General features: G+C 30.1%; 4 protein-coding genes, 2 long non-coding RNA genes and 1 pseudogene across 7 annotated transcripts; 2 read left to right on the top strand and 5 right to left on the bottom strand.

Annotated features, from left to right (window-relative positions):
• Positions 1-19,834: 19,834 nt before the first annotated feature.
• On the bottom strand, positions 19,835-20,590 carry LOC126845424 (uncharacterized; annotated as a pseudogene).
• Positions 20,591-33,779: 13,189 nt separating this feature from the next.
• On the bottom strand, positions 33,780-47,447 carry LOC126845368 (deoxyuridine 5'-triphosphate nucleotidohydrolase, mitochondrial-like). Its single transcript, XM_050584028.1, has 4 exons — positions 47,361-47,447; positions 45,946-46,000; positions 34,052-34,271; positions 33,780-33,987 (listed from the first exon to the last, which is right to left on the bottom strand). The coding sequence occupies exons 3-4, from the start codon at positions 34,269-34,271 to the stop codon at positions 33,791-33,793; spliced, it is 417 nt and encodes a 138-aa protein (XP_050439985.1). The 5' UTR covers positions 45,946-46,000; positions 47,361-47,447; the 3' UTR covers positions 33,780-33,790.
• Positions 37,378-38,076, bottom strand: LOC126845423 (uncharacterized). The gene has a single exon (XM_050584079.1). It carries the CDS (start codon positions 38,074-38,076, stop codon positions 37,378-37,380), a length of 699 nt encoding a protein of 232 aa, XP_050440036.1.
• Positions 41,351-44,092, bottom strand: LOC126845367 (uncharacterized). The gene has a single exon (XM_050584027.1). It carries the CDS (start codon positions 44,028-44,030, stop codon positions 42,174-42,176), a length of 1,857 nt encoding a protein of 618 aa, XP_050439984.1. The 5' UTR covers positions 44,031-44,092; the 3' UTR covers positions 41,351-42,173.
• A 374-nt stretch (positions 47,448-47,821) lies between the features above and the next one.
• On the top strand, positions 47,822-48,674 carry LOC126845375 (uncharacterized). Its single transcript, XM_050584033.1, has 4 exons — positions 47,822-48,045; positions 48,100-48,207; positions 48,271-48,461; positions 48,520-48,674. The coding sequence occupies exons 1-4, from the start codon at positions 48,007-48,009 to the stop codon at positions 48,668-48,670; spliced, it is 489 nt and encodes a 162-aa protein (XP_050439990.1). The 5' UTR covers positions 47,822-48,006; the 3' UTR covers positions 48,671-48,674.
• A 359-nt stretch (positions 48,675-49,033) lies between these two features.
• On the top strand, positions 49,034-50,443 carry LOC126845359 (uncharacterized). 2 transcript variants are annotated; one of them, XR_007686765.1, is made up of 6 exons: positions 49,034-49,265; positions 49,323-49,614; positions 49,963-50,037; positions 50,107-50,216; positions 50,279-50,331; positions 50,399-50,443. It is a non-coding gene; the product is annotated as an uncharacterized LOC126845359 (long non-coding RNA). The 2 variants fall into 2 exon arrangements; XR_007686764.1 differs by having other exon boundaries at positions 49,034-49,614.
• Positions 50,444-51,219: 776 nt separating this feature from the next.
• On the bottom strand, positions 51,220-51,904 carry LOC126845360 (uncharacterized). Its single transcript, XR_007686766.1, has 2 exons — positions 51,626-51,904; positions 51,220-51,416 (listed from the first exon to the last, which is right to left on the bottom strand). It is a non-coding gene; the product is annotated as an uncharacterized LOC126845360 (long non-coding RNA).
• Between the last annotated feature and the right edge of the window lie 20,185 nt (positions 51,905-72,089).

Raw genomic sequence — 72,089 nt, 5'->3', positions numbered from 1 at the left:
ACCAGCTCCACTAGGTGGAGGTTTCATTTTACGCATGAATACTGTGCGTAGATTACGCCACTTTTCTTTGCATTCAGCAGCTGAAATCCAACAAAATGAACAATAGTGGCAAATTTTTGTAGAAAAATATGCTATGGTTCAAAAATTCTATTAAGGGGTTTTGGAAAAATTTTCTTTTATTTTATTTGTACTCGTTTGTGCACTTAACTATTTTACTTTTTTAAATTATTTTTTTTTAAGAAAGCCATTTTATTAAGAATAGTTTTTAAAAAATATTTGGTGTTCGTTTAATCATATCAATAACATTACCACTCATAGTGCCCAAAGGGCTACGTAATAATAATATTAAAATCAATAATTGAAAAAGTTGCTAAAAATCGTCTAAAATGATGAAAAAGGCTTAAGATTATTTAGTAGTATTTTAACTATATTTTAAACACTTTTTTACAGGTACTTGGCTACTGGTGGAAAATTTGTGTCACTTTCATTATATTTTGCAAGAGGTGAGAGCACAATCAGAAAAATTATCAGAGAAACTACAGAAGTCATCTGGGATGTACTGAAGGACATTTATATGCCTGTACCTACACAAGATCAATTTAAACATATTGCTGATCGTTTTGAGTTGTTATGAAACCTTCCCAATTGCATTGGACGGGAAACACATCCGAATTGAGAAATTTCCACACACAGGTTCTGAAAACTTCAACTACAAGCACTTCCACTCTACTGTACTTATGGCGTGCTGCGATGCAGATGGCCTTTTCACTATGATTGAACCCGGTTTCGCCGGACGTAACAGTGATGGAGGCATTTTCAAAGCCTGTGCAATAAACTACTGGATGACCCACGGGGGTTTTATCATTCCTACACCGTCCCCATTACGACGTACGTGAAGTTGGCCCCCCCACTTTGTCCGATCAACTCCGGATCTTCGCCAATATTTAGCAACCTATTTGCAACTAATTGCAACCGACTTGAAAAAATTTGCAACTCACTCCTTCATAGCGAAAAACTAAAATCAAATTAGGGGGGCCAACTTCACGCAGCCCCACCACTTCATCCTATCGACTCCGGACCTTCGCCAATATTTAGCAACCTATTTGCAACTAATTGCAACCGACTTGAAAACATTTGCAACCTAGTTCCCAACAAGATATACCGAATTGTAAGAGGGGGGGGCTAGCCCCCCCACTTTGTCCGATTAACTCCGGACCTTCGCCAATATTTAGCAACCTGTTTGCAACTAATTGCAACCGACTTAAGAACATTTGCAACCTAGTTCCACACAAGATACAAGGGGTTCACCGACTTATGCATGTGCTATAATTTCTTTGTATAAGAGACACAGTAGATATAATTATTAATGATATAATTAATATTGTACAAAATGTATAGAACCCATACACTATAAAACAGTTTGTAACATTAAGCCTGATATATTTTGTACTGTGTCATATCGGTACTTTGTGGTACCGGCCAGTCCATCTAGTTTTTTTAAATGTCACGTAAATATCATTAAATGTATACTGAGTCTGACCTAATTGGTAATGTCCATTATATTATCATTTTTCTGATCCCCTCTCAGAGTTTCTGGACGAGTTAAGGGCGTTTATCAATTCATTAGGTTCCATTCTAACATATACTTTAAAGGTATTAAATGCCAGTCTACAAAACCTTAAATCACTCGATTTCTAAGAAGTTTCTTTTTTTTAGCATGGAACATAGTTTAGCCTTGGCCTCCCCAGCCCGAAAACAACATTAAAGTAGCGCAATAACTAAGCAACAAGATTATTGTTTATTTGGCCAGAACATATAATAAAGACTATACTATCATCATAAATCACAAAAAAAATTAAATCAGAAAAAATCACTATTTATGAACAAGCAGGCTAAAGCTTATTCCATGTTTTATACTTTTAGGCTTTTAGTAGACTGTAATTTTTTCTTCGTTCTCATTATATAATATTATACGTATAAATAACTCACTGACCTTAATTATAAAATTCATGAGCTATTCTGTCGTGCATGCTGGTAATTTGGTTCGTGATCTCGGCTTCCATTTATCGAGAACTCGTTTACACGTTGAAGATATTTGCTGTAAAGCGCTTAAACTTCTCGGTTTTATCCAGAGGATTGCACGCGATTTTAAACTATCTGGCTCGCTGAAAGCTCTTTATTATGCTCTCGTCAGACTTATACTTGAATATGGATCTGTTATTTGGGACCCTCACACTACTGTTGAGTCAATGATTGAGCAAATCCAGAGAAAATGTCTGTGGTTTGCCTCCTACGTGTTCAAAGTCCCTTGTCCTCACCACGACTACTCACCTATTATCCATGTGTTAAACCTGCCCAGCCTTGCAGATCGTAGGCATATGCCTAACAAAATATTCTTATCTGGCCTTCTTTCCGGCTTGGTAGACTCTCCCTCATTTTTAGCCAATAATAATTTTAGTGTAGGTACCTGCCCGCCAAACTAGAAATTCTGCCCCTTTTTATATTTCATATTTGTCTTCCAGTTATCTCCAAAACTCTCCCCTTATTCGCCTTATGCGCCACGCCAATGAAAACCTTGAACAATGTTCACCTTTTAAAAACATTGTATTTTTGTTACTATTATTATTTAATATTATTTTTTCTTGCCACTTTATACTGGCTATATTTTTCTCTTCTTCGTCTATTTTTAATTATTGTGTATTATATTTTATTATTATGTATTATGCACTCAAATGTTAATCTGGGCTATGCCCGTAAATTATAATAAATAAATACGTATAAATAATAAACTAGCTTTCTATTATTATTACTTGTTACAACATACAATAAATTGTATGTAAGATAAATATACTATGGATTTTTAATATTTTATAGCTAAACAATTGTTATAATGTTGTAATTATCGAGGTATAATGTTTTATTTAACAAAATCTCAATAAATAAAATATAAAAAACTATTATTATTATCATCACTAATTTTTACTTTTTTCAAATTGAAATTATACAATTTGGTCTTGTATAAGGGCTTTGTACTTGAAAAATAGTATTAAATCCAAAAAAAATAACTTTAACAATGCTGTAAATAAAAATAAAATGTTTCATAGGCAATCTAACTTAACCAAAAAAATAACTAGATATAACAAAAAAAAAATTAAACATGATTTAAATACATAATACATAGTTATGCTGCAAATTAAAAAAAAGTGTATTGTAATAAATGAAACATTAAAATAATACAGTTCTAAATAATTTGATTTTTTATATATGTAATAATATGAGGTTGGATCTTAGTTGAAGTTGCGGTTGTTTTTTTAATTTTTTTTTCCAAGTCGTTATGCATTTCCCATACATTTTTGGACCGTCTAATGTGTGCAACGTAGTGGTCTGAATAGTATGCGACTAAACCATAAAATATGTATCTGTAAATAAATAATTTAAATTTTTTATTTAAAAAAATCACAGTTGTCTTATTAATTTACTGTACTAGTGTTTTTCATTTAATTTATTTTATATTTTTCTTATCTTAGTTAATAGTTATTGTTGTATTATTTCTTATCATATCAATGTATTATCACAAGATAAGGCGCTGTCTTGTTTTTCATTGTTTAGTATAAAAATTATGTCATAACTTGCGTGTAACTTCTTTATTTAAAATACTAAGTTTAAATAATAATAAAGTCGCTTAGACTTAATATATATGTTGTTCGATGTACTAACAATATATTAAAACATGGCGCAGTCGCGAACTAATTAATTTTTACACGATTGAATAAGATAAAAAAAAAAAAGTGCACGTGTGAAATAAAGTGTTAATTATGGAATTTAATAAACCAGAATGTTTGAAATTAACTGGCAATGTGGCTGAAAATTACGAATTATTCAAGGAAGAAGTCCTGGTATTCTTCGAAGCCCCATTGACAACGCAAAAGCCTCAAAAAGTGCAAGTGGCACGCTTGTTGAACTTAATTGGCAGCGAGGGCGTTAAAATATACAGAACATTTAATGTGAGGCCAAAGGATGAAACGGTTGAAATCATTTTCAATAAATTAGAAGAATACTGTACACCAAAACGAAACGAAGTAATGGAGTATTATAAGTTTTTTATGAGAAAACAAGATTCTGTTGAGACATTTGACAAATTGTATGCCGACTTAAGGAATTTAATAAAAAGTTGTTGGTTTGGGAAGACAGAGGACATATTGTTGCGAACGCAAATTGTTCTTGGTATCAATAATAAAGATCTTCAATCAAAATTACTGCGTAAAGACTTAAGTCTTGATAAAGTTGTGTGTCACTGCCAAGCAGCCGAGCAGGCAGAAATTCATAGAAAAATACTGGTGCAAGAAAATGGAATTCAAATTGATTATCTCGAAAAGAAAAAGGAGAACAAAATCAATTCAACAAAATGGTCAATGGGAAAACAGCGGAAAAAAGTGTTTGATCAAGGCTACGGAGAACATCCAAGGAAGACGACGACGAAGGAAAATGGTAATCAACAAAAATACAAATTTAACTGTTATAAATGTGCTAAAGTAGACAGTTTAAATGAGTGTCCAGCATATAATAAGACTTGTAATATATGTGGATTTAAAAATCATTTTGCCTTAATGTGTAAAAATAAAACAAAATATGAGAAGAGTAAAAATAGACAGATAGATACAGTTGAGAAAGAAAATGAAGTGAGTGAATACTTGTGTTTAGATGAAGTTGAAGTAGGTACAATTAATATGTGGACAGATAAGGTGAAAATAAATGGTTTTAATGTGGAAATAAAGTTAGACACAGGCGCTCAGTTGAATGTGATGCCTTTACAAATTTATAAAAAAATTAAATCAATAAAATTAGAAAAAAGTGAGGTAATTATTAAAACATTTGGGGATTTACAATGAGGTCACTAGGTAAAATTAAAGTTGAAATAGAAAATAAGAAATGTAAGGAAAGTATTAATTTTGAAGTTGTTAATTATAAAGGAGCTACAAGTGAAGAGAGACAGTTTAAATTAAACGAGCCCATAATGATACAGGATAAATTTTCAAAACAATGGTCCAAAGCAGTTGTTGTAGGTAAAACTAGTTGGCCCAGATCATACTTGGTGAGAGTTGAAAAAACAAACAAAATACTTAGGAGAAATACTATATTCATGAAAAAATTAAATAAAAATGATAATAATGTACTTGTAACATGATTATTATTAATAATAGTTTAAGTGATTATGTATATTTTGGTACGTTTATGTATTTGTTGTATATTAAGCTCATGTTAAATATTTTGTAAAATTATTTTTTTATCTTTATTTATAAGTCAACGTTGTTTGAATTGTAAGTTGGAAACTTGAAAAGGGAGATGTTGTATTATTTCTTATCATATCAACGTATTATCACAAGATAAGGCGCTGTCTTGTTTTTCATTGTTTAATATAAAAATTATGTCATAACTTGCGTGTAACTTCATTATTTAAAATACTAAGTTTAAATAATAATAAAGTCACTTAGACTTAATATATATATATATTGTTCGATGTACTAACAATATATTAAAACAGTTATAACATTTTCATTATAATACTTACGTGTCATCATTTATTCGTAGTTCCGTGGGGAATTCATTTAATTGAAAATGTCCGTTTTCTTTAAATATGTCCGTTTCAATAAACAGATGAGGCATTAATTTTCTCGATGAACGTATTTCACCCTCACAGATACCGCAGTCATACGTTTTTTCTTTAATATAATCTTCAATAGATTGTTGCAATTCGGTAAATCCTTTCGTTTTTGATCTTATAATTAAAGTAGGACTTTCGACGGTTTTTTATAATTTTTACACATATTATTCGAGCAACGCATTTCTTGTATGGCCGAAGGTGCGCTTTGCAACAATTTTGTTATAACAAATGCAACATTGCAACGGCTATCAATGACATGTGTTTTTGCAATATTATCACTACCTTTAAATATAGGTTTTAATAGCTCTAATCTATCAATATAGGTTGTCTTAGAAGGTCCGTTAAGAGCCAGATTTTTACAAAACTTTAGCATTTGGTTGTTATTGTTATCCATAAACAATTTGCATGATGCTATGTCAGTATAAGCCATTGTGATAATGCATGCAAGTGCATCAAATGGACACGTGTTCATCAATAAAAATATTTTTTTCGCATAACTAACGGGTGTTGCTATATTACCATTAAGGAGAAGAGAATTTAGGTTCAACCTTGTATTTGCCTTTTGCAAATACCGATCGATTTCGGGAGCTGGGTCCATGTAAGTGGTTATACGTTTTTTTTTACCAATTTTGTTTCCAGGGAATGCAGGAATTTCTGGATTACCCAGCCCCCGCCAATTTTCATAGGCATTTAATGAATTAAGTAAAGTAGAACTTTTATCACTGCAAAGAGGTTCTATATCTTCTAATTCGTTAATTTCATTAATGACATTATCTGATTTGTCTTTACAGTCTTCAACGCTTGAACAAGTACCTGGAATTGGTTCTTCATTGTTTTCACAGTCTGTATCAATGACTGAAACGCTAGACGGTAGATGATTATCAAAATCATGTCCAAGTTGTTGACTTCGAAATAGTATGGCATTGCCTTCAATGGATTTTAAATGTTTTGCCACAAACCGATCGGCAGTCATTGGTCTCGTTTCAAAACGCAGAATACGTGTTTTTAAATTACCAAAGTCACTTTCCACAGGAGATGAAGAATCAATTGTGTATGGAGATTGAAATAGTTGAACCATAACTCCAGTCCACATTGGAAAATGGTTGCATAAACGTAAAATAGTTTTACTTAATTCAGGTAAATAATAAGCAGAATCGCGGTCACCTTTAACTTTTGAATTTACGACAGCAATATTTTTAATGTCCTGTAGATACTCTTTTAAATTACTGCAAGTCTCTTCTAATGGATTTTCTTCAAAGTCAAAAACAATGTTTTCTGTTTCGTTATTGGAATCAAACGAGTAGTCTTGGTTGGCGTCAATCCCTTTAATTTTGTTTAATAACAAATTTCTGCTACATTCTGTCGGAGTAGCCATTTTGTTTGACCAACCATCCGTTTCACTTAATGCCACTGTTAATATTGATTTTAAAATTTCTGTGAACTCGTTCAAACTAATTGAAGAAATTAATAGTCGTAGACACCTTACGTAAAATTGCTTCAATTTTTTGTTCTGGATGCCTTTAAACAGTGGTATACGGCAAAATATTTTTATCATGTGTGCAACGTCAATGCGTACAAAAGATTTAGGCAAAGTTTTTTCTTTGCCGGTTAGCACATAAAAAACATTGACCTACATAATTTTCCATGCTGGAATTACAAAGCGATCTAGTAACTGCACTTAACAATGCACTAGAGTAGTCGTAAACCACTTCATGTGGCGTTTTAACAGCCGAACGTAGCCACTGCGTAAGCCATGAACATATTGTTAGAGTGTCTTGTTTTTCGGAAATCATTTGATTTATAGGAATTTGACCGTATGATGTGTTTATGACTGCCTCGTATAAAAATATATGGGCTGAAATTAAGTCCATCGAAGTTCGCTTTAATTTTTTAATGAGGCCGCCTGTAGCATCTATGGATAATTTGGTGTACTTTTTGCATAAATCCTTATAAATTATAATTTGTTGGTTGCTCCAATAGTGAACCAAGAATGGATCGATGCCTATTGTATGAATCGATTCTGCGAATTGAGTATGTTTTAACTCAACTAATGAATATACTGGGTCTCTAATTGTAATACCTAAGCTTTTGTCTTTTTCCTCTTGCTTCGCTTTACGTAACACGCTATGACGATATAAATTTGGAGGGGATAAAGAATCAAATTCCATGTCCTCTGTAGCTTTTTTTTGTCTCCAATTACTGGCTAAGTCTGTTGACAGTTCAGTAGCAACTACTCTGCGCTTATTGCCTTTAAGATGTCTTTTAGTCAAATGATCAGCCTCCATACCTTTTGTGTCTTTGGTTAAAATAATTATCTCTAACGGCTCCCCATTGAGCGGTCTTTTTTCACTCCATCCTTTTAAGCTGTTATTGCAATCTTTGCATGTAGCTTGAAAATCCAAAAAATATCGACTGTGTGAAGTATTTGTTCTCACTTTGCATCTTTTGTACACAAAATTGCAGGGTAGCTCAAATTTTTTTTAAAAATTAATCGTTTATGATGTCAGACCATACATTTTGTTTTTAAACTTGGTAGGTTCTAACTCTATTTTTATTTTTAAATTGTGTGGCCTCTGGTTTCATTTCAATATATCTTGTATAAGGAATATTTAGTCTAAAAGAGGTTTCTATTCCTTTGCTAGAGTCACTTTCATCACTTGTGTTACAGGTAGTAGATGTAAAAGAGTTATCATTTTTCGAAATAAATCCAATTCCCAAACTACTTTTTAATTTTGATTGATATTGATGTCGATCTTGTAAGACCGAGATGTATAATGTTTTTTTTGGAACTCTATAGTTAAGTTCCGAATACAAAGTTTCCCAAATCTCTTGAGATAGTCCTCTTAATTTGCCGTTGTCAAATAATTGATCTTTGTATCGTTCTAGTACAATAAAGACAGATTCTGGTTGAACCAATGCTTTATGTCCAGGTTTAGCCTATAACGAGAAAAAAAATACATAGATATTTTTGTATAAATAATAATAATACATCCAGATTTTTTGTCATAATATTTTGAATATTTAAAAATTATAAGTATCAAAAAAAAGTTTTTCAGCCGAGTCTGCAACCACGAAAGAGCATTTTTATGTCTAGTAAAGGTACCGAATAAATGTAGAGTAGTGGTGGAATTATAGATAATGATATAGTATATTAAGAAGCAGTAACAAACTAGTACTAAGGTTAGCAGCTTAGTATATTAAGTTTCTGGCTAATATTGTAGTGTTTAATATCTTAGAAAGAAGGCTTAAAACAATTCATAGAGAACTCGGGCCCTTAAACTATTTTTATTTTTATCATTTAGTTCTAATTTTAACGTTGAACGTACAACATACCTCTTATCAGAAAACAGTGTAACCCATTCACCCCCCCCCCCCAACCCCATACTATCCCTTACCCCTCATCTCTTACATTTTACTTCTATTTCTTATCTCTTGTCTCTTATATCCTACCCCCATACTCCTACCCTTATCTCCTATCCCCAACCCCTATATCATATCTCTTACCACCAACCCCCAACTCCATTTCAACCCCCAACACCATTTCAACCCCTAACCCCATATTTAATCTCAAATCTATTAACAAATATGCTTCAAAAATCCATTCAATATCCAAAAAAAAATTGGGCGTGACCTTAGCTTGGACGATGCCACACTCAGTTCTCAAAAATCAATTTTTTTAATTTCAAAAATTCTAAAAATAAATTCAAAAATCAATTTTTTTAATTTCAAAAATCAATATTTTGAATTTCAAATATCATGTCATTCAACATCCAAAAAAAAATTGGGCGTGACCTTAGCTTGGACGATGCCACACTCAGTTCTCAAAAATCAATTTTTTTAATTTCAAAAATTCTCTCTTACCACCAACCCCCAACTCCATTTCAACCCCCAACACAATTTCAACCCCTAACCCCATATTTAATCTCAAATCTATTAACAAATATGCTTTTGTAAAAAAAGCTTTTGTAACTAACAATTTGTTCCGTTATGTGCCAGAGCTAAGATTTTAAAATGTCAAAATCAGGCACGACCTTAGACTTTGGCTTGGACGATGCCACATTCAGTTCTCTAAAATTAATATTTTTAATTTGAAAAATTCAAAAATGATTTTAAAAATTCAAAAATCCATTCAAAATCCAAAAAAAGTTGGGCGTGACCTTAGCTTGGACGATGCCACACTCAGTTCTCAAAAATCAATTTTTTTTATTTCAAAAATTCAGTAATAAATTTTAAAGATTCAAAAAAAAATCGGGCGTGACCTTAGCTTGGACGATGCCAAATTCAATTCTCAAAAAGCAATATTAATTTTTGAACAACAACCAAAAAAATTATTGGATGGTTTTGGTTACAGATTACAAGATGGCCGCCAAGTTCACATACGTGTAACGGTCGGCATCACGGTTGGCCAACACAATTGCCGATATTTTAAAATGTGATTTTGTACTTTAAATACAACATAATCGAATGCAACCATATTATGATACCCGAATTTCGTTCTTATCTAGGATCCTGTGACCCACACAGTTAAATTTTTTAATATTAACATCATTGATAATTATTTAATATTTTGTTAATACTATATTTAATGAATGTTTTGGTACAATACTTAATAACTATTAAGTTTATCTTATTAATTCTATATATTTTTCCAAAGGCCTAATTCACGTAGCGAAATTCCCTTTCCTTCCCCCGTTTTAGATGATAAAGCCCAAATATGCATCTATGATGTAGATAAAATATTAATTATATTAATTAATTATAACATAGATAAACAATAAACATCATAATAAATCTATTAATATTAATATATTCCAAAAAACATTGAAATTGTAGATAATTTAATAAAATGCAGTACAAAAACGTTAAGTAACAAAGTATTCAGCTAGTTAAAATATAATCTTTTACGGTATTTTATTGACATGACTCATGTCAATAAAATTACATGACTAACTGACTTTTAAAAAGAAATTATTAAATAATAATTTACCTAATTTTAGATACTATAAAATAACAAAGTATGAGAACCCTAAAGTTCAGAACATACAACCAACTAATAAAAGATCTAAAATTGTAAAAGTTCCTTTTATATGTTTATTTAAATAATGTGCACAACAATTAAACAAAAACTATTGGACTCGATGAGTTCAAATTTCGAAAGTAGAGAGCCAGTAAAATTTACATATATTGTAATAAATATAAAATTACCTATATTCAATGTATTCGTTACGATTTAATTTTAAAACTTGTTTACTTACCGTTTTCGACATGATGATATTTTTCGAAATTTGTAATACGGTGATATGTAATTTTTAAACGCACTATCACGACACACGTCTAGAAAAAGACTATGCATCCGTTGAATTTTCATACTAGTACGAACCCTATTTTTCTTATCGGGTTTTTATAAAAAAAATAACATCCCTATTGTCTAGTACTATTTTATACTATGTATGTATTCAATAAAAAATATTCACGTGTTTCTAAAGTATCATAAAAATACAAAACTGTCACTGACTCGCAACCCCGGTATACAGATCTATTAGTTTATGGCTAATAAACAACCCAATAGTTTTCTTGCTATTTCATAACAATAGAACTCGGAGCGAGTAGTTTGCCACAGCATAGCAGAGTGACCAAATTTCCTGTACCATTCAAAGTGGTTCAAATAAAATAAATCGAATCACTTTTTAATTAGTCCATAATATAAATGCATATTTTATCAGTTTTCTAATAACCAATACCTTGTTCTACAAAACTTTATTTTTATATATAAATATTTAGTTAATTTCTTCAGAAGGTCCCAAGGCAAGGTAAATTTTGAAAACGTTGTAGAGGGGTAAAAAATAAGTTACTAATTTTAAAAACTTGGTTACAATTACTTACAAATTACTTACAATTACCTACAATTGGTTTAATAAACTATGAAAACATATTCACTTCTAATCTTAATAAAAACTCGTGGTATGTTTTTTATTGACTCGCATCTCCCGTATATAGATTATTTAATTTATTGCTAGTAAATAATTCAATACTTTTCTTCCAATTCCACTCACAACTGTAGAAAACACAGCAAACAGAATGACCCGTATCCCCCGTAAAACCAAAAGTAGTTTTAATTAAAAAATAAATAAACGTCTTATGTTTTTATTAGGCGGTAATTAAATTTTTGTACACTTTTCCATTCCTAACAACCAAACTATTAAGTTATCATACTTGTTTATAATATATACTATGTACATAACATTAAAAATACGTACAATAGATGTACGGCACTAAGCGCACAATGTATACGAGAACAATAGTCATTCTCCACTTGTACAGATGTCATAACACTAATTTATTATATTTATAACAAAATGCAGAATGTGAAACATTTGCGATAACACAATTTTGGTCTAGGATAATTAGATAAATTAAAGAGCTAGAGTACATTTTGAAGCTGTAGTTTTTTATAAACACATTGAGTTTATCAAACAAGTCATAAATATTTTTAAAAAATCAATATTTTTTATTTTATATTACATACGGACCTGGGTCCAATTACAATTATACATGCCAATATACAATAGACAAATTTCTTTCGATATAATAAATAACTTCTCTTAACATAACTAATACTAAAAATGTAACTTAAGACTAATTTTAAATTTACATCAACTATATACAAACATATGAAGTAATCTGTATCAACTAGTACATATATAAATTTTAAACGTTGAAATTCGAATAGTGTAAGCAAAATTATGTATTATTAACCATACAGGGTGTTTTAATAATAATAATTATATCTATTGTGTCTCTTATACAAAGAAATTATAGCACATGCATAAGTCGGTGAACCCCTTGTATCTTGTGTGGAACTAGGTTGCAAATGTTCTTAAGTCGGTTGCAATTAGTTGCAAACAGGTTGCTAAATATTGGCGAAGGTCCGGAGTTAATCGGACAAAGTGGGGGGGCTAGCCCCCCCTCTTGTAATTCGGTATATCTTGTTGGGAACTAGGTTGCAAATGTTTTCAAGTCGGTTGCAATTAGTTGCAAATAGGTTGCTAAATATTGGCGAAGGTCCGGAGTCGATAGGATGAAGTGGTGGGGCTGCGTGAAGTTGGCCCCCCTAATTTGATTTTAGTTTTTCGCTATGAAGGAGTGAGTTGCAAATTTTTTCAAGTCGGTTGCAATTAGTTGCAAATAGGTTGCTAAATATTGGCGAAGATCCGGAGTTGATCGGACAAAGTGAGGGGGCCAACTTCACGTACGTCCCATTACGATATGATGAAAATACCACTCCGTTTCCCTACTACTTCGTCGGAGATGAAGCGTTTCCATTGTCTCGCAACTTATTGAGGCCCTATTCAGGCAGGACCCTAGACAATGTGAAGAGGATATTCAATTACAGATTGAGCAAAGGAAGAAAATGTATTGAATGTGTGTTTGGAATGGCAGCAGAAAAGTGTGCGGTGTTAAATGGGCCCATACGATGCTGTAATCCAACAACAGTAAACAGTATAATAAAATCTGCTTGTATCCTTTCACAACTTTGTAAGAAAACGAGAGGGAAATGAGTACAAGCCCCAAGACGGTGCAGAATTGAACGAGACAGTGAACGTACCGACCAACATAGAAATAAGAGAACTGGTGATACACGAAGATTCTTCAGCGATTAATTTGAGGAATTATTTGGCAAACTATTTTCTTTCTCCTCGTGCATGTCTACCCTGGCAATGGAAATTCGCAGTAAACGGGGGGAACACGGAATAACTTTTATAAAATAATATTTATATATTTTTTGATTAATACAAATGTTGTGAGAATTCTCTACAAAGTAAGTGTATTTTTATTATGCAAAATTTTCCGTTCTAGCGCTATACGGTTTGTAATGTTAACCATTCAAAATTAGGTGTAAATAAATAATACGGTTACATTAGTTTTATGCGTGGTTAGGTGAATATTTTGTTATTATATTTCTTGGTGGCCGTAGGGATCGTACAGCGCACAGCGTATTTTCTTGTGACAATCCCTATTGAGAGGGTAGGGAGAGGAGTGTCATCGTTATTAAATTTATCGCACAGTAGTCTATACATTACTATTTTAAACATAAAAATAAATTTATTTTTATAAAGGAAAAAATGAACGATTTCTGTAGTCTGTCTATATATCAATTACACAGCGGACTATAAAAACATGGATAATATGTATATATATTATCCATGTATAAAAATATTTTAAAAAAGAGAAGAACGAAATGTTTTATTTTTTTTTTCATCATGTTAAGATTTGGGGGCATTGACTTTCGAAGCCAGGTTAAACAACTTAAAATTATAGCACTCTACATTTTTTTTAGCAATATTCGAGTTACTTTCAAATTTTTAGTACAGTGAAATACACAAATTAATAAATCATAAAAAAATAATTAATTACTTAACTTATTACTTTTTCATACCTGTCATATTTAATTCGGCGGCAATCTCTTGCCATGCCTTCTCAGTGTCATCTTTTCTAGAGTAGTCAGGAAGTTTATAATTATAAACTTCCTGGTGCTTCTCCACCTCTTTAACAAATTTTATATTTAACTCTTGGTCATTCATATTAAAAATTTTTTTAAAAAATGACCAAAAACAACAAAAAACCAAAAAAAAAAACCTACTAAGTTCACTGCAACTGTGCCGCAACGCAACTGCGACCGCGGAAAACGGTCGCATTGAAACCGATTTGAAACCGATTGCAAACTACTCCCTTTCCAATCGCCTCGTGTGCGGATCCCTACAGCTTTTCGCTGCCAAGGTCACAAAACCGTTGCGCGCTCAACTCATTTGCAACCTTAGTCGCAAAACAGTCGCGCCGTGTGCGCTGGGCCTAAACCAATTCCATCAATACATTGTCGAATGTTGTGGTATTCAATTTGCAGTAAATTTTTTTTTTTTAATATTTAAGAGGCTTCAACATCTGAGGTTATTAGCCATTGTGTACATGTTTTGTGTAAGTTACATTAATAATTAAATATCAAAGGTTACAATATTTTTTAAATAAGAATAATGAAATACAAAAGTGTTGATTAGATATTGTTTACAATGTTAATTTTTGTAAGGAAATTTAAAATTTTTATGGTGTTGTCTTCATGGAGAGCTTCTTCTAAGTTGTTGGGTATTGATAAAGTACTTTGGATGTTTTGTAGGTCTGGGCAGTCTAGGATGATGTGTTGGATGGTTAGGTCTTCTTGGCATTTATTACATATGGGTGGTGGATCTTTGCTGATTAAGAAAGTATGTGTCAAAGAGGAATGTCCGATTCTCACTCAGGTTAGAGTGACTTCTTGTCGTCTGTTTAAATTGTGAAGATAATGCCACTTTTTAGTGCATCTTTTGATTTTTTTAATTTGTTGGAAGGCGGAACGGAATCCCAGTAACTTGGCCATGTCATATTTATTTTATTCCTAATAGATTTATTTATGTCTTTAGCAAGTATGTCAGTGATTGTTGGATGCAGTATGGTTTTAGTCGCTATGTCTGCTGACTTATCGGCCATCTCGTTGCCGGAAATTCCAATATGAGATGGTACCCACATAAATTCAATTTTTTTTTTTGTAGAATATAGTTCTGTTTGTATATTCTGGGTTATTTCGTTTGTCGAGAAGGGGTTTTGGAGTGCTTGGAGAGCGCTAAATGAGTCGCTTACTATTAAAATATTATTATTTGAACTGGTCAGATTAGTAGATCTGATTGCTTCTAATATGGCGTAGTTTTCTGCAGTGAAAATACTGCTCTCCGGAGGAAGTTTGTGAAGGATTTTAGTTTCGTCTCTAATGATCGCAAAGCCAATTCCATATTGAGATTTAGATGCGTCGGTATAAATTTGTAAAAAAATTGAGTATTTATTTTGGATGATTTCTTTGAAGTGGCAAATGATAATTGTGGGATCCACAAAGCTCTTATCCTGTCCAAATTAGATTATAGATCACCCTTATTCTCTTCAGCAACCAAATGTCACCTAATAAAGCTCGAAACTATCCACAACTCAGGGATGCGTCTGGCAATAGGAGCATTTCGATCCAGCCCCATCGACAGCATATCCAATATAGCAGGAATACCCTCTCTAGCACTGAGATGGGCAGAGCAGAATCTCATACTAGCAGCCAGAATCTATAGATCTCCACAAGGAATCTCCTCATCTCCAAAAAGTTTATTTAATAATGTTCAAGATAAATTAGACCTAGACCAGATCATACCATCAACTATCAGTCTTCAGCCACCTTGGTCAATCTCTACAGACATCACCTCGAACTCCATCAACTCCCTAAAAAAGATACAAATCCTATAATATATAAAAACTACTTCAATGAAATCATAGCCAAAGAGGAACCACACACATAGATATACACTGACGCATCTATAACAGATCAAAGAGTTGGAGCTGCAATAATATGTGGAGCCACCGAAATTCAACTCAAACTATCAGATAAATGTTCAATCTACACAGCCGAAGCCTTAGCCATACTAGAAGCAATCAAATATTTCACATAATCTGTCGATGACAAACGCTGTATTATACTAAGCGACTCACTCAGTGCAATAACAAGTCTTAAAAATACAACCAACCCTACCGATATAGCAAGAAATATCCAAAACTCCTGTCAAATTGCAAATCCCGGACATTGCAATATAGCAGGTAATGAAAAAGTCGACGAGGTTGCCAAACTTTCACACATGTCACATAAAGCTATCACCATATCAGGATTTTCCTACAGCGACGCAAAAAAGCATATAAAAAATCTCATTACAGAAAGGTGGCAACAATATTGGTCTAATCAAACAAACAAACTCGATGAAATAAAAAAATCAATACTCCCTTGGCCCCCTCCTCCCGACATCTCCAGAAGACAAGAAACAACTATAAACCGGCTAAGAATCGGCCATACCTCACTCACTCACCGACACCTAATGACAAGGGAGGATCCCCCCATTTGCACTACCTGCGGTGTACAACTTACAATCAAGCACATCTTCACAGCGTGCAGAAGTAACCAGCAAGATCGTATGGAAATCCTCGGTATCACCCACCTATATGAAATCTTAAGTCCGGAACCAACCGCAATCCAAAAACTATTTATCTTCCTAAAAAAATCTACTTTGTATAAAGAAATATAACTTGTATACTATATATAATTTTAAGTCTATATGTAACTGTGTAATAAGAATAATTTAAGTCACTGTTCGACCAATGGCCAGAGCTGCCGCGGTTTTTTTGTTAAATAAAAAAATAGATTTGCAGAAGGGTATTTCAGAGTTATTAAGGAATAATTTGAGGTTCTCTGTCGTGTGAACATGGAAACAAATACATTGACTTTTCCCTGGGGAAAATTTGAAACCAGTCTTGTTTGACCAATTTTGGAAAATATTGAGTGCTTGTTGTAGTATTTCAATCGTGGTTTTAATATTTTGTCCACTACAATAAATGTGGCAGTCGTCGGCAAAAAGTAGGTGTTTTGTAGGTTTTGGTATTTCTTTAAATATATTATTAATAGCTAGTAAAAACATTGTTACGCTGATCACTAAACCTTGGGGGAGGCCATTTTCGGTTAGGTAGGTGTTTGATAATTCATTGTGAGCTTTAACTTGTATTGTACGGTTTTTTAAAAAGTTATGGAGGAATATAAATATTTTACCATTTATGCCACATTCTTGAATGATTTTAAGGGCTCTGTTTCGCCATACCATATCGTATGCTTTTTCTAGGTCTAAGGCTATTAATATTAAATGTTGTTTCTGATTTTTTGCGTTACAAATTTCATTTTGTAAGGAAGAGAGTTGAATTATTTCTTCGAAATCCACATTGTTCATTTGTTAGTATATTTGATGTCTCCAAGTGCCAAACAAGCGCTTGTTTTTCAGTAAATTTATAGGTGTTTTATTTTAAGGTAAAATATATAAAATCATCAGTTTGCAATAATTTAGTTAATTTCTATGAATTCATCACTAACAATTTATTATTATTATTTTTTTTTTTTTAGTTACTGTGGCACACTATTGCAGATAACGGTTTTCCATTAAGTCAGTAAGAAGAATAAGATGGATTCACAAGTTCAAATCAAATAATAGACAACTATATATATTTAGTTATTCAGCTAAAAATGTAATTCAATAAAATAATTTAAAAGTACTTTATCATTTTAAAAGTGACATAAAGTTTTTAAACTCTAAGTATTTAAACACCCATATACTTAATATATCTATCTATAATTATTATACATTATTTATTAATTATTAATGATGAATTCTTTATTTAATATTAATTTAATCTAAAATGCTGCTGAGAATTTTAATATTTCTAAAATATGTTATTGTCTGAATCCAAATCTTGAAATTATTTTCATGATGGCTTAGTTTTGGCATTAGCTATTACAGAATTTATTGACCACTTTCTAGTGGTTTACGATTAAGTTTTTATAAGTAATAAAGTAAATAAAATTATAAAACACAAAATAGAAGAAAAAAATGTTAACTATTGGATAAGTGTAAAAAAGTAAATTGTAAATTGTAAATTATAAAGATGTTGTTTGACATCTAATGTACCTATCATAAACCAGTTCGAACAAATGCTAAAATAGTTTCTGTACATATTAAGTTTAGTTTTTGTTTATTTCTGTATATATTCTATACATATTATCTATTAACTGTATGTAATACAATATTATACTAAAAAAACAAAAAATTGAATGTTATTTATTAAAGTTTTTTTAAAAATATTTTCACTAACAGAATTAATAATTTGACTAGTTAAGACACCAATACAAGTAACACTTATTAATACCAAGACGCTAAATATTTAAAGTAAAAACCAAGACGCTAAATAACCATAATAATTGAAAAATTAGAATAATGAACTTTTTGATTAGTTTTCAAGTAGTCGTATTTTTATAATAATTTGTTCTGTGTTGATATTAATCTACGCTAGTAACGAATCGTTTTGGTAGAACCACGGTATATACTCTATATAAGACCATGATTAGACCACGGTAACCTATGGTTGAAATTTAAAAAAAAAACTATTTACTAGGGCTCATAATATTGTTTGTTCATACATAACAGCAGCTAATGCCTAATATTCAATACGTACAGGTCACCGCACCGCTAGGAAAACTACAGAAAAAACAGATAAGAAGACATTACCCATATAATATTATTATAGATTTATTATTAGTTCGTTTTCATTGTGACCGACGACCGTCAACTATTAACTTTAATCTACAACCGTATCGTTAATCAATCTTATTTTGTGAAACGTGAAATCCGGCGATAAACGGTTTTTTTTCTTTAGTTGTAAAACTTATAAAAGCATCTCATATAAGCTAATATTATAATATTGTATTACTAAGCTATAATTTTAAAAGTACTTGTCTGATTAGCTAGTTTTTACGCCTAAAATTAAATTTTAAAAAAATAAACAGGACCATCAAAAAAAAATTGGGGGTTACCATTTAAAAATCTAAAGTTGATATGGTTTTAACGCATAAGGGATGGTGTTAAAATTTTGAAAAATACATTAAATTTGTCCCTAATATCTATAATAGTACAAAAAAAAATAATTAAAAGAGTCTAATATCTTCTAAGATATTGAGTGGTCCATAATTAACCAATCACCCGGTATTCTTTAAGGATTAACTCACACAATTTTTTTATTTAAATTTTAGCCCAAAGTTTGTTTTAAAGGATACTGGAAATTTGGTACTTCTCCATATTATGATTGTTAGTAGTTTTACAATAATCCGTGAGGTTAGGTTTGTGCTGGATATTCTTGATATAATACCAATATCCACCACATTTTAGAAAACACCCTTGGAAAATACCTAGAAAATAAACAACTTTAATAATAGTGAGGGTGTTGTCAAAAATAACATAAATTGTAAATTTGTACGACTACCTTTAAAAACAGCAAAAGTGTAGAGTATAGTTATCTCAGTGGTCCCCATTTTAACTCAGTATCTACGAGGGCTTGAGAATTTTGAAAAGCGAGCTACAAGTTTAATAAACACGTGTTTGTGTTTTACTCTGGAATTCCAATTACCATCTGTAGTTTAAAAGCTAGGAACTTCGAATTTTCAATATTTATACCGTGAAGAGTCATGCTTAATAAATTCCTATATCTAAGCTTGGCGGATATAGGAAACATTATAGGTAAACATTATATGAGTTTTGGATCTTTTATATCGTTTGTTTGCAGCCTTTTCCCGTATTGTGGATTAATAATTTCTGGGAGTAAACACTCTTTGTAGAACCTTATAATTAATAAATACAAAACTTAGTCATAATTTTATTGTTTATATTTTTTTTTATAACTTACCATTCTAATTGAGTCCTACCCATTCAGCATTTGCTGAAAATGGACATTTCACTTCCACGACATAATCATTTTCTACTAATCTGTCTAAAAATGAAAATTCCAATTAATAAGTACTAACCTGCTATAATGTCCAATTAAAATTAATAAAATATGATATATTGTTACCTGGAGAGGCTGCTAAAAAGGGTAAATGTTCATCAACAAGGAGACCACATGGATTAACAACTAACTTTAATTTTTGTTGTAAAATTAAAATTGCTTTTGTCTCCATTGCGTTGCCGTATTCTGTCGCTGCCGAAGAAAACGTCCGGTAAAGAAGATCATATACTATCGATTTACACGATGTAGTCGATCTTCTTTTGGAAACACGCCCAAAATTGGAAGCTGTCAAACGATTTCGTCTTTTAGTGTGCCAAATTTGTGTATTTGCTTGGTCCCTGGTATTTGTTTCTAAGGATAAGCGTTCGAATTCATTTAACCTAAGAGACTCTATAAAATCCTTTTTTTTTTATCTATTTCATCTAAAGATACGTAATCATCAGGTAACGGTTCCGCCATTCCTTAATGTTCATCTGGACCTTGATGCGATGTCTTCATTCTTTTTTTGTTGGGAAAAAGAAGTGTGATGCTTGGTGATATAATTATCAAAAAGTATCGAGTTGTTCAAGTTGAAACCAATTCAGGAAGATGGATTTGTAAATAATTTAAGACTTTTTAAAATTATAAGTTTAAATTTATTGTACATTAAAATATGAGTAGACAAACTGCTACATAGATGTATTTTGCTTGAGTGTAATAATTCGTCTGGAATAGCCTTAGATCCTACTCCTATTTATATGGTTATGCTAATCTGTGTAATGTGTTGTTGTGTTGACTTGATGGGCGGACGCTACAGCGGACGCACATCGTATGATTATTTTAATTGGTATTATTTTGGCAATATAATATTATAAAATGGCAATAACATGTTTTTCCCAAATAGCTTATCTGAGCGGAACGGACTCTAAGTAGTTTGATATATATATATTTGCAATATAATTTAATCACTACGCCAGATAATCATGCAGGTGCGCTCTGTAATGACCATTAGTCATCTTTCGTAAAAGTATGCCAATGCATGACTCAGAGTGCTATTATAATATGAGTAATATTATGCTTAGTGGAGTTGTGTGTTCCGTGTAAATGGTGTGTAGTGGTTAACTGAAGGTTAGGTTCATAACACCTCCCCCCAAAAAACGATAGTTAGGCTTTCAAAGACTAACTTCGAACTAGACCAGAGAATTTTACAAATATTGCTAAAAATTTGAAAAAATACATGTTAGTTAATCATTACATAGATAGCAAAAATAATTAAAAATTTCATAAATAAACAATGATATGTGAATACAAAGAATGACAAATATGTAACAGTCATCTAATTTTACAATTGTAACAATATATAGTAAATTGAATAATAAAGTTCATTAATATTTTTGTGCAATTATTACATAACGTAATTGTGCTTACAATAAAATATGGTTATTTAGTATAACAAAAGAATACATAACAAATAAAAAACATAGTTATAATATGACAATTTAAAATCATGACATAATTCATATTTTTTTGAAACATTGTAAGACATTTAAATGTACATAATATAATGTTTGTAAGTTACATATTGCAAAAGATAATTAAAGTTATACAAAAAAAAATAATTAATTAATACGTGTTAGTATAAGTGTTGTAAATAAACAATAGGTATATATATTAAAGTTAGTTTGATATAGATATATTGAGTTTGATAACTAATAAGTATTAATATTCATATAAACCGAATACTCTTATAGGGTATTTTGGATAATACAATAAATGGACAGGTATATCTGTATTCATAGCTAATACAACTAAACTCATACATTCATCTTTTGTGTTAATACACCCTGCTAATTGTCGGGTGGCTAACCTCAAGCTTATTTCTATTTCACTTAATTCCTCTGTGCTAAATAGTTCACTACCTGTTTGATGTAACATTTCATTAGCATCTTCTACTTACATTGATAAAGTTTTGTAAGTTTTAGTAATGTTATTTCTTAAGTTATATTTATGAGTAGCAGCTGATATATAGTTATCCTGATGGGTTAACTGTATAAAATTATTAAAATAAATATCATCTCTTTTCGTGACATCAGGTGATGTAGGAAAAGAAGGTCTATTGCAAATTCCTGACATTATGAAATCCTCAACTTTCATTACGAATTCTTCAGTGTAATACATTGATTTGAGTTATCTAAATATTATTGATTAATTAAGAAGTTAGTATAATACAGTTTTTAATAATAAATATGAATTAGTGCGTACATATAGTGCAAAAAATATGATAATTAAAAGTAAAAATTTACCTAATTCTAGTTAATAAAATAAGTTAATCTAGTATGTAAAATAAAAATTTTTTGTTTTTTTATTATATCTTATAATTTTTAGCTTCGATGCAAAGCGAGAATCTGGAATTTTTTACTCTGATGTGTGTTTTTTTTTTATCTGTATACACTGTAACTTTTTTAATACTGGACCAATTCCTTCGAGTAGCAACTCTATAAATCGCAAATTTCATCTAGTTGGTACATTGGGGGGGGGGGGGGTAAAAGTTGAAAAAGTTTAATTCTTCACAGACGAAAGTTGAAAAAACAAAAAAAAAACCGTACGAGTTTTTAAGTTAGAACTTTTACTGGCTATAATTTCGAGAAAAAGAGTCGGATCGAGTTGAAATGTATAAGAAATAATTATTTGGTATGCCCGCACACGTCAGTTGTGTCAAACTTAAACTATACCCATTTCCCACCCCCCTAGGGGGGGTAAATTTTTTTTGGTTTTTCGGGGTTTTTAGCGGTAATTTTGAAACTTTTGGGTTGAAAATTTGCCAGTAGTTGGAACTCATATGTACCCATAACATATTAAACGGGGAAAAAATTCGGCACTACAGTTTTTTTTTAATTGCCGGGAAACTGTGTTTTCGCAGATTTCGTATATTTTAACAAAAACACCTAAAATCTTTAAAAAAAATTGATCAAATCATTAAAACAATTTTATTTATATCTATGCAGAATGATACTATTAGGTTTTGTGCTCAAGTACCACTTTTGACTTAAAGTTTACACAAATTCAATTTTTTTTTTTTAAACTAAAAACCCGGTGTACCAGATGTGAGAAACGAACAGACACTAAAATTTATCAGTTGGTAACGTCTATCCGTGTTAGATTAGTTTAGGACCCAATGATCGGTATCATAATATTGTGTTTATTACATGATATCTCAGGCGACTAAATCGTGTAACTGAATATAGTAGAAACTCGATTTATTGGGAAAAAAACCTATCCGTGTACTTATTAAGACACTTAATGATTCTGATACGACAAAACCACTGTCGTTATCTCGTTATTTTATAGCCTGCGTTATATAACCTTACCGAAGTGTAACTATGAGTATATAATGTCCAACTACCTGCAAATAATGAAGAGGACTGTTGTTTTTTGGATTCAGATTAAGTGTTGGTTTTTATGCAGTATACCGCCTCAAAATGTTTTTTTTATTACACAATTTTTTTAAAGGAAAACTAACGTTTTGTATATTGTTATACTGTTATTCATTTAAAGAGATTCACGCTTAATTGTTTAAATTGTCTAATATTAGATAATCTGCTTCGTGCTAATTTTATTTTTTTAGTTTATCAACTTGTAGCTCTAATTTTGTAATAAATATTTCATTATTTTATTACTATGTACTATTACTATTAAGATAAATTTTAATAATAATTAAGTCATAAATGATAATACTTTATTTTATGACTAGATCAAATCTCGTGAACATTTAACATCATGATACTGCTCCTATGCTATTATTAAAAAAACACAATTTTTAAAATCTCCATAAAAGGTTATTGTTAAATAACAGGCAACAGCCGACTGCTAGTGGCTATACACGTTAGTAATATTTAACTAATAAGTAATAAATGTAGGTAAAATTTATTGTTTTCTCCATCACAGTACCAGTATACGATTTATTTTAATTTAAATGTAAGAAAATCGATTTTACTTTAGAAAATAACAAGAAATTATTATACAGGATGAGGCAGTAAAACGGCGATTTTCTAATGTATTTAAATGGTAAAACCCGTTTCACTATCCCACCCTTTACATTTTAAGGATCTATGAAAAGGTTTTTTTAGTTGCATTTTATTTTGTACATTGTCGATCTAGTAAAATAGAAGTATAATATAGCTTTGAAATAATATAATCTGTGAAGTATAAATAGTTTGTGTGAGATTGCTTTAATGGAAGTATATAATACATAAATATTAATTTTATTGAGAATAAGCGATTATAATTTAAACTATGGAGTACAAACGATTGGAACATGAATCGTCGACCATTCCAACAAAATATAACAAGACATTGTATATGTGTTATTTGGTCCACTAAGTTTTTGCAAAAAAAAAAAAAACCAGTACAGTGGGGTCGGTGCATAGTGGGGACGGAACATAGTTGGGTCGAGGCATATTGGGGACGGGGAGGTCACAGGTTTACAGGAATTATTAAATCTGTAAGTGATAAAATCACTTTCGAAAAAACGCTTCGATGCAAATCGGTAGTTAGTATTTTCAAGCCAGTACAGTCCAAACCAAGCACAGTATAAACCAGCAAAGTTAGAAAGTTTTAAATGAAGGTTCTGTATTTACAAATGAGCATCAAAGCGTTTATTTGAAAGCGATTTTATTCAATTTTATCACTTTTATTTATAATAATTCTTGTAGACCTGTGACCTCTCCGTTTCCTCATTGCTTTGATTACATTATGCCAATACTCTACTGTACTAGTCCTCTCGGTTAAAATCACTTTTAAATAAACGCTTTGATGCTCATTTGTATACAGAACCTTCATTTAAGACTTTCTAACTTTGCTGGTTTATACTGTGCTTGGTTTGGACTGTACTGGCTTGAAAATACTAACTACCGATTTGCATCGAAGCGTTTTTTCGAAAGTGATTTTATCACTTTCAGATTTAAAAATTCCTGTAAACCTGTGCCCTCCCCGTCACCACTATGCCCCGTCCCAACTATGCTCCGTCCCCACTATGCCCCGACCCCACTGTACTGGTTTTTTTTTTTGTTTAGACTAAGTTATCTAAATATTATTATATTCTAGGTATTCTTTTTACTACGCCAATAGGCCTTGATGCTATTATATCTAGTTCTGTTAATATAGAAGGAGATCTTGGTGACACGCCTAGCGGCTGATATTTAATAGGCACCTGAGGGAAAAGCAACAACGCGTGTGGATTGCTTATCCCTGGTGCTAAAGACAATAGTGCTAAGGGTACTTTATTACGATCTTCGCAATTCAATAAAAACTGAGCCGCTGACACTAAATGATTTTCGAATTGTAATAAATCAGTTTTGTTAAACCAAGTGCTACCTATGTCATTTGCCTTACATAGGCACCATATTAAAGATTTATGACCTTCTTTGTTGGTTAATTCTATCACGATAAATCACCTGGCATAGATTGTAGAAAAGGTAACTTAATCTATATTCTGTAGGACTATGGACGATCTTCGCTGCCGAATCGACCTTATGGAATCGTGCAAAGAGTTGATATTCCATGGCGAACTGTTTAAATATTAAATTAAATGAATATTCAAAAAAAAATTATTAATCCCTTACTTTAAAATTTAAATAAATAAAAACTAACCCCAATACCAATATAAAAATTAATTATTATTAGTATTTAATATTAATTATTATTATTAAGCTCATTTAATATATCTCCCAAAAACATGCCCTGTACTATTAAGTTATCAATAGTTCTTGCAAATGCCTTACAAATTCTATTAATATCTCTAGTATCTATTATATCTTGAATAAAATCTAAAATTGGGACAATTGTTCTATTTAGCTCCTAAGATACTCCCCTAAAGTACGGTGCGATCTCTCAAGAGCACCCTGTGTTTGTGGACGGAACGAGCTGGAGTTTATCTTATTAATTTTTAATAATTTGCACATCTCTGTGAATGTTTTACTCATGAAATCCGTACCTTGATCTGTCAAGATGGTATCAGGAATTCCATGAATACAAACCAAATGTACCGTAAAAGCTTCTGCTACTGCCTGAGCTGTGTGATTAGGCAATGGAATTCCCAAAGAAAATTTCGAAAGATCACATTGTAGCGTTAAAACAAAACAATTTCCCGATAAACTTTTAGGTAGTGGTCCCACAATATCTAAAATTACTTTCTCAAATGGGCGTGAACTTGTAGAAGTTACTACCATTGGAGATCGACCGTGTTTATTGGAAATTTTATTCTTTTGACAAAGAGTACAAGTTTTTATAAAATTACGTACGTCTTGTTTTAAACCTATCCAAGAAAACTGTATTTTAAGTCGACGTGTCGTCCTAGAAACACCCTGGTAGCCCCCGATTAAAGAGTCATGAAATTGATTAATTAAAATTAATTTCTCATCATCCGAATATTCTGAGTCAGTACAGATTAATATTTCAATCTTTGTACCGCGAAATATAAATCTAATCATTGACCTTATATGATCCCATTCTAGGTTATCATGTTGACCTAATTTATTCATTACTAGTTTAGTTAAATTATTTTCTTCACAAAATTGTTTTAAATTAGTTAATGCAATATAAATATTCTCGAAAGTTGATAATTGTCTATCTCTGTTTTTTGTAACTATGAACAAAATAAATCTATTATCGAGTTTAAAGTAATTGATATCACCAATAATCTTACTAGGTGGTAATATTTGATTTTGTGCGAATTTTTGCTTTAACTCATAGTTTAAACCAGTTTTAAAATTATATTGTTTTGCAATTTCTGATACCATATGATAATCAATAGGTGAATCTATTAGAGTCCCTACTGTTTCTTTTACATTGTTATTAGTTATTATAACCGTTTTCATTTTTTCAAGAAAAGTATCATAATTTTTTCCCTTACTATTGTATACATTCTGCTTAAAGCATTTACGTTCGAATTTTGGACACCTGGCTTATAACGAATTTCATATGAATATTCTTCAAGTTGTATACGCCAGCGAGCAAGTTTTGATAATGGATTCTTTAGATTAAATAACCAAACAAGCGGGCGATGGTCAGAATAAATAATAAACTTCCTACCGTATAGATAAGGTCTAAATTGTGTTACACCATAAACAATGGCGAGACATTCGAGTTCTGTTGTACTATAATTATTTTCGCTTTGTTTAAAGTTCGACTTGCATAAGCAATTGGTAAGTCTTTTCCTACTTCACCTTGTGAAAGAATAGCTGCTAGAGCTTTCTGCGAAGCATCGCTTGTTAATATGAAAGGTTTAGTGAAATCTAGAAATTGTAGAATCGGTTCTTTACAAAGAATAGATTTTAGCTTATCAAATGAGTTTTGACACTCATCACTCCAATTAAATTTTACATCTTTTTTAACAAATTTGTCAAAGGTTTTGCAATCCCGCTATACCCGTTAATAAATTTTATATAGTACCCCGTTAAGCCTAGATATGACTTAATGTGCTTTACTGTCTTAGGGGTTGGAAAATTTAAGACTGATTGTATTTTATTGTCACACGATCTTATGCCGTCTTTTGATATGACATGACCCAGATAATTACATTCCCTCTTTAAAAATTCACATTTGTCTGGTTGTATTTTAAGATTATTGTCTTGTAACCGTTGAAAAACTTCTATTAACTTATTGTTATGTTGACTTAGAGATTTCGCAAAAATTATTATGTCATCAAGGTATACTAAACACTTTAAACCTATCAAACCACTTAAAACTGTATTCATTAGCCTTTGACATGTAGCAGGGGATGTTTTTAAACCCATAACTAATCGTTTGAAATGCCAATGACCCTGTAAGGTTGAGAATGCCAATGACCCTGTAAGGTTGAGAAAGCTGTAAGCTCCCTAGATGCTTTTGCTAAAATGTATGTATTTGATAAAACTCAGAGGCTAAATCTAAAACAGTGAACAGCTGACATTCTCCTAATTGGTCTAAGATTTCAGTTATATTAGGTAAAGGGTGGAATTCATCCATGGTTGCTTCATTTAATTTACGAAAATCTACTACAATTCTAAACTTAGGTATATTGCTAGTATCTAATTTCTTTTTAACTAAAAGTAACGGTGCGTTCCAAGGTGACTTTGATGGTTCAATTATGTCATCTTGTTCCATTTGTTTAATTTGAGAATCTATTTCAGCTTGTTGAGCTTAAACAAGGCGGTATGGCCTGCAGTAAATCGAATTTTGATTCGGTTTTAAGTTAATTTCGTGTTCTGATGCGTCAGTAAAAGTTAATTTATCTCCTTTTAAATGAAATACTCCCGAAAATTGTTTACAAATGGCTAATATTGATTCTCGTTCCTCATTATTCATATGTTCTGTTCTAATGAGCTGATTAATTTTTTCTAATCTATTATCATTATCGTTTATTACATTTATTTTATGAGTAATAAATTCATTTTCGGTGTTATATAATATTGTGCCAATATCAGAGTTGTTTATCTCCTTTTGACCTCTGATATATTTGACATGCTAACTAAAACCTTACCGTTTCGTACAGTGCCAATTACGTTACCGCAATACACATCTTGTGTGACCTCCTGTTTATTTATAATAATAGTTTTATTTTCTACGTTTGAATCTGCAATCGGTAAACAAATTATTGTTTCCAACCTTGGTTCTAATACAATACATTTATTACCTACAACGCTATTTTCTGGACTAATTATTATTTTGTTGTTAGAGAAATCTATAATCGCTTTATTTTGTAACAAAAATGATTGACCTAATATTCCATCTTGTGGAACAGGAAACTGCTTATCTACTACATGAAAATCAGTATCAATTTTATTATTATTTATCATTATTGGAATATTTATTAGACCACTTGTTTTAGTAACTTGTTCATTAATTCCCTTTAAATTAATTCTAATATTTTCATCTACTAATATTTCACCAGATAAAGAAGTTATTTTTACAATATTAACTTCACTACCTGTGTTAACAAGTAATTCAAAATTATTTGTTTTACTAGCAGACGACGCGCAATTTATGTGGGTTTTATTTATTGCTGATGAGACGACTGTAAAACATCGTCGTTCTCCGCGGAAATTTGGTTTATTGAACGCACCCCGCGAGTCGCGTTCGTTTGCCCGTTTCCCGAAGAATTACCATTAATACGTTGATTATTATTTTGACCATTTCTATTATCTAAATTACGTTTTTTATAACAATCAGAAATAGAATGACCAATTTTATGACAAAAATCGCAGGTTAAGTTACTTGAATTATTTGAGTTTGGTTTAGAAAAATTACTTAGGTTAGGTGGTCTTGAATTTTGATTAAAAGACTGTCTTTTGTTAAAATTATTGCTATTAGAATTATGACTGTTTCTACATTGATTAGCGTAATGATTTCCTTGACAGATATAACAAGTTATTTTTTTACTTTTATTAGCCGAATTAGTATTGTAGCCATAATTATTTTTATTATTATTGTTTCCCGAAAAATTATTATTTCGATAATTACTGTTGAAATTTCTATTTTGACCATTGGTAAAATTTGACCTATTTTTATTAAAATTATTGTTAAACCGTTATTAGAATTGTTATTAGTATGTCTAATATCTTTTTCTGATCTAAAATCGACTTCTTCGTTATGAGCGATTTCTTTAGCTTGTTCGAGATTTTTCGGATTTCTAGCTTTAACTAAATTTCTAATAGGTTTAATTAATCCTTTAATATAAGTATCTAACGTCTGCCTAACTGTGTTTGCTACTACGCCTTTTATTTCTTCTTGTGAACATTCTCGCGTATATATATCTAATAATTTATAATGTAAAGTTTCAACCCGGGCCGTATAAGAGATTACGCTTTCGGTTAAAACCTTGTTGGATCGCGTATAACTCGGTTTGTAACGCTGCCGCGGACTTTTCTGACTGAAAAACTTCGCGCAAATAAGTTTTTATGTCACTCCATTTTACAATTTCCCTAAATTTTATAACTTCTAATGCTTTACCGCTAAGTTTTGTTATAATATATTTAACTAATATAGGTACGCATTTTTTTCTACCGAATAAACTGCTAAGTCACATGCACTTATAAAAGAATAAACGTCATCTGCGTTTGAACATCTAGGTATTAATTTAACTGCTTCATCAAATTTTAAAATTACGCCTGTATTCATATTACTTGTATTATTTAAGTTAATAGCGGCTTCATTGGCTACACTATCGTCATTAAAAGTTGCCATATTAGATAATTTTTTTGTTCTAATTTTTCGTTCAAAATTTAAATCATAAAAGACTACTTCTTTCTTACTCCTAGTACTTCTAGAGGGTATTAATTCCTTTAATATATTTAATTTTTCAAAAGTTTGCACAACTATATCTTTAGTTTTATTAACAGACTCGTTTAATGATTTATCAATGTCTAATGTTTTATCTAAAATATTTTCTTCAATATTAATATTTCTACACTTTTACCAGTGCTATCACTATCATCAGGGTTTGAATCTTTACTATGGGGAGACGAACTACGACTATTAATACTCATAAGCTTTAAAAATACTCAATAATTACCCATAAAAAGTACCCAAAAAAAATTTACTCAATAACAGAGTTATTCAACAATAAAAATTCCCAAAATATACTTCAATATATATAACTCATTAAAAATATAGTGTAAGGTTTACTAAAATATTTTTTCCCAATATTAATTCTCAATAATAATTTAATTAACTTTTTATAATTCCATAAAATAAAATGTAAAATTTACTCAAATATAATTCTCTTTTTTTTTTTTATATACCCATAAAACTTCTAACGTTTTCAAAAAATAAAGTGTTCGGTCACTTAAAATATAATACTTTTAAATACTCAATAATAACTCAATAAAACTTCTATAGTTTTCAAAAATAAAGTGTAAAATTCACTTAAATATAACCTTTTCTTAAATAGTTACTCAATACTATTAAACGGGCCGGGGGCGGACAATAATAGGCCACTTACCCGGTTACCAAATGCTTTACACTTACCGATCAGTGCTGTGTGGGTAGTGGGGTAAATAGTCTCACTGGAAGTTTGAGGGATCGCCTACGCAAGACCAGTGAGCTATGTGGTGCAAAAGTGTGTTTAGTGTGTATAGTGTGGATGTGTAGGAAACTTAAAACTATAACTAAAAACTAAATAAATAAAAACTCAAACTCGATGATAATAATAATAATAATATTTCAATAAAATGCTATAATAAATGGTAATAAATAAATAATTAGCCCTTTTGGCTCAAGATACAATTGTGAATAAAATTTACAAACATAATAAATAATTAGCCCTTTTGGCTCAACTTTTGTGCTCAAAATATGAATAAATTAAAAAACACAAATAATAAAATTAGATAAAAATAAACTAAAAGGAATTAATTGCCCTTTTGGCACAATCTAAATTATTTGGTCTGTGAATAATAATTCACAAACACAAATAAATAATTAATATAGTAATGACTAGATTAAAAGGTAAAGTTAAGTGAGTGCTTAAAGCTTATGACGTTAGAAGTATTTTGATAACTAAGGTGGTTATTAGAACAACAAAAATTATTCACAAATACAAATATTGATTATTGACTAGATTGAACCCTTATGGCTAACTAGCAATATAGATGGTACGATTAACCTTATGTCTATCGCCCTAACTCGTATTTAGTAAATGAGATCAAAATATGTTCTAATAATTCACAGTAGTTAACTAAAATACAAATAAAACAAACTCAATAAAATATGGTATAAATAAAAAGTACTCACAAACCGAAGAACTGCAAACCGCTGGCCAGGGCTGCTACCTAAACCTAAATAATACTAGACACAAAGTAAAGTGAACAACAAAACAAAAATATTAAAATAGTTTTTTGTCCTTATGACAACTCAATAATGCCCTTATGGCTTAAAAATACAATAATAAACAATTTTTTGTCCTTATGACAACTCAATAATGCCCTTATGGCTTAAAAATACAATAATAAACAATCTTTTGTCCTTAAGACAATAATAATAAAAAATCACAGTGCCCTTATGGCTTAAAAATACTATAATAACACTTAAAACTAAAAAACACTGAAGAAAAACACACAAAAAGTCTAGATTAATTATATACTTTAAAATCACAAGAATGCAACAAGTGCACTACTAACACTGATAATACGGGCGTGGCACATTTGTTTACATAGTATAACCCGGTGCGTATATGTGTGTGTGTGTGTGTGTGTGAACAGCTGACCGGTAGTATTGCCAGTATAGATCGTGCGGAGTAGGGCGGAGTGGTGTGGACGGCCGCGACAACCAAGATAAGAGGGCATCTGTATCATTGGCGATAACCGGCATAGAATTGCGCTCCATTACCTGTTATAGCCTCAACAACTATCATAAACCAAAAAAACTTTTACAATAAAAAAAATGTGTGTACTCACAGAAACGCCAAACTGCGTGAAACGGCCTTTTATGATTGATTCCAAATGAACGGGGATGGTCCTTGTGTGGAGTCACGAAGTTGGGTCTGCAGGTCCCTTCTTCGAAATGTGCCTTGGTGTCCGTGTACCTCCAAACGGATCCGGAATACCGACTGCGCCGCTGTGATGCTTGGTGATATAAATATCAAAAAGTATCGAGTTGTTCAAGTTGAAACCAATTCAGGAAGATGGATTTGTAAATAATTTAAGACTTTTTAAAATTATAAGTTTAAATTTATTGTACATTAAAATATGAGTAGACAAACTGCTACATAGATGTATTTAACTTGAGTGTAATAATTCGTCTGGAATAGCCTTAGATCCTACTCCTATTTATATGGTTATGCTAATCTGTGTAATGTGTTGTTGTGTTGACTTGATGGGCGGACGCTACAGCGGACGCACATCGTATGATTATTTTAATTGGTATTATTTTGGCAATAACATGTTTTTCCCAAATAGCTTATCAGAGCGGAACGGACTCTAAGTAGTTTTGATATATATATATTTGCAATATAATTTAATCACTACGCCAGATAATCATGCAGGTGCGCTCTGTAATGACCATTAGTCATCTTTCGTATAAGTATGCCAATGCATGACTCAGAGTGCTATTATAATATGAGTAATATTATGCTTAGTGGAGTTGTGTGTTCCGTGTAAATGGTGTGTAGTGGTTAACTGAAGGTTAGGTTCATAACAGAAGCTTCCTAGATTTTGATAACAAAGACTTCTTTTTCTTATTTTTAAGAAATTTTTTTCCAACTTCTCCTATTGTGTAGTATAATGAATTTTGTTATTAATCTAGCTAAATTTACATATAAATAATTTAAAAAAAAAAAAAATCTCATTATTATTATTATTAGTGTAACATACGTCGTAAGTTTATCTGTCATGATGGTTTGAGGTTCAATATATGTACTTTCGTCGCTGTAAGTCTGTGAGTCTATGTTACCACTTAAAAATATAAAACCAGATCAAATTATAATTTTTAATTTTGCTAGAATTCGCAGTAGTAGTAATTTGGGGCTTTACCGCCCATTTTTACAAATTGTAGTAAATTAAACTAGAAATGAATAACAACATCTCTTTATATAGTATAATACCTTTTATTAATCATAATAATTATAATATTTTATGATTTATCAATCTGTATAGTATAAAATAAACTTATATAAAGGTTTTTTTGTCTCTATTATTCAAAGCTAAATCAATTTTAAATTACATAAATTCTACCTAACACACATGAAAATTATCCTGAAGAACCGAATCCTTTTTCTCCTCTATCAGTTTCATCTAATGACCGAAGTTCCCTGAGTTCTGGATACACAATTTTTTCACATATTAGTTGTGCTACTCGATCTCCACGTTGAACGATAAAGTCTACACCAGAATGATTGAATAGGAGAATACCAACGTTTCCGCGGTAATCTTGATCAATTACTCCAGCTAGGATTTAAAAAAAAAATATATATATAACATTTTATTTAGTGATTAGATTTTATAAGCATACCTCCAACATCAATAAAATGTTTCCATGCTAATCCTGATCTCGGTGCAATTCGTCCATATGTACCATGTGGTACCACAATTTGTAGATCGGTCTTAATCAATTCTTTTCCATGTGCTACTACAATATATTGGTATGCACTTTTTAGATCGTATCCAGCCGCATGTTGACTTCCTCTAATCGGCGTGTATGCTTTATCGGTTAATTTAGAAAATAAAAGCATCTAAAGTTTTAAACAATCATTCATTCATAATAATCTTTATTTAATTTAACCCTAGCTTCATTTACTAATTTTATCATAGCATCATTCGTTTTTTTGTCTAAACTTTTTTCTAATTTTTTTTCTAATTCATCATTCATTAACGTCATATTTATTTTATTTTCCAAACTAGTGATACATTCTTTGAATGAGTTATTTAATTCAGATTTTATTGTTTCTATTGTATTTTTTGAAACATTAGTTATTGATTCATTATGTGTATTTAGTTTTTTTTCTAAACTATCTTTTAAACCAGTCTGAGTTTCTAAGATAGAATTTTTTATACTATTTTCCAAATCAATTAATTTCGAATTTAAATATTTACCAACTCCGATATCATTGAAATGATTTATATGATGACCAAAATAATCCATTATTAATTTAAAAATAGAGATCTTAACAGTGACAAGGACTTCTTATATACTAAAACCAAAACAAAAAAAACTATATTATACGAGTTTACGCACTTCTCGGGTAAATGGCGAATACTCAACTATGCGGTCGTGTATTAACATACAATAAGCACTAACACCAGTTAAATTATCATCAGCTTCTATTTCTAAACGTAAGTCAATTGTAGAAGAAATTTCAGAATCGTTTTGTTTACTAACATCTAAAACAATAATTGGAGCATTTGATAAAAACAATTTTGGACTTAGTATCGGATTTCGAAGTCCATTTTCATAATATGATTCTTGAAACGATGTATACATATTATATAATAATGTAAAATCGTTGTGCGTAAAATCTAAATTTAAATTATCATAAGGATAAACATTTGAGTTCAGAAACACTTTAATATTTTTCAACTTAGAATGATCAAATTCGCTTTTGTCTGCAGTTATTGAATTGTTACGATTTTTTTGGAGGCCTACAATGATATAACGAGGTTTTTCCAATTTCGTTGATGTTTTTAAATTCCATAGTACATTTTTCGTGTTTCCGAGTTCAGGGTAAGTATATGTTTCAAATGATCTAAATGGTATAAACAAATGTTTTTCTTTTTCAACTATTTTCATTAACTTTAGACGCTGGCTATCATCAACACTAACATGAGGAACTTTCCAAACAATATTCTTAATATTCACACTACCTGTAGTTGCATCATCACTTTTTTTAATCAATGCATTTAAATCACTATTTGATCTAGTTAATATGAGTTCTATTCGTGAATTTAATAAAATTTTTCTATAATGCTCAAAAAAGCCTAACCAGTATTTTAGTGGTATACATGCTGTAAAATGACCATTTGTGTCTGATATGGATGAACTATTTTTGAAAGTCCATCCAGCATTTTCATAACAATAATAATTATCTGGTGTACTTGAAAGATATCCTTTGATAGAACTTGTAATACCTAACATTCGTGAACTATCTATCTCGATACCATTTAATTCTAAACGAACTTGTTCAAAAAGAAAAGATAATCCATTATTACCTAGTTTTACTTTATCTTTATCTTCAATGTCGCCTTCGATGTATAAAAAGCTTTCATGTAAATATGGGTATACATCAGTTTGTTGTACACATATCCTAATTTCATCATTATTATTAAAAGCTTTAGTATAAGGAATATATGAGTGAAAATCAAAATTAGTTATTTTCGAATCTGACACATAACCCATATCAACTTCCAAAATATCATTTTCAGGCATTTCGATTACTTTTTAATTCAAATCCAAGTTGTCTTAAAATATTTTTATTTTTTGACGTAAGAATTATTTTTGTTTTTCTCCTTGTTGCTCGGTTAGATTTCGTTTTGGGAATGGAAGATTTTTTATGTGACGGTTCCTTTATATCTAATATTTTGTTTTGGAAATTAAAAAATTTCAACCCCATTTTATGAACCGTACCGTCTAATATGAAAAACTGTTGTAATTTTTTCACCTAAATTCTTTAGTGGTCTTTGATCCTGATTAACTAACTTTACCGTTATATTATTTATTTCATTTGTTATCAATGGATAATATATTAAGTTGCTAGGTGCTTCAACAATTTTTGATCCGTGTACTGCTGTAGGGTAAAACTCATAGACTGAGTGTGAGGGTTTGTTACCATCAAATGATCCTTGAGCAATACTACATAATACTTTTATTGAATTAATCATACTAATATTAACAGTTTTTTGAGATTCGTGTAATTTATTCGGTTCTAATTCCACTTCATCAAATCCTAAAACATGTCTTAAACTATTATCAATAGTGAAATCGATTGTTTCAGAACAGTAAACATATGATTTAAATGTATTGATGTTTGGAAATATGCTAAATACAATATTTGGATGGGTTTTTTTAATCATGTTTTTAATATATTCATTTATTTGACTTAGTTCATAACACCCTGGTTCTATTTCAAGCTTTAAGATTTCTTTATCCGTTTGTTCACTCAGAATGTGTTCATTACTTTTTGAGAAAAAATCGGAAGATTTATTAATATTACTCGTATATGATTCCGTGAAATATTTAGATAAATGTCTTGGATTATGATCAATAACATTCTTATCTGATTCTAGTGAAGAACTACTGCTTACAGGAACATCGCGTTTATTTAATATTGTATTGTTCTTTATAATTATTCTCAATTTATTATTGCTTTCATTAATATTAGGAAAAGAATTATATGTCTGAAGATTTAATAATGCTATTTCTGAGTCCTCAGCTATAGTTAGTGATGGAAAAAAATTTGTTGATAACTCTGTAGTGTTACCTGATAAACTTATTGTTGTTGATTCATACATTGTAAAAAATCAATACATAAATGACCACAAATAAATGTATTATAATTTTGATATTTTGAGTAATTATATAAAATATTGTACCCTTTAAAACGATTTTGGAGTTCAATTGGTGGTGGTAAATTACCAAAGCTATCAAAATACCATATGTTGTTATATTTTTTAAAGTAAGCAACCCAATGCGATCCTTTTTGACTTATTCCAGCAAGGTTAATAACCGCACATTCGTTTTTAAAAATAGTTTTTGGTAAGCTGTCACGTGAAAATACACCACGGAAATGTGGAATTTTTAATTGTGCAACATGTTTTATAATGTCTTGAGAGGAAAGAGGTCTATTAGGTAGCATAGTAATTAGTTTTTTTTTTCTTAATATTTCTTCTTTTCTTCACACCTAAACCTGATTTGTCTAAGTATAAACCTTTACCATTACGAACATTCAAATATAAGCCTTTACCAATTTTTTTCGTTTGTCCAGTTTTAGAATCTTTAACAGCTTTATAGATATTTGCTGCACCAGACGCAAGACTACCGAGGGCTGAAAGTCCTGCAAATATTGGTATCAAAGGTATAGCAGAACCCCTTTGATTTGGTACCTTAATTTTTCTAACTTTTTTAGACTTTCTTCGAGATATTCTTTTTCTTACTGCTCCAACTAATTTACCACCTTTTTTAGCTTTGCAACAACCCATACCAATTTTACGTTTAGCTTTCATAATGTTAGTAACGGTGTAGGCTGCAGCTTTTTCCCCGAATGAACTATCTTTTGCTTTCACCCTATCCCACGCTTGAAATTCTAATTTTTTATCAGCTAAATTACGGTTTGTTACGTCTTTATTTTTTAAATACGCTATATCGTGGTCACGACAAGCCTCATCAAGAAGATTTATAGGTTTATCACCTCTAGCCAATCTTTTTTCAAGTTTTGTTCCAGGTCCACAATATTTATAACCTGGTAAATGTGCTTCGAACGGAAGTTTATTTATTAGTGTATTAACGAGACCTTTACCGGTTATACACTTTTGCACTCTTGGCATTTCCTATATATACTAAGTATTTTTTCTTAGTTCACAACTATTATATATACAAAAAAATGCGTTTTATAGAACAGAATAGTAAATTAAATATTAAAAATATAGACACAGAAATTTCTAATAAAGCAATCTCAAGACATGGACCTTTACTACCAGATAGTATCCGATGTATTATTGTTGGATCTAGTGGCTCTGGTAAAACAAATGTAATGTTTAATCTTCTTACACATATAAATGGTTTAAAATTTGAAAACGTTTATTTGTATACAAAAACGCTTAACCAAGAAAAATATATTTTATTGAAACAAATTTTTGATGGTCTAGAAGGAGTGAAGCTGTTTATTTTTACGGAAGCTGAAGAAGTAGTTAAACCACAAATAACGAATCCAAATTCTATTTTTATTTTTGATGATGTGCTGTGTGATACTCAAATACCCATTCAAGATTATTTTAGTATGGGGAGACATTTTGGTGCTAATTCAGTTTTCTTTTTAGTTCAAAGTTATTCTAAAGTTTTAAAACGATTGGTACGCGATAACTGTAATTTATTAGTGGTGTTCAAACAAGACGAACGTAATCTAAGACATATATTTAATGATCATATTTCAACTGATATGGATTATCTAGATTTTCAAAAAATGTGTATTTATTGTTGGGGCTATGAAAAATATGGTTTTCTTGTTATAGATAAAACTAGAAATGTTAATGATGGTCGGTACAGACGTGGTTTTGATGTCTATATAAGCTTGGTGTAAACTGAAATATTTTTTAGTTTGCTAAAATGTCAGAAAACAAAATATTACTTAACAATTTGGTAGAATCAAAAAATAATATTAAGCGGAAAATTATGGAGTTAAAGCGCGGTGTTTTAGATTCTGAATATACATTTAACGAAACATTTAAACCGATTATAGAACCACTTAATATGCTAGTTAATGACAATAAAATGAATAATGTTATTGATGAGGAATTATCTGTTACAACAAATGAGGAAAACGCTGATCCTCAATTATATGAATTCAACAATTTTATGAAATTACCTCCAAATAGAAGATCATATGATCCATCTTATGGTATGCGTTATGATAATATTGATAATCAACTAAAAATTGGTAATTTCCCAGTATTCATTGCCAACAATAAAATTTATGTAGCAGACAAAGACTATGATTGGACCCCAGGTCTATGGTCGTTACTTTGTGAAAAAAACCCTAAATTAACTACACGTCAGGATTTTAAATCGTATTACAAAATATTAGATGCTACAGAGGTTCACTTAAATGTTAACGGAGGACCTAAATCTAGCCAATCTTATAAATGGACTTTTATTGTTAAGCCATATTATACTGAAAAAATGTTACAATTGAAGACAACAAAAAGAGCGAAACTTGATGTCAGTTTTATAGCTTCAAAGGCAGCGGAAGCTGCTCATTCAAAAGATCCAATCACATTTGAAAAACCTACTGACTTAGAAAAGTCAGACGATTTTAAGTCAAAAGAAGGATCTGGTATATTATATAAGAATGTACAACCTAATACACAAATCATTTATTATGATAATCCAAATGAATTAGTGTCTAGGCTTGCTCTTTTAATGGCTTCTAAAGAGGCTGGGAATACAGGTGTAAGTAATGAAATAATATCAATAATTGAAGAACTTCGTGAACAAAAAATTATTGTTTAATTAAAAAAAAAAAATATATATATATATAAATATTACCACTCCTCCTCTATACAATTATTTATACTTTCTTCTAAAAAGTATTTTTTTAACGAATTTAAATTTAAATTAAAAAAAAGAAATGGTATTTTTTTAGAATTAATTATTATTAAGTCATATTTTTTAATTATACTATCTACCCATTCATCTATCTCTTCCCAGCTTATTTGTACTTCTTCTTCTTCTTCTTCATCCTCTTTTTGATTCAGTAAATCCTTTCTATACCTATAATATTTTAATATATGGTTTAAAAAATAGAAGATGTTTTACATTTTTTTATATTACCAATAATCAATTTTTTCATCTTCTTCAACATCATCCTTATCTTCTAACTTCATTTCCTTAAAATATTCTTTAATCAGCTTGATTTTCTCATTATGATTCAAATGGTCCGGAATCCAAGGAACGTAATAATCACAACATGACATATTTTCCAAGTTGTAATTATAAATTGTTTGTTCTATAAATTTTCTATCATTGATGCAAATCATTATGAACTGTAAAATAATGTAATAAAAATTAAGGTGATAGAAAAAAAATTATTTCAACTAGTTTACATATTAATCTATTATGACTTCTTTAAGAGATATAGCCAACGAATTACATAGACCAGCTAGAAAAATATTTCCAAGACGTAAAGTTATTACAAGGTTCATGGATGAACTTTGGCAAATTGATTTAATGGATATGCAGGCGCATTCGAGGAAAAATAGTGGTTTCAAATATATTTTAGTTGTTATTGATACGTTTACTAAATACGTATGGTTAGAACCTTTAAAAAATAAATCAGCAATTACTATAAAAGATGCGATGATGAAAATATTAAAAACTCATCAGCCTAAATTTGTTCAATCGGATTTTGGATTGGAATTTCATAATGAGAAATTTCAAAATATTATGAAAAAATATAACATTAAACATTATTCAACTTATAGTAGTATCAAGGCGGGGATGGTAGAACGAGTGATTAGAACTTTAAAAAATTATATTTATACAAATTTTACAGCTCAAGGCAGTTGGGACTGGATAAAAGCATTACCAAAACTAGTAAACAGATATAATAATAGTAGACACAGAACAATTAGTTGTACTCCACAAGAAGCCAGATTAACTCCTCATTCTGTTACACATAAAAGTTATTCTAGCAAAAGTTTAGAGAAAAAACCAAAATTTAAGTTAAATGAAAAAGTTAGAATATCAAAATATAAACACATTTTTAATAAATCTTACACACCAAGTTGGACTACAGAAGTTTTTACTATTAGCAACATTTTAGATACTAATCCTATAACCTACAAATTGTCTGATGAGAAAGGTGAGCTAATTTTAGGATGTTTTTATGAGCAAGAAATTAAAAAGACTAATTACCCTGATACATATCTTATAGAACGTGTCTTGAAAAGATCAAAAGGAAAAATGTATGTAAAGTATTTAGGACTAGATTCATCTCATAACTCATGGGTGAAAACAGAAAATATTGTAAAATAATTTTTATTAAAAAAAAAAAAAAAAAAATACAATTTCTTTATATTAAACTATTAAAAATAGTAACTTAGTTATATATTTAAAAATTAAAGATTTATGTGTCTAGTTGACTAATATAAAATGTTAAACCAGTTAGGATCTTGTAGTTTATATGCTGATCTTTCAGAGCCAGCGAGGAAGATTTTATCCAGTCTACACTTCATTTGTACCCGTTCATCTCTATTGGTGGTTGAATGATGGATGCAATTGACAATACCCAATACCGGTCTAGAAAAAATGGTAGACTCTATCCGTTCAAAGTGGTACATATTTAGTTTTTTATGACCACCACATACAGTACGTTTAAATGTAGGATTTGATGCCAATAAAGACAAAACTTCACCGTTATCGTTTATGGTTACTGCAGCATTCATATCGAATTGCTCAATGGATGGATGTAGAAATATTTTCAAAATATCATTTATGACTACGTAATCCGGTCTTCTCCTAACATAGTATGTACCACCTGCATGTTCATTCCTCCACTTGCGTAGCACAATACGTGCATTGCCATCAAGTATATGACCGATGGGATACACATACTTGGCACCATTATCTATCGTTGGTACAAACGATGGAAATATCTCTTTTAGTTTTTCATCATCAAGCTCTCTATTATGATAAAATAGTATGATATCTGTTTCTGAAACGTCATCAATTGTTTGATTAAAATCATCGTCTGTCTCAAAGATAAAAATAAGAGCTAATTCTCCAGGCATTGCTGCAGTTACATTGAGTGAACGAAATGTTCGAAAAATTTCCAAGAAACGGTTGAATCGCGCCATCTAAATAACAGAATTATTTAAATAATTTTTTTAACATATAAAATTATTTACATATTTAAATTTTATAATGTTCATAAATATTTGTAGTGACCATGTGCTATTGTATCTATCCCATTTTCCAATATTATTCGCTTGTCATCGCTTGCACTAAGTGCGAGTTTGTAAATTTTTTTTGAATATACTTGATGTTTTTCTGATTGAATTGTGTTCATAGATTGATATGTTATTGTATTGTTCTGACTAAAAGTGTTTTGACTAGAATATGCTTTTAAAACGCTGATATAATGTTCCATTTTCATATTTTTTTCAATCACATACTTTTTTACTCCTTTTGCTTTCTTTGTTTCCTTTCCTCCAACATTAAAAGCATACAGTTTCGGTCGCAAGGTTACAAATTCAAGTAAAATCAAACTTTTTAATTCATCTTTAAAGTAACCTGGTACATTCTTCCTCCTTTCTGAAAAACATGGATGATCTTTGGGAAAATTTGATGTATCGAAATATGGTGACAAATCATTTGTGAGATCAGTCATAAAATCGTCTGTAATAATTTCATAGATTAAGGAATCTGTATCGGAGTAGCATAATCTAATGTTGCGACCATACTTAGGCTTCATTACATTATAGTGAAAATTATACATAACAGTTTTGGAAATATCTAGAATAGCTAATCCTACATATATGGGTTTATCAAATTTAAGTTTCTCCTTGAACATGTGTATAGCCATTAGATTATTAGAATAAATTGTACGATCTTTAAAACTAGGTTTTATCATTAAACGATGTGCCTGTCGATCAGTTGTCACCAATTTCATATTCATACGTTTTCTCACGTTTTCCATACATTTTCCAAAAACAGAATTGATAGCGAGTTTCCAAAACGCTTTTTCAAACTCATTTGTTGCGTTTCGTCTCATTTCAGTACAAAGTTTCACGTAGGGTGCCATCCATTTCTTTTGCTCGAATTTAACAATTCTATGTACTTTTGTCACAACTAATCCGTTTGCGATAGCTTGCTTCAGTGAACGATAATGTACAACATAATTTCGTTTAGGATTAAAAGTAGTCATCAATTTTTTCACCTTTGAATTAGGTGGGAATGTAAATTCGGGTAAAAATGGGAAATCGTTATGATCATTGTGTAAATGCTCAGGGTAATCAACATCAACTTCTAATATATAACCATACTTTGAATTGTTTGGTATTGTTGTAATATCTAATGATAAATCTTCTAACCATTCGAAATTACGAAAAGGTAAAACCGATAGCATAGCTTTCCCATAGAGGTTTACACAGTCAAAATATGTAAGCCAAGACGTGGGTTTATCAGGATTGTAATTAATTCCCTCGACATTAGGGATATTAGCTTTTACGTGTCGTTTAACACTGTTACAGATACCTCCGCGAATACCGGCTTCAAGCATGAGATGCATATCATAATCTTTTAGCCTTTCAAGTTCAACATTAGTAAATTTCAACATTGCTTGGAATGCGAATCCTGGAGCTGTAAAATAATGTGATGCATCAAGATGAAATGTGTTCATACAAAGATTTCGAAATGACTCGAAAACATCGGCTAATATTAAAATATCAGTCAACAGATAGTGATCAGAATATTCACCTAAAGTTTTTATTCTAAATGTATTCCAAACAGTTTTCGCATGGTTATAATCTTGGTTACTGATTTCTTCATCATTTAGTGAGTTGTAAAAGTGTTTTTTGGATGGTAAATAAGTCTGTTCAAGTTTATCCCAGTTATTCACGTATTCGTAGGGGAAACAACCTTTACGACATACTAAATCTAATTTATCTATTGAAAAAAATCGTAATGTCTCTTTAAACCTAGATTTGTCTTCGGCTAAATTATTAGCAAGCGTACTTAAAGGCTCTGACATAAATCTAAACGTATCTATGAATTTTATTTTCATAGTTTTGGAAATTTCTTTGCTAAATGAAATATATTTTTCACTCGAATTAGGAATAACATCAATTCGTTTGTTATTTATTCCTAATTGATGTACTATGAAATTACTATCGTACGCTAAGTTATGAAAATAAATTGGAATGAAAGTTACATTTTTCAACTTGAAATTACAGGTCAAACATAATACATTTCTAAATTTACCCGTAAAATGACAGTGATCTCTAACTTTTATGGTATTGATAAAAGATCGCTTACATATTTCACAATTGCTAGCGTTTTGAAATCGATTTGTTTCTTCACTAGTTAAAGGATTCATTGCTATGTTTGTCTGATATAATTTATCTACTTCTTCTCCGACTTTTATAAGAGCTTCCATAAATTTTTTGGCAGCATTTTCACCTCTGTAAATAACTGGTTTTTTAGGTATTTTAAATTCATTAACTAATTCAGGTGGAATGGTTGTGTAATCAATTTTAACATAAAAGCCAAAACTCATCGGTTTGTGTTGAAAAGTTTTAATAGATTTCTGTTTTTCATTTGACTGTTCCATAAGAGGTTTTAAAAAACATTCAAAATCTGCATAGATCACTATTGGTACGCGTTGAGTAGCTATATAATTTGTAAATTTGATTACAGAATCATCATGATCTTCAAGCATAACTGGTCTGCTTAATTTATGTTGAGAACAGAATTTTTTATGTTCTCGTAGTCCTTCAAACCCCCATAATTTATTCTTACAAGGTGTGTTGTTAAAAATAGTAAAACATCGTTTGCAGATATTTATTTGTTCTTTGTGTTTAGTTCTTTGAGACCTAATAAGTCTTGAAAAATTGGATATAAAGCAATAATGTTGTCGTGAAGTGTTGCTAAGTAAAAGTAAGTCAAAATGGTTTCGTTTTTCAATATCGGAAACTAGTATTGGATAAATTAATGATTTACTGTCTAGTCCATATATGTTAATGGAAACATTATTGATCTTTGCAAATTTTCTTACTTCTTTAATCGAAGTTGGGAATGTGATACACTTGAAATCAAATTTATTTTTAGTCTCTAAATAATCAAAATATTTTTTAGAGAATTTACTTTTATTATTACGCCTATCAAACTTAGACAATATTGCATACTTAAAACATTTTTCGTCGTTATTATTTATGTTAACTATAGCTCTTCTACCCTGAATTTTTTGTGGTAGAGGAATGTATGATGAACCTTCTAAAGGATTTACAACATTTATGCGTAGCTGTATACCATCAATATTTCGAAGAGACCAACCACTGCCTTTAGCAATAAATTCACTTTCTTCCTTCAAAAGTTTACCATATATATTATTCAACAATACTGTAAAATCGGATCCTGATGTTGTGAATGTGTTTTTTGTTTTAAACGAAATATCTTGCAACTCAAAAGTTAAAACATTTTCATACACACAATCCAAGTGAAGATTAAATTTAATTGAGTTATTTTTACACGCTTCCTTAATTTTTGGTAAAATAAATGTAGTAGCATATTTGAAAAAAAGTATAAAGTCTAGAAACTTTAACTTATTTTTTAAAAAGAAAGTTTTCGACCTGGACCTAAATCTTCCTATTTCTTGTAAACCATCACCAGTTGAACGCAAACGAATGTTTTTCGTAATTTTCATGTTTTTTTTTTTTTTTTCAAACTAGAAATATAAAACCAAGAGTCACATAATCATATACAAATACAACAACAAAATTATTCATAAATTTAAATATTTTCTTTTATTGTTTTTATTATATCGTACATTTTTTTTATTATTTCATCGTCTAATTTATTTTTTATTTTATTTTTATAATTCTTTCTTCTCCTAGCATGTTTGCTAGGCTTACCTAGTGCTTTAATAATTTTTATTTTTTCCTTAGGATTTAATAAAAGTGTGGAAGTTTGTTGTGCCATACCTTAACAGTTTTTAGATGAGTTGACCTTGAGAGTGATGAGGACTGTAACGATATTCTAAAAAAAAAAAAAAGAATCATAATGTTCATTCTTCATACTATTTTTTTTTTTTTAAAAGACACTCAATATTTTCCATCCGTTGGTGACATAATTAAAATATATATTTTTTATTAGCACTGCTATCAAATAAATGACGCGACTTAAATAAAAAAAAATATGATTTTAAAGAGCACTACACAACTGGAGTAGAAAATTAGAACTGATAGCTCAATTTATGCATCCGTTGGTGACATAATTAAAATATATATTTTTATTAGCACTGCTATCAAATAAATGACGGCGACTTAAATAAAAAACATATTTTTAAAGAGCACTACACAACAAGAGTACAAAATTAGAACTGATAGCTTATTTTTGCATCCGTTGGTGACATAATTAAAATATATATTTTTATTAGCACTGCTATCAAATAAATGACGGCGACTTAAATAAAAAATATATTTTTAAAGAGCACTACACAACAAGAGTACAAAATTAGAACTGATAGCTTAATTTATGCATCCGTTGGTGACATAATTAAAATATATATTTTTATTAGCACTGCTATCAAATAAATGACGGCGACTTAAATAAAAAATATATTTTTAAAGAGCACTACACAACAAGAGTACAAAATTAGAACTGATAGCTTAATTTATGCATCCGTTGGTGACATAATTAAAATATATATTTTTATTAGCACTGCTATCAAATAAATGACGGCGACTTAAATAAAAAAATATATTTTTAAAGAGCACTACACAACAAGAGTACAAAATTAGAACTGATAGCTTAATTTATGCATCCGTTGGTGACATAATTAAAATATATATTTTTATTAGCACTGCTATCAAATAAATGACGGCGACTTAAATAAAAAATATATTTTTAAAGAGCACTACACAACAAGAGTACAAAATTAGAACTGATAGCTTAATTTATGCATCCGTTGGTGACATAATTAAAATATATATTTTTATTAGCACTGCTATCAAATAAATGACGGCGACTTAAATAAAAAAATATATTTTTAAAGAGCACTACACAACAAGAGTACAAAATTAGAACTGATAGCTTAATTTATGCATCCGTTGGTGACATAATTAAAATATATATTTTTATTAGCACTGCTATCAAATAAATGACGGCGACTTAAATAAAAAATATATTTTTAAAGAGCACTACACAACAAGAGTACAAAATTAGAACTGATAGCTTAATTTATGCATCCGTTGGTGACATAATTAAAATATATATTTTTATTAGCATTGTTATCAAATAAATGACGGCGACTTAAATAAAAAATATATTTTTAAAGAGCACTACACAACAAGAGTACAAAATTAAATGTCTTTAAGTAAAAAATGATTACACTTACATAGCTAAGAATGATATAGTACTGTCGAAAACACTTCACTAGCAGGAGACGGTGTTTCCACTGGTAAAAGACAATCACAGACTGATGTTTAAAACACACGACTAGGCAGTATTTATGCAGTCGAAAGGAGGTTATTCTCCTCCTCATATTATAATTTTAAAGACATTCACAACATATACCACTTCTATAGTGTTATTAAAAAAAAAAAATTAAATCGACCTCGCTTGGAGAATATAGTTAAACGTCTATAGCAGTTAGGTTCCTCAAGGATTGTAACACGCAGCGAGTCGTAGGGTTTCTGTGGTCTGTGGTTAGTTCATTGAATCGTATTTATAAATTTTTTTTTTTAGCTATTGTACAATGATTGTTACAATGTTACAACTGGAATGAATAAAAGAAGGTTAATTATCTTTCTCATATTATTATTTCGAAGACACTCTACATAGTATTATAAAAAACAGAATCATCCCACTCCGTACATATTTTCGCTTAAGTTATTTTTTACCATGCAAATTTGAACGTTAGCACTATAGTGGGATATTTTTTATTTGTCAAGATTGGTATAAAACGAGAAAAAACATAAACATCAGAGTTATATTAACATTAGTTGTGTGACAGTACAGTTCGAATTTATTTTACAAACAAAATGTCGATTCTGGAATCATCCGACGAGGACTTCTTCGCAGTAAGTTAACTAAATAATAATAATAATATGAATGATATAAAAAATGTTTTTTAGGAGACCTCACAGAGAAATGATGAATCAAGCTCGTTTGATCCACCACAAGTGAAGAAACCCAAAGTAGTTAGCAAAAATATAAGAAAACAGTCAAAAAACAACAAAACGGTATTATTTATTTATATACTTTTTTTGTTTTTTTTTTTAAATAGTAAAATTATGTATTTTCAGTCAACAATTTTTCAAAAAGCGTTAAAGGATGCAGTTATTTTAGATGAAGCGAACTATGAAGAATCGATGCTGCTTTTACGTGACAATAATCAAAAATGTGTCATTAATATTAAAACACCGAGTCCAACGTCTTATATAATTATACAAGAATATTTAGTAAATGATGTATTAGGATTATCCTATAGTGAGAGGTGAGAATTTTTTTTTTTATTTTGGTACCAAAACGTAGCATAATTAATTTTTTTATAGATGGCGAAAAGTGAACCGATCTGCTAAAATTGGTCTTACAAATAATAAGGCGAATTCTAAAATCAACAATTTATTGAAAAATCTATTTGATGAATTGGGAGAAAAATTTTTATCAGATGAATCTCGCACAATAAAAATGACAAAGGAATGATATTATTACAGCTATATCAACTATTTTAAATACATGATGGTGGAGGTTCTTTTCATAATAATAATATTAATATTGTATGGTATTAACGTAATGATATATTGTTAAGACGAGTTATATTTTTTACTTATATACCATTGTTTTTTTCAGTAGTATAGCAGAGGTATAATATAAATTAGAAATCATTGTTTTTTTTTTTTCAGCAGTATAACAATAATAATAATGGTGGAGAACATTTCATTATAATAATAATATTGTATGATTTTAACGTAACGATATACTGTTAAGATAAGATTATATAGTATTACAATAAAATATTTTAAATTAGAAATCATTGTTTTTTTTCAGTAGTATAGTAAAGGTATATAATAATAATAATATTAATGTTTATTCACGTGTGAAGAAAGTTAACTAGACTCAAACATTACCCACATAAACCGCATAAACACAGATCACGCAGCGTATAGAATACAACTAACCACAGGGTTTCATTGACGCGGTGTGTCTTGTTCAATGAATCGTAGTAATTTTTTTGTGTAATGGTTGCTATGACTCAAATGATTATATTTATTACAAGGCGAAACTGTTTCACTAAAAAGTAAGTGGGATTTTTTTTTTTTACTATCAAACTTAGTGTATGAGTAAGAGCTGTTAGTTCAAAATGGACAGCGATTCCTATCCATCGTCTGCTAGAACGGTGAGGCGTTGCAAACGACGGCGGCGACCGCGTAAAATCCGAACACAACGGCGACGGATAGGTTCTTACACATCTCTTGAGACTGATACTACCGCATCGCGAAGTCGATCGGTAAGTGTTAATTCCAGTTCTAGTTTTTTTTCATTATCACCCCTACGTCAACGGTCGCTCTCGTCGACTTCATATTCTCCTTGGAGCTCGAGTAGCGACGTGAAGTCTTTTCATAGTAAATCAACACTGTGGTTGGAATGTAAGTTTTTTTTTTTATTTAACCCATCGTTTCACACAGAGCACATTTTAAGGTTTTTTTTGTACTATACAATTTTTTTAAAAAATAAACTTATAGTTTTTTATTTTTTTTTTTATTTTCTAATAATAGTAATTACAAAAAAAAAAACATAATATCAATTAGTAGTGAGTAAAAAGATACATATTTCTTTGAATGATTCAATGTTCTGAGTTTAACTAGTAATTAATAATAATGGAAAAAGTTTAGCAATCGTGTTCTTCAATATAGGTTTACCAACGATGGGTTAATAAATGAATATTAACATTTTTTTTTTTTTTACAAAATAAGTAACGTACTTTTTTTATTTAGCGGATACAGATGACGAACATGGAATTGGAAATTGGTCTACATCAGAACCATCAATAATTTCGCTAGCAGATTCATGTAAGTTAATTTTTTTTTTATTTGAAATAAAATAATATTTTCTTCTTTTTTTTTTTTAAAAAAAAAAAGGGTCATCAACAGATGTTACTTATGAATCGGATGCAGACGTGTTACCTCCACTTCTGCGTCTTAATCAGCCAGCTATTGAAACCATTTGGCTAACTGATTCGGATTAATATGTAAGTTAGTTTAATTTTTTTAATTATTGTTGAATTAATATTATACTGTTTTTTTTTTTTAGGGTTTTTAGGGAGGTATTTATTATTGTTGAAAACATGAACGTTAGAGATCACTGTAAGCTGATTTTAAATTAGTAAAATAAAAAAAATATTTTAATATATTTTTTTTTTTTTTTTTAAAGGTTAACAGATAGAGTTGTTGGAAATTATTATCATGTGTACTCTACGCTTTGAGACTTAAATGTGAGTAATTATATAATATATATATATATAACACAATTGATTAGTTAATAGAATGTTTATTAAACACTTTTTTAAATTCACAATACAATTACATTATTTAATAAGATTAATAATACTTTAAAAATAATCCTCGTTCACTCAGATTTTGTTGAATTTTTTATTCTGTAAGCGCTTGGATCGACGAGCATCTGGCGTTTTCACAATTAATACTGAAATATCATTTTCTAAGTTTTGATTAATTATTTTAACACTATTTTTGGTTGCTTCAATAATTATATATTTTAACAAACGACACTTTCGACAGGAGCAGCATTCTAAATGTGAAGGCATTATTATACCTTCTTGTAAGACGGTTATTTCTAAACTAAAACGAGTGAAATATTTTTTTAAATAATTAGCTTGTATACGTTTTCCCTCTCTCAATACATATATTTTTTTTTCCTTTTCGAAATTATACTATAGTTACTAGAAGTTCTTGCATAATCAAATTTATAATTTGATCATAATTAATTTTTAATTCATGGATGAATAGCGCATTTGTATCCGTTGCAAACATTTGAAAATCATAGTTTGCGACAAAAGCCGTTATGAAATCGATACGTCGACATTCACTTGAAAAATTATTAACATCATTAAGTATAGCTGAATATATATCGTTAAAAGATTTTTGATACAACTCCAACTTATTTAAGCGTTCAGTTATATGTGCTTCAATACAATTTGAAATCATCTGAAGTGTTAACAAATTTATACGCGTCAATTTCATACGTTCATTTTTATTACGTAATATCACTGAATCTGTTTTAGGGTTAGTAGTACAACTAAAATCTGAACCTAATTGTATTCGCTTTGCATTGTTTTGAATTGTGTTCACAATGTTGTTGAATATTTGAAATTCCATCAGAGTACGCCACTGTTTTTCATCAAGAATTAGCTGGTCTTGACTATTTTTATAATCTAAATAAACAATAATAGATAATTTTTTATTTAAAAGAATACCTACCGAGATAGTTCTTTTGGGGTCAATGGTGAACGTAGATTTAGATAACACATTTGCCATTTTGTTTAAATAAAATTTTAGCATGCACATAAACGTCCGTACAACTTAACTCTATATTAACTACTTATATCTTTAGCATAAAGATGACGTATATATATATACAAACCTTGAGTATAAAACATACCCCCTCTTCTACTTATTCCAGTGTAATTGACCAAATGGGTTGTGCAATTTTTAGATTCTTTACATTTTGTAATTCTTTTGTCTGGTGTAGAACTTCTTCAAAAGATTCCTCAAGTTTTGTTTTAGATGTAGATTTTTCTATATTTGAATGTTCAATTTTGTCTAATTTAATTATAAAATTATAAATAGCTTCTAGTAGACTACATTTAATACAAGGCATTGTGCTTGGAATAATACTTTTAACATCGACTGTACTACTATACGAAACTCTATGTACTAAACACTTGGAAAAAACATTTGATTAACTATATTAGCCCCCCCCCCCTCTTCTTACCGCTATATTTTATTTTTTAAATTGGAAAAAAAAAATGCAAAAAGTGTAGACGCAGTGACGGAATGAATTAAAGTATGACTCAACCTCAACCTACCTAGCCTAGCATGAGTGCTATCAATCCACATCCTATTAAATTTATCCTAGAAAGTCACGCCTTAACCTACTACGCCACTGCGTCTACAATGTGAATTCATGGTTTTACTAGTACTTAAAGAGTTAATTTAAATGTAAGAATGTTGTAATAAATTAACATCTTTTTTTTATTTAATAGGTTTTAAAATCAATGAGGTGAACCCTTCACTAACCGAAGATAACCACAATCTGGAGACCATCTTGCATGCTCGATCCAAGGTTCGTCGTTCGGCTCCCAAGATCTCAGACCTTGACGACAATAAAAACATGAGACATCATCATTTGATCCATCACCAATATAAATAAAACCGGCTTCACTCATAAGTTCTCGCTTTGAAATAAGTAGTGTATTACTACATTTATCAAAAGTCTTGTTACGCGTTTTACAATCTAAATAGTCTAATGTACAAAAAACATCACATTCACTATTATAATCATCCATTATTATACTGTTTAAATTGAATTAAAATGACTATCATTTATTTGAAACATGTTTTTATATATGATTTATTTCTTCCACTTCTTATTTAGTAAAACACTCAACGTTGCAAAATAATTTTCTATACTAAACAATGTATAAGGTTAAACTATAATTTGTATAAAATGGGCGGTAAAGCCCCAAATTACTACTACTATTCGCTACAAAGTATTACCTGACATATGCTGTTGCTTGCGATGTTTCTGAATGAGAATGTTGCACGTTGTCTGCTACCCTTTAGGTCCCCTTTATTTTCAATAATAAAATTATAATCAACATGTAGTATAATACACTAATTTTTATATTACAAATTGTAATTAACTTACTTTTTTTTAAGTTTAAACGAATTCAACAATCTTCCGAGTAATTTCCTTTTTTTTTATTTTTTTTTTTTGATTCACGAGATCTATTATTTTCTTTTCAACTGTGTTTCGAACTATCCATAATAGAACAATATTTAAAATTGTAACAAAATAAAAGTAAACTGTACGCGATCGTAAACGTGAACGTAGTATTTTGTTTCCATATTTCATTGTTAATAAATACCTACTGCAAGATTATTAGAGTCGTAAATTGTAATAAGAGAGAATTTGTCATGAAACATTATATTTATATAGACTCTAGTACTATGTGATATGGGTTTGGCGACTTTTGATTTTTGTGGAATCATAAATTTATTAAATATGTGAACAACGATTAAAAATTTGATATTACTTATATTTAATTTTGTGTTTTTCTTCAATAATCAAATATACATGTGTAATGTATGTGCATATCATTGACCAAAGTTAAAAATATACAAAATATTATATCACTACTGTCCCATGTCCCATGTATCTTGTATTTAGTTGATATAATATTTAAAGAGTGAATTTGTCAAACGTTCGAAGTGCCAAAGTACAAAAATTGGACTAGCTATTCATTTGTGTACGTTGTCCCCGTTTGATAATTAATTATTTTGATATATTATTCTATGATACTATTCCATTAAATATATTATACCTATATTATTATCATATTCGATTACATATATATAGGATTGTGGTTTTCTTGTTTTTCGTTCACTCAGTATTTTTGAGTCTTTTTTTTATTGCGTGTTCATTTTTTAGTTGTTGCGTTAAATATATAAATTAATATTTTTAACTAACTTGTATTTTAAAGTACTAATTATATTTTGAACTTTTATCGTTGGTAGTTAAACAATTAAATCGACAGATTCTAATTATTTTTCCATCGACTATTTACAAGATAATCCGGGGTTGCAGTACGAAGTGTTGGGCGACACAAAAATTATTCAAAGTTTCTGGCATTTTAACGCTTATATTAGTTTAACTACCCCTGTTGGTCGGGGTTAGAATAGACCATCGGTTGTTCCTGTCTGTCGTAAAAAGCGACTAAAAGGTTAATAAAGAAAGATTAATTTAACAACGTTCGAGATTTAGGCCCATGAAATCGAATGCATGTTACGTGATTTCATCAAAATCAACAGCTCTTACGTTGATTACGACTCGCATAAACGTCTTAAAATCGCATTCGACACATTGTCTTCAGATACGTGGGATTTAAGACGTTTAGGTGGTCACAGAAGATTGAAAAAATCAGTCGATACGATTGGACGGATTTTGAAGTGGACAATTGGAGAGGCCGATGCCAACGATGTTCGTAGGAATTATAGTTTTATCGACCATTTCGAAAACAATGAAGAAGATATTGCTAAAATAACGCAGAACCAAGTGTCCATCGTAAGAAGTTTAATATCAAATTTTAATAATTCTATTAACTCGTTTAACTATAATAAGGATATTGTAAATAATAATATGAATATTTTACAAAGTAATATAAATGACCTGCAAATTAAAATGTCGGGTCGTAAAAAAGTGGACAAATTAGTTGAAATTATAGAGAGTAGCATATTTATACTACAAAATAGTATAAACAAGCTAACAAATGCTATTCTTTTGTCTCACAACAACCAGTTGCATCCAATAGTTATAAGACCCGATCAATTATTAATTGAAATTAACAACATTTTACAGTATATTCTTAAAGATTAGCAAATTCCTGTAAATTTAAAGAATTTTCATGATATTTTAAATATATTAGGAGTACAATGTTTCATTATCAACGATAGGTTAATATTTGAAATTAAATTACCCTTATGTAATAGCGAAAATTACACCGTGTACCATATTTTACCAATATATATTCCTATCAATAAGAACAACCAATTTGTCCATCTAGTTCAGTATAACAAATATTTAATTACCGATATAAAAGTAGATACGTATGTAGAAATTAATGATATAAAAAGCGTTTGTAAATTAATAGATAATTTTTTTATTTGCGAAACAGACAACTTAGAGTACAATAGACAGAATAAAACAAACTGTAAAATTGACCTACTAAATAATTATTATAAAATACCGTCGACTTGTAATATGTATATTACAGAATTTACATTGGAGACGTGGTATACATCATATTTTAATAACCACTGGTATTTCGTTTGTAGTCAGCCTACTCTATTGACAATTATTTGCAAAAAATACAGTCTTATTAAAAAAATAATTATAGAAAATTTTGGCAAGTTGTGGTTAGAAAAAAACTGCATGGCCTCTACACCCAGTAGTAGTTTAAACCCAGTTAGTTCGTATACCTCTAATTACAAATCTCTACCTATAATGATTTCGCTGATAGAGGATAAATGTTGTTCAGAAATAAAAAATAAAACAATTCCTAAGCCCATTCATTTAGAAGTTCTAAAAAGTATAAAAACAAATCAACAGTCTTTACACAAATTAAATTTAGAGTTAGATGAGGAAGAAAAATTAGCTACAAAATTATATGATAATATATATAAATATTTAATTGATAAGGCCTTAGATTTTTCTTTTGTGACTATTTTTTTTATAATTATAATCCTTGTTTTAATATGTATAATAGTATACTATAAATATTTTGTAAAAAAAAAGCCAGTTTCAAATGTTCAGGTCATAGAATTAGGTAGACGTGATCCTTTGGATACCATTAATAAACCTTTAAATTATGCACCTGACAATTTTATGCGCAAAAAATAAGTCATGGTGTACACCGTAAAATTAATTGTATTTTATTTTATATTTATATATCAATACATATTATTATATACCTACTATAAATGTAAAAAAAGTTTTAATTATTTTGTGTGTCAATTATAATTGAAACTATTTTATATTTTACACAATAACCTATATGTATAAATGTACTTAAATTATACTTTTTTATTATAGTTATAAATTAAATATTTTTCATTTTTTAATGTATCGTTATTTACTATAATAATACAAATAAAATTACCACACTAGATTTGAGTCGATTTCACTATTTTTAGCTAAATTACAGCAAGTCTGTGCAAAAAACAAAATAATCAAAAAGAGGTACCACTACGTTTATCCAACAATGATACATTATTATAACAAAAGTAATAAAGCTATCAAAATGATTCAATCTATGTTGGATATTGTATTTTCTATTCTGTTCGTTGTTTCATACATTTTAATAAATAGTAGCTATTTTAAATACTATTCCGAGACATGCGTGCGAGCTTGAGCAATAGCGAGTGTTATAACGCAGTGCTGCCGCCAACACCTACCCGGTCCTTTTTTTTTGTGTTTTAACATTTTTGGGGGAAAAGGAGTAGGTTCTTCCAAATCTTCTTACCCCTCTATGTACCAACTATATCTAATTACTGATCGATTGATGTGCCACTTGATTACATCGGTACATCGGGTTAAAAGTTACAGTAGTACAAAGTTAGGTACAGCGTACGGATAGCACAGCACAGCTCACCTAACCCGGTCCGGGCTAAAAATCAGTATTTTAGAATATTATAAAGTAACAGAAATAATATCGGAGAAAGCGATTTTATTCAATTTTATCACTTTTATTTATAATAATTCTTGTAGACCTGTGACCTCTCCGTTTCCTCATTGCTTTGATTACATTATGCCAATACTCTACTGTACTAGTCCTCTCGGATAAAATCGCTTTCAAAAAAACGCTTTGATGCTCATTTGTAAATACAGAACCTTCATTTAAAACTTTCTAACTTTGCTGGTTTATACTGTGCTTAAAATACTACCTACCGATTTGCATCGAAGCGTTTTTTCGAAAGTGATTTTATCACTTATTTAGTCCTAATTTGGGGTCAATCAAAAATGCAAGTCCATTCACTCTGAAATTCAGACGGTTAAGTCAAAATTACTAGTTCAAGAAAATACTTCATCTGTTATCCTGAATAAATAAGAAACTCTCTCTTCAGATATTGCAATACTAAAAAAGGAAAATATCGATTTAAAAAAAGAAATTGATACTTTGCGTAGCAAAACATGTAATCATACTCTAACTTCGTCATCGGATCAACTCAATTTGGATATTGTACAGGAATTAAAAGAACGAGAATCTAAGTGTCGCAATATTATTATTTTCAACGCTAAGGAACAGGATGACGGTAAACCACTTATTAGTAATATATTAACAAATTTGAATTTGAAATTTACTTTTAAATTTGTGGCCCGCTTGGGTAAATTGTCTAATAAACCACGGCCTATTCGCGTTGAACTAAACACAGCAGAAAATGTTCTAGAATTTCTCAAAACTAAACATAAATTATATCTTACACCTGAGTATAAACATCTTTGGATTGCCACTGATCTCACTAATTATCAAAGACAAATTTTGACATCATTGAAAAAAGATCGTGATTACAGAAATGCCTCAGGGGATTCAACTTGGTATATCCGCTACATTCGTGGTTCTCCTAACTTGGTCCAAAAAAACTAGATTGTCGCCCAAGTACTCATCATCAATCAAATTTATCCAGACATGTCTATGTTAATTCTGCCTTATGCAATATTTGTAAACTTAATAATATTTGTGTGTGTACAAATTCTAGAATAAGTAAACGATGAAAATATTTTCTGGTTACTACCAAAATGTTAGGGGTTTACGTAGTTAACTTCATATTTTAGCTTGTAATATTCCTTTATTCGATTATGATTTCTTCATTCTAACGGAAACTTGGCTGAGTGATGATATTTTTAGTTCCGAGTTGGCCTTTGATAATTGTGTATATTGTTTATCGTATGGATAGAAGTATACAAACCAGTAATTGTAGTTGAGGTGGCGGGGTTGCCGTGTGTATACATAAAAGGTATACGTCGAGTGTTATTACTATTCCATTTTCTAATATTGAACAGGTTTTTGTCAATGTATCGCTAGGAAAAAAGTATAAATATATAATAGGTACTTGCTATTTACCACCGTTGAGTTCTGCTGATGTGTACAAAATGCACAATGATACCGTTGAGTGGGTACTATTTAATGCTGATGTCAATACCTGCGTTATTATTGCGGGTGATTATAATCTTAGCGGGACTAAATGGTATAACAATGATATTGGGCTTATTTATGACGGCGCTGTTACAAATAAACCTGAGTTAATTTATGAATGTTTTTCAGGGCTAAATTTTTATCAATTAAATAACATCAATAATGATTTTGGTTCAACTCTAGATTACATTTTTTCAAACAATAAAACTCTAATAGTAAATAAGTCTGATTGTAATTTAGTTCCTCTTGATGGTATCATCCACCATTAACAATGGAATTACTAGTCGATTCTAATAAGCAGGACAAATGATCTTTGTGGTATTATGACTATAACAATATTGATTTTAAAAGTCTATCGCTATATTTTAATAGTTGCGACTGGTCTTACTTTTATAACATTAATGATATTAATATTGCTTTAAAATATTTTTATGATAAATTAAATGAAGGTATTCATCTATTTGCTACAAAGAAAAAATCCAATTCATTCAATTTTCCTATATGGTTTTCCAGTGAATTGCGTTCATTAATTCTACAGAAGAATAACACACTAAATTTAAAAAAAACAAATGATAGAGATGTTTATTGTGAGTTTTCTAATATAAGAGCTAAATGTAAACAATTATTATCAAAAGTCTGTTATAATAATTATATTAAACGTCTATAGCAGAATTTTTCAAGTAATCCAAAAGGGTTTTGGAAGTTTGTTAAGGACCGTAAACATATAAATTCATTACCCAAACATATGAAATTTAATGATAAATTCTCTGACAATCCTGTCATAATTACTGAATTATTTAAATCATTTTTTGAATCAGTGTATACGCCCGTAGTAACCGTTTCTCCAATTTATCAACAAATAATAATATTATTGATTTCTCTACGTGTACTTTATCTATTGCTGAGGTATTTGATGGATTGTCCATGCTAAAAATTGATTGTACTACTGGACCTGATTTAATACCATCTATTATTCTTTATAATTGCCGGTACTCTCTTACTCGTCCCATACATTTTCTTTTTTGTCTATCTTTATCATCTGGGGTTTATCCTTCTTCTTGGAAAGTCAACTACATTTTTCCTATCTTTAAAGCTGGAGATAGGTCGAATATTTCTAATTATCGACCTATCTCTAAAATTAGTGCCTTGCCTAAATTATTTGAACAGCTATTAGAACCAAAGATCTCAGGTATTTTAAACGATACACTTACATCATGCCAACATGGATTTCGCAAAAAAAAATCAACTGTAACTAATTTATTAGTTTTTTACTCAGACTTAGTCTCTGTAATAAGTAATAAGAGTCGAATTGATGCTATCTATACTGATTTAAGGAAAGCTTTCGATAGTGTTAATCATAGGAAGTTAATTTTCAAACTTGAGCAGCTAGGTGTATGTGGCTCTTTATTAAGTTGGATTAATTCATATATTTCTAATAAAAAACAGATTGTAAAAATTAATAATTGTTTATCGAGTACCACAGGGTGGTCATTTATCTCCAATTTTATTTAATATTTTTGTTAACGACTTAGATACTGTTTTTTATTACTGTAAGTACCTTTTGTTTGCCGATGACTTAAAGCTTTATCTGGAAATAAATAGTGTCAATAATTGTAGAAAACTGCAAGCTGATTTGGATAGATTCCAAGAGTGGTGCAGTAATAACTCCCTTTTTATTAATGTCCTTAAATGCTCCCAAATTAAATTTTGTTGGAGCAAAGAAACACCTGTTTTCTATTATAATATTGACGGTGTTGCGCTGAATATAGTTACTCATATAAAGGATTTAGGTATAATTTTGTCAAGTGACCTGTCATTTAAGGAACATATTTCGCACATAAAAAATAAGGCTCTTAGGATGTTACGATTTTTAAAAAGAAACTGTTTTGAGTTTAATGACCTTAAGTGTTTAAAAACTTTATACTGTTCCCTTGTTAGGTCAATTGTCGAATATGGCTCGATTATATGGTATCCTTATCTAATTGGACAAGCTAAAGATCTCGATAAAATACAAAACCGGTTTCTGTATATGCTAAGGTTTAAGTTAGGGATGCTGGATTTTAGAATAGATAACATAGCGGGTGAGGTTAATTTGGATTCGCTTGCCAAAAGAAGATTTAATAATGACATGAAATTTATTTATAAGTTATTAAATAATAATATTGACTGTCCAGAGCTTTTAACCCAAATTCCTTTTAATGTTCCAACACATCATACCAGATCCCCTCCTTTCCTATATATTTCTACTCAAAAACAAGACTGTATAGTACGCATGCTCCTCTGAATAGGATTCTTTCTAACTGTAATACTTTAGGTAATGTTGATTTTTTTTTCGACTCCCTCCCCAAAATTCTTGCTCAATAATATTATATGTTTTATTAAGTTTATTATTTTTGTTTATAATATTTTATTGTTAAAATTTAATTTGTATTAATTTAGTTATGTTGTATTTCTATTGGTTAAAGTGTTAATTTACTGTTTAATTTCTGAACTGCATGCCTATATGGGCGTAATTAATAATTTATTTGCTTTATTATTATTTGCTTCTAATAAATTATTATTATTATTATATCACTTATCCCTGGAAACTTTTCTCCTAAGTACTGAAAACAATCACCATCTTTGTCAAGAGCTTTGACGAACTGTTTTATAAGACCCAACTTAATATGCAGTGGTGGTAGCAAATATTTAGAGGGATCAATCAATGATTTCTGTATAACATTGTGAGAACCTGGATTTAATTTTTCTCTTGTTGGCCTTTCTTCCTAATATAGTAATTTTTTCTGTCCCTACTATCCCACAAACATAAAAAGCAAGGATATTTTGTTAATCCTGATTGTTGACCTAAAAGTATTGTTGCAATTTTCAGATCTCCGCAAACTTTCCATTGATGTTCTGAATACTTTACTTTATCCAATTCGATCGTATATTATTACGTAAATTTTTGTAAGTCTCCTTTAATTTGGTTGAATGAGCTATTGGAATTAGTGCAAAAGTGTTTCCGTCATGAAGCAAAACCGCTTTAAGACTTCTTTTTGATGAATCAATAAAAAGTCTCCACTCATCATCCTTATAAATGTTTGATTTTAATTCATCAACCAATCCTTCAACATTAGAACAGTATACCACCGATTTCTCATCATCATTAATGAAAAATTGCCTGAGTTCCTCTTCCCTTTTCCGATAAATGTACGCTGATGTTCCTTTAGCTAACAATTTTTTTTTTTAATTTGCCGCTAGATATTCAGCTCCATCTTTAGGTAATCCCAAATCTCGTATAAGATCATTGAGTTCTTCTCGGCTAAATGTTTCAGGGACTGCTGTTTTGCCGCTTGGCAAGTAGTCTTCATCCTCGGTTTATTAATTTTCAGAAACATCTCCAACTTGTGTTTCTTTTTATTCCACTTCCATCTCTTCAACAGCTACAATTTCGTCCACGACTTCTATTCTTTGTGGCTTAAAAGTTGATGAAACATTAGCGTATTGGTGAATTAACAATATCATCCCACTTAACTATTAATCAACACAACATTTTAGCTAAACTTATAAAAAAAATATATACACATATTTTTAACTGACACATCTCAAATAAAACCAGCTAAAGTACCACCATGTGAAATTAAACTTAAAAACAATGCTACTCAACCAAAGTTCAATCCACCTCATAGGTTCTCTCCCGCATAGAAAATAGAACTAAAAAATCAATTAGATAAACTAATACAAGCAAATATTGCTGTACACAGAAAATCGAATTGTGCATCACCCGCGTTTCTTGTAAAGAAAAAAGAGAAAAACGCGTTTAGACTGGTTGTATCCTACAAGCAAGTACAGTTATATGACAACAATTATAATAATATTACCTAAATGACTAGTTTCTTATTAATTATATACTTTATTATTATTTATATAGTTTATACATTATTATTTATGTACAACAAAAAAAATTAAAATCTTAAAAATAAAAGTTAATTTTACCAAATCAAATTTTTTTAAAAACTTATAGCAGCAGAAACGCCGAAATCCTAGAAATTTCACAAAGCCCGAAGGTAACCAACTACATAAATGCACAACGATTGCAATGGTTCGGACACGCTTTGCGAAGGGATGAATCAAAGGCTGTGAGGGCAGCCATAGAGTACCAACCAAGTGGGGAAAGACCGAGGGGTAGACCAAGGAAGCGATGGTTCGACGGGGTAAGTCAGGATTTAAGAACACTGGACGTAGAAGATTGGAAGGATATAATCCAGGAAACGGAAAGATGGAACGCTTTGACGGTGGCGGCGAAGACTCTTGGAGAGTCATAAAGAAGCCAAGAAGAAGAAGAAGAATAAATAGTAGCAGTAGTAATAGTAGTAGTAGTAGTAGAATAGTAATAGTAATAGTAATAGAAATAAAGCGTTGAAAATGGAAAGTATAATATAATATCGATAAGCTGATTGTGCATTATAAGAATTAGCTGTGCTCTGATTATAGAATACAATAGTTCTATAAGCGTACAACTTTTGTCAAAAAATACTGATAAGTTTGTTTAACTGGATAGACAGTTAGATGACAGACAGTTTTAGTGTACCTTGTATGTTCCGTATTTTTGTGTGACATATGTTTATTTTGATTATTCTGATTTTAAATAAATTATTTAAATATTAAAATAAAATGGAAAATTTTGTGTTGAACGTATTGTTACTATCCGATACCTACGACAAATTGGAACTGACGGACTCATTAGAATATTGTCGTCAAATATTATTGAGTGCAAATATAGTTGAGAAATGTGCTCGTAATATAATACAAAAAAATGCTCGACTTATGGGCCAAGTATTCGCAAATACTATAATTGAAACATTTAGTGATTTTAAATTGGAAACAAATAATAAGCTGTACTTTTATAATGAAGATTACTTACCAAAAGATGTAAATTCATTAGAAGGTACACCATCAACATCATTGGATCAATCTTTTAGTGAATTAAATACTACACCAGCGTCTAATACTGAAGAAGATAATGAAGATTCATAGTGAAAATGATTTAAAATCACCGTTAAAGAAAAAAAGTTGTGTTTATACCGCTGGAAAAAAAAATTGTACAAGTAGCCAAAGATCACCCTAATTGGAGTTTGTCCACTTTACACCGTCATGGATGTTCAGCTTTAAAGACGAAAAGCCTATTAAAGAAATGGGAAGAAGAGATTGAAAAATTTGGAGATAAAGAAAAGTACAATATGATCAATGACTGAACTTATGAACGTTTTGCAATGGCAAGACAAAATAAACAGCATGTTACAACAATAAGCATCAGTGGCTGCGGCCCAATATACTTCCGATGACTCCGCTTTTACAGCCTCAGAGTCATGGGTAAATAAATTTGAAAAACTGTACAACATACGTCAGCGTAAAATTGCGAGATATATAAAGTCAAAAAATGTTATGGACTTAAATACTATTCAAAAAGAGGCAGAAAAATTTCAAAAAAAAGTAGCAAGAACTATTCCGAAATTTTACTCTTGCTTTGTAATAAATACGGATCAAACTGGTTGCGAATACCGCGTAAATGTTCAAAGAACATTATCATTCAAAGGAGAAAAAGTTACTGATGGATTCCTTGGTGATTTTAATAAGGTGAGATTTAAAAGATATAAAATCCGCAAATATAACAATTAAAACAGGGATCAAATGTATACATTTTTTTCTATTAGAAAAAAGAAATCCGATAATACCTTTATATTTAAATTTCCATCAGTATATATGTTGAAATAAATATTTAAATTGTCATGTTCAGTCTTAATAATGATGAAATAGTAATAGAATAAGAAAATATCATGTTTTATAGGAAACGCATAGTTATACAGCTTAATATGCTGTGACTGCTGCAGGGACGCTTCTGCAACAGGTATTTTTATGTATACAAGAAATCAAAGCGCAATTTGGGCCTCGGGTGGCAGCCAGTGTGCAGTCCTTAATGGAACAATACGGCAACGTCTACGTGACAGCATCAAAGCCAGGGAAGTTAACGAAAGAGCATTTTAAAATTGTTTAACTAGTGTTATACGTCCTTATTGCAAGGACAATAAGTTTTTATTAATTTTGGATTCTTAGGGTGGACAAACTGATATAGGGATGTTAAATAATATTTTTACAGACAAAAATGGCTCATGTACCTCTACAGTAGAAATAATTCCTCCGCATTGCACTCCGTACTGTCAACCATGCGATGTTTTTTTTTTCGTTAAGTAAAACATTTTATTAAAAAATTGCAAAATTGTGTGGACGTATTACAAAATGATAGACATCTCTCTAGAGAAGATGCTATTAAAATACATGCGTTAATACACCATCAGTTATCTTCACTGTTATTTAAAAACATGATTTTCTACGCATGGTATGCAGCAAAACTTGTTGAAGATCGAGTAACATCTGGAAACATTAACCAAATATGTTTCCCAAATGATTTACGTACTTCGAAATGCTCTTGTGCTAATATGTGTTTTATTAAATGCGCTAATTGTCGGGAATATTTGTTTTTTTTGTTTTTATGATGCATATCATCATAATAGTTGTACAGAAAGTTGTAATTATGTGTAAACAGTGTATATAATGTAATGTAACACAAAACTCGTTTTATCTACTAATAAATAATAATAAAATGTATAAATAATTAGAAAGTATTTATTTTTAATATAATAATAATATTATTATTATTACATACGTGCTAAAAGCCCAAGGTACATATTGTACACATTTCAGATTATGCAAAAGGTAAGACTTTAATATTGTTCAGATAGCGTATATTGTTATTTTTTAATTGTTTTATTGTGGGAGAACTTGGTTAAGGGCAATAAATATGTCATCACATAAATTACAGATTGGTAATCATAATCATAACACATATGACATATCTTAACTCCATACATCCCACCCGGGTAGTAATTTCCCCAATGAATATAAATATAATATCACCATCAACATTAATACACTACATTGCTTAACAGAGTATAAGTGTATTTTTTTTAATTGTAAAAAAAAAAAATTAGATTAATTTATTAAACTTATAAATATTTTATAAGTTTTTAGACTTCTTGCAATATAAATTACCATAAAAATTGAAAAAAAGTTGTAAAAAAATGCTAAAAGTGTTAAGAGGGGAGCCACCCCGGATTTGAACATATCGCTCACTCCCGGGAACCGATCACGCTCGACCACACCACATATAGTTTTTACTGGCGGTCTTAGAATAGGTCTATTTAACTTAACCTAACCGTAATGTTTATTGTACTTCATACCTATACATATACCTATTCATTTTTATCAAAACAATAAACATTTTTATTTATAGATCAAAAGACCCGTTAATGACTTCGTATTAAACTTTTGCATTCACCCTGTGCGGTAGTCGAGTCGATGTCTATTGAAATTGATTTGCCAACAATTTGGAAATTTCTTTGGACATCTCTAAAAGCATATTTTAAAAACTTTTCTAAATTAATTTATTATTTATCTTTTTAAATTCAAATATTGATAATTATAGGTTCAAAGCATAAAAAGAAAGAGCCAATTCATTTAAGTAACTATTATGTCAGTTCTAAAACTGGAGATCAATGTTCTTCTATCATTAACAACGATTATATATCTAACGAAGAATGCAAATTTCGAATGCTGGAAAATAAATGCTCATTTTAAAATAATGGACTGTGTAATAAATGGCATGAAAAATAGGTTTTCAGTAGAAAGTCTAAAAATCGGTGTAGGAGTGGACAATTTTAAACAACTAAAATATGAAGAAAGTATTGAGTTTATTAATAAGTATGAGATACCTATAAATTCAAAATCTATATTAAGATTTAAAACAAATTATATTATATATTTTTTTAATTTATTTGAATTTTCTAGAAAATATAAAATATGATGAATAAAGAATCCTTTGAAATTGATGACATCATCCCCATTGTAGACGACAATATTTTTCCAAATTTGTATAAACTTTTGCAAACTGCACTGACTATACCAATATCATCTGCCTCATGTGAACGCTTATTTTCTGTTATGAGGTGAATAAAGAATTGGATTAGAAATACCATGACAAATGATAGGTTCACAAACTTGTCAATGCTACATATTAAAAGAGATTTATCACATGCAATAGAATCAGAAAATGTACTCAATGTTATTGCAGCAAAAGACAGACGTCTAAGTTTAATTTAATTTTAATTGTTTTATGTATTGTAAAATAAAATGTCGGGTTAAGAAGGAGTCATACATATAAATATATATATATATATATTTTTTTTTAGAAAATGTTCTCTTTCTCTTTATGTCATGATAAACAAAGAGTTTTTGGAATAAAATTTTCAGCATCTCACCTACCTAATTTTAGACTAGTAAATCTAGAATTGTTGATGAGTACCTGTCTTATCAGTCCACCCTCTGCACGCCAAACATGACCAGCCCACTCTAACCTTTTCGACCTCAGAAAATCTTTTAAATTGGCTGTATTAAACAGACTGTTTAAGTCAGCGTTTTTTCTTCGCTCGTATACACCAGTATTGGGGTTTAATATAGGCCCATATATTTTTCTAAGTATTTTCCTTTCAATAGGTTATTCTCGTCACCCTGCGTCGTGGACCATGTCTCACATCCGTACATGAAAATGGGGCGTAAGTAGGCAATGTATAGTTTTTTCTTTGTGTCTCTAGAGTCTAGACAGCAGTTTCGATGTGAACATTTTTCTCATTGCATGGTATCCTCGGTTTGGTGCACTTATCCTGGACTTAATCTCGTTATGTATATTATTTTTATGATTTATATTAGCGCCTAAGTACTTAAAATTTTCGACTTGTTCAAAAGAGAAATGATCAATGCTCACATTGAGTAACGGAGTAGGTCGTCTACTCATTAGCATATACTTATTTTTATTTTTATTTATTTTAAGGCCCATCTTTTTGCTTGTCAGTATGAGCTTTCGTACTGTCCCTTCTAATTCCATTTTCGATTCTCCAAATAATACAATGTCATCCGCATATGCTAAGAGCGTTGAGCGCCCCAGTGCTTCCATTTCTCGGTCTTCCTGCATATCTCTTACGACTTTTTCAAGTGATAGATTGAAGAGAGCGGGAGATAGCGTGTCCTCTTGTTTCAATCCACATCTGACCTCAAACTCCTTTGATGTTTTTCCAAGAAAACGCACTTTGCAAAGTATGTCAGAATTGCAACACTTTATTAAGTTAACCAACTTCTTTGGTATTCCGAAATGTATAAGTGCTGACCATAGCCGGTCTCTAATAATGCTATCATAAGATATTAGGTATTAATCAACATAAAAAAATCATTATTTCGAAATTGTTTTAAATAAAATAAAGTTGATCCAAAATTAGGTTAGATGTAGTACTGGTAAACTCATCTATAACCTTCATTATGATCCATATCAATATCAGGCTCACAGGAAATAATCATTAATTGTTCCAAGCGGTCCTGAAAAATCGTTGTTCTTAAACGATTTTTGATTATTTTTAATTTGGAGAATGTTCGCTCTGGCGTTGTGCTAGACACTGGTAAAGTGCAAGCGATTTGAAGAGCCGTGCATAATGTAGGGAATATGTTTTGTAATCCGGAATTATGACATACCTGTAAATTACATTAGTTCAGAATTACTATTATTAAAAGGTATTTTTTGCTATTGTCTAGCAACAATTTGCAGGTATAAACTGGGAATTTAAATAAGTAAATTAGAAATAACCTTAAATACATGAAGAAGTGTTCCCAAATTTTGACTATTATTTTTTGTTAGACCAACAGTATCTTCTTTGTGATCTTCTTCTTCATCAATATTTTCAAAACCTGAAGAACTTTCTTCAATTTCATTAGTTAAAGAACTAGGATGTATATATTGAGATCCCATCATTGCAGATCCAAAGTGAGAAAATAATTTTGAAAATTGAATGTATTCTTTTTTTAAATCTATATAATTCATAAATTTGTTGTACATATCACAAAATTTAATAAATGCATCATTTGGTAATGTATTAGGGTCAGAATTTTTTTCAACACAGAAATAGAAAATAAAGAAATATCCTTCAATAATCCTTAAGACTTAGAATGGAAGCAATCCTCTATACAAGTTATAGCTGAATCTATAGCAATAAAGTAAGTTTTAATTTTATACTGCAATTTTGAATCTGTAAACGTATGGTCTTCAGCTGTTTCTCCTGACATTAACTTTTTCTTTCTGCTGCGCTGCATAGGTAATGGTGTTAATGTAAACTCCGATTTATTCATAAATGTAGTTGCTTCATTGCACAAATCTTTAAATGCGCCATCAAACCTTAACATTTTGATGCAGCTCGTAACTGCTTGAAGACTATTTACTGCCCCTAATAAATCAATATCTGTACTTTGAAATATATTTGTCACTGGGTCTAAAATATCAAATAGTTTTTTATAACAAATTAATGTCAAAACAAATCTCTCTGACAAAAAGAAATCTATTAACCCTGTGGCTTTAGATCTGGCTTTAAAGTCAGATATTTCAGTTTTTTTTATCTGTTCTAATGTATCAATAACTATGTCATACGTTAATAATACCGTATTTAAAGCTGATGAGTATGATATCCAACGAGTTGTTTCTACTCTTTTAAGTCTAAGCACTCTGCCTTTCTTTTTGCAGCTTTTATAAATTGCAACACGCTTTTTGCTAGTTGAAATTAGTGCTTACAGCTGCTCTAGATTCCCAAATGTATCAACTGCATTAGCTGAACAACTCGACATTTGAACAATAACCAAACTGAGTCTATGTGCATAGCTCCAAGTGTAAATCGCTGCTGGGTTTATTTCTCTGATTAAAGCTTGTAGTCCTTCATATTCACCACGCATGTTGCTTATATTTTCAATTTTAAGAAACAATAAGTGCAAATATTAAATTTATAAATACAATTCAAGTTGGGGATGATAAAGACGATAGCGCTCAAGAAACATGAGATGAGTGATGAAAGAGATTAAAACCTGGATATGGAAAATAAGAAATCAAAAAATTTATCAAGATTACTAAAAATATTTCATATGTTTTTCATATGGTTTGACCGTATTTCCTAATCTACATTTAACGTTGAAAATAGCTTGTACATTGCCTGTATCTCGTACAACGCCAGAAAGAGCATTTTCGAAATTGAAAATGGTCAATAACCGGTTAGGTACAACAATTTCACAAAACCGCTTAGAAGATTAAATGCTAATGATATGTGAGTCAGACGTACCTATAAATAACGAATAAGTGACTGAAATATTTTCCGGCTTAAGTTACTATTAACTTAATTATTCAATTTAATATTTAGCTATTTATCTAGTTTTTTTAAATTTCATTTTTATAACTACATAAATTGATGATAGTATGACGTTACGGATGTACACAGCACAGCAAATTATATTAAACAGTAAGATTTGATAATAATTAATAATCAATGATAACATATAGAAGGTATTTTATAATTTAGTAATCACATAAGATATTTATTAAATTATCTATTTCAGTATCAAACTAGATTTTACTCCTCAAATTATGATGAAAATATTAATGAAATGGTTAGTATATATGATTGGTAGTTTTAAATTTTTCTACAGTATTATAATACTAAATAAGTAATAGTACTTAATATTATTATAACTACAATTCTGTTATTTGCATTTTAGAAGGCGTTAAAACAATTAACGCTCAAAAATGGAGCAGACTTAGAGTATATTAAGAACAATATAAATGTAAGTAGAAAAGGCTAGCAAGTAGAAACAACACAAATAAACAATTTTAAACAAAAAAGAATAGTTAATGTACTCAATTTACAAATAACTTATTACTAATAATATATCCAATACCTCTAAGTCTCAACTTCTGTTTGATCTTCTTCGTCGTTATATCCAGAACACTGCTGCTATGTACGACTTCGCTCATCGGCAAATCTATACAAATAAATACCTAATACAAGGACACCATACGCGGCATTCCGGTCTCGGGCGATAATTAAGCGCTAGCCTGGTCTAAGTTAGTGAACCGGTTTGATAAACCGCGTATGGTAGCCACGTCGCTTGTGTAAAAGTTGTTATTTGCTTCAGCATCACATCAGGATTTAAAATGAACAAGACGGACGAAACAAATCATAAAGGATTAAACGGATCAACTAGCCAAAGTGAGTGTCAGAGTGTACATGATTTAAAAAATTTAATTTAATTAAAAAACAATTTGAAAAACAGAAATTTTGCCATTTGTACTTTATTGGACCCTAGGTCCAAGAATGATATGCATTCTCAAAGTCCACTATGAAACGGAAATAATGAAATCGATTGACGCAAACGTTAGTTGAGCCACAAATCGTTTAAGTTCACCTGAAATCCGAAACAAATAAAAAACGTTACGTAGGCATTAATTGTCATAATGTATAGTGCATACACACTGACTTCACTATTACGCTTGATTTTTAACCTAAATTGTTGCAGATTTATAACTAGCATTTAAAATACTATCGATTAAAACATTTTTTTAAAAAGGTGCCCTACATCATTAGGGTATATGAGACTCGGAATCAAAATTACAAAGGGACAATACTAGACTTAAATTCATCGTGAACATAGGGAAGTCTGGGCATTTCAAAGAACTCCTTGGGTTATTAATAGGCCTTTGAATTGGGATTAGCTGGGGACTCCCAGCAGTCTCCCGTTCAGGAGTCTTCGTGCACACAGGGAATCAACGAAATACAGTTTTATTTTATAACAACCAAGAAGTAACAAGAATCAAAATAAACCAACAATTGTGTATTACATTTGATATTTATATAAACTTAATTTAGTATGACTACATATCTAAACGTTAAATTGACAATTATATTCTCTTTTTAGTATTATATAGGATCAATTAGTTATATGTGTTCAAAAAAATATATATTTGTATAAATAAGTTGCTTACATCTCTGAAGATTTAGAACTACTGTGTTTGAAATATCGCAGGACTTTCTTCATAGTTTTTAAAATATGCTCTGCATTTGTGTAATAATATTTGTATTTGGATTCAGCGCTTCGATTCTGAAACCTGGACAATACTATACCGTTAGGATTCAAGAAAATGATACGTGGAACATATAATCCGTCCGGAGCAAACTCATCTCCTAAATCTTCATTGCGAACGAGAACCATTTGGAATTCTTTACTCATTTCATATAAATCCTTATTGTTTTTAATTACAGATTTTAATTTCTGACAAGCATGACACGTGCTCGTGTAAAATATTGTCATTATGGGTTTTTCCGTAGAATGTCTGTGGCGTTCTGCTAAACTATAATCAAGACTTTTCCACTTGTAATGTACTCCAAATCCATCATCATCGACAAGTTGCTCACATTTACTTGATAATACAACAAATGAAAGAAAAAAAATCGAATAAAGTAGTGGCCGATTCATATTATATACGTAATGCAAATATAATTCATAAAGAATATTCAACAAAAGCTGATGATTTTACATTAGCAATTAATTGTTATTTTTTATTTATTAAACATATTTTCTATAAGGCCATATATATTAAAACAGCACCTAACTATAAAGTTTTAAAATGAAAAATTGTTTTTTTGCTTTGATTCAGAGAAGGTTTTGCAATGATGTTTTTTTTGTATCTGTCACGATTACTTTTTTTCCTGTGCAGTGATTTACTCGAGTGTTATCCGAAATCGTATGGCAATGGTACTTTTGTGGTTCAAAAGTTAATTCCTTCTACCCAGAAACTTAATTTTGTTTTATTTTAAAATTAATAAATGAATAATAAATATAATACAATGTTAACTGTTTTTCTCATTATACTCATTATTAGATTAAGATGTCTTTGGTAAAATCAAAATTAACCTAGCACACTTATTTTTCGTGTTATTAGGAAAAAATGTTGAAGACTATTATCGCACGCGTGCAGCATTATACATTATTACATTAACGCTTGACATCCTGCATTCCCCCCTGTCCGTCGTGGGGGTATTTTTTGTACTTACTTTACATTTATAATAATAAAACTTTATTAAGTTATAAGCCAACATTTAATTTTCGTTTTAAATTCAGGCAAAATTTAAATAATTTAATAAACATTAAAAAAAAGAGTGCCCAATAAAGTACATTTGT

The sequence above is a fragment of the Adelges cooleyi genome, unplaced genomic scaffold (assembly GCF_023614345.1).
Source record: "Adelges cooleyi isolate 19-005CV unplaced genomic scaffold, UGA_ACOO_1.1 ACOO_flye_CR_arks_rails_tigmint_CR_PRNA_784, whole genome shotgun sequence".
NCBI lineage: Eukaryota > Metazoa > Arthropoda > Insecta > Hemiptera > Adelgidae > Adelges > Adelges cooleyi.
This window is presented reverse-complemented; position numbering and strand designations above follow the sequence as displayed.

Excerpts from the sequence above, each read along its gene's own strand:
- LOC126845368 (XM_050584028.1), bottom strand. The coding sequence starts at position 34,271 with ATGCTTTTATTTTCTAAATTAACCGATAAAGCATACACGCCGATTAGA. Across the intron at positions 33,988-34,051 it reads ACATTTTATTGATGTTGGAG|CTGGAGTAATTGATCAAGAT; the intron begins GTATGCTTATAA and ends TTTAAATCCTAG.
- LOC126845423 (XM_050584079.1), bottom strand. The coding sequence starts at position 38,076 with ATGCCAAGAGTGCAAAAGTGTATAACCGGTAAAGGTCTCGTTAATACA.
- LOC126845367 (XM_050584027.1), bottom strand. The coding sequence starts at position 44,030 with ATGAAAATAAAATTCATAGATACGTTTAGATTTATGTCAGAGCCTTTA.
- LOC126845375 (XM_050584033.1), top strand. The coding sequence starts at position 48,007 with ATGTCGATTCTGGAATCATCCGACGAGGACTTCTTCGCA. Across the intron at positions 48,208-48,270 it reads AGTCAAAAAACAACAAAACG|TCAACAATTTTTCAAAAAGC; the intron begins GTATTATTTATT and ends ATGTATTTTCAG. Across the intron at positions 48,462-48,519 it reads GGATTATCCTATAGTGAGAG|ATGGCGAAAAGTGAACCGAT; the intron begins GTGAGAATTTTT and ends ATTTTTTTATAG.